This window comes from Urtica dioica, chromosome 9 (genome assembly GCF_054948205.1).
Source record: "Urtica dioica subsp. dioica isolate 48M chromosome 9, U.dioica_male_clone48M_v1_H2, whole genome shotgun sequence".
NCBI lineage: Eukaryota > Viridiplantae > Streptophyta > Magnoliopsida > Rosales > Urticaceae > Urtica > Urtica dioica.
In genome coordinates, this window is record NC_142764.1 from 16,183,481 (window position 1) to 16,255,569 (window position 72,089).

General features: G+C 36.6%; 3 protein-coding genes across 3 annotated transcripts; 1 reads left to right on the forward strand and 2 right to left on the reverse strand.

Moving 5' to 3' along the window:
* Window positions 1-19,568: 19,568 nt before the first annotated feature.
* On the reverse strand, window positions 19,569-22,231 carry LOC149385317 (plant UBX domain-containing protein 3-like). Its single transcript, XM_089624885.1, has 4 exons — window positions 21,924-22,231; window positions 20,744-21,029; window positions 20,390-20,485; window positions 19,569-20,090 (listed from the first exon to the last, which is right to left on the reverse strand). The coding sequence occupies exons 1-4, from the start codon at window positions 22,067-22,069 to the stop codon at window positions 19,731-19,733; spliced, it is 888 nt and encodes a 295-aa protein (XP_089481011.1). The 5' UTR covers window positions 22,070-22,231; the 3' UTR covers window positions 19,569-19,730.
* A 7,714-nt stretch (window positions 22,232-29,945) lies between these two features.
* LOC149385318 (uncharacterized protein At4g22160) lies at window positions 29,946-30,764 on the forward strand. The gene is made up of 2 exons (XM_089624886.1): window positions 29,946-30,470; window positions 30,556-30,764. The coding sequence occupies exons 1-2, from the start codon at window positions 30,103-30,105 to the stop codon at window positions 30,602-30,604; spliced, it is 417 nt and encodes a 138-aa protein (XP_089481012.1). The 5' UTR covers window positions 29,946-30,102; the 3' UTR covers window positions 30,605-30,764.
* LOC149385319 (P-loop containing nucleoside triphosphate hydrolases superfamily protein) lies at window positions 30,666-35,740 on the reverse strand. The gene is made up of 14 exons (XM_089624884.1): window positions 35,501-35,740; window positions 35,011-35,171; window positions 34,734-34,892; window positions 34,407-34,540; window positions 34,147-34,264; window positions 33,676-33,926; window positions 33,010-33,134; window positions 32,859-32,902; window positions 32,354-32,485; window positions 32,156-32,233; window positions 31,532-31,614; window positions 31,326-31,448; window positions 31,118-31,178; window positions 30,666-31,039 (listed from the first exon to the last, which is right to left on the reverse strand). Exons 1-14 carry the CDS (start codon window positions 35,613-35,615, stop codon window positions 30,869-30,871), a joined length of 1,755 nt encoding a protein of 584 aa, XP_089481010.1. The 5' UTR covers window positions 35,616-35,740; the 3' UTR covers window positions 30,666-30,868.
* Between the last annotated feature and the right edge of the window lie 36,349 nt (window positions 35,741-72,089).

Here is a 72,089-nt window from a genome sequence, read left to right on the forward strand (position 1 = left end):
TTTGATTTTTTTAATAAAATAATAAATAAATATTTAATTCATTAAAAGTATTTTGGGGAGTTCAATTTTTTTAAAAAAATAAATAAAATAGTGGTATTTACGATATAACATATTTTATGGGAGGTATGTGTCATTTATATTACGGAAATGAGATGTCTGATATTTTTGAGAATTGATGAGATAAATCACGCATTTCGATTAAAAATAATGGATAATGTTTTATATTTTCTCAAAACTAATTCATGATTTTTTTAGCACAATAATTTTTTATCCTTGTTCAATATATATATATATATATATATATATATATATATATATATATATATATATATTCATGTTCTTAACATGCGGTTGTGACATGTGTTGTTTGACAAAGATCGCGTCAGATACGATCATGTGTATATATTGCGTAAGCCTTTTTAATTGTTTGATTCGCTTCCGATTTTCTCTCCACCGAATCAGAACAAGACGATCATATTGGAAAACTTCAGCGAGATGTCAATTGTTAGATTTTGACTCCTATAAAAGAGAAAGTCTGCCTTTAAGAGTCTAGTTACACACTTTGAGTTTTTATGAGAGTCTTTGAGTGTAAAAACGGTTGTTCATTGTGTGGTTTAATTCCTTCTTTTTCCTTATTGCCGATGTTGGTGCAATTGACATAATTGAGTTTGTATTTGTGGTACTGTAGATTACATACAATTATAAGCGTTGATCAACTACTTGGTGAGTGAGTTGAGTGGAAGTGAGGGGAATCTGATCCAGGAGAAGCTTGAGTTCGAATTCACTAGGGTAGTTTTGAAGTAAATTAAAATTTATCATTGTGATGATTGGGTTGTACTTATTCTAAAGTAAAGTTCATTTTCATCGGGAGTATCATCCCTTCAGATGTAGGCACGATTTTCCGATTTGGGTTACCAATCTACTTTCTCTTTATTTACAATTTTAATTATTGCATTAATTTGGTAAATTAAACACATCTAGTCTCAAAGACCTCAACTAACAAGATCATCCCAAGCAATTCAAACACCAATATCACCTAACAAAAACACACAAAATAGCTAATCAACTACAACTTAACAAAAATATCTACAAAATCAATCACAATCAAATAAACTAAACTCCCCTCATACTTAAAATAAACATTGTCCTCAATGTTTAAAAATGAAGAACACAAAGGGGGAAACACTTACTTGTTTGGGCGCCTCTATGCGCATATGGGTCGATGTGGACTCCGTGGTTGTGATGTGATTGACTCGTCCATTTTTATGTTTTTGTTTTTTTTTTTTGCTTGTCTGGCCTCCCAAGAAGCGCTAAGTCTAGAGCTCGACGGGGTACCAATTTGTAATACCAAAAGGACCCGATGGAAAGAGTGACGACCCATCCACTCTTGAATGCTCCCTTATGTTGTATGCTCTCTTCTTTTCTTTCTCCTTTTTCCTCATTCTCCACTCTCAATCTGGTGACCACGTCCGTCGATTCACCCATGGAAGAATCGAAAATTTAGCAACTCAACCATCGGAGTTCGATGAACCCGGTGATCGTGACGGTGATGAAACTCGCCGTTGCCGTCGCCATGGAGGCGGGTATGGGTGCCTCTCTATCTTCCATGGAGATGGAGAGGGTCGTTGCTTCCTCTTTCGTAGAGGTGGTGGTGGCAGTCGAATCAGATCAACCACGATCGATACAGAGTGGTTCTCGTTCGGTGGGACGAAGCCCGTGAGTTGGACCCTGTCCATATTCGATGAACCATCTTTTCTTGCCGCCGACATCATCATGCTCTCGAGATATTGCATATCACGCGGAAGAGTTTCGAGGAGAAGTCTGAAGCTCACGGTGGTAAGGGTGATGAGACCATGCTTCGGGCGTCAATGTTGCACTAACAACATCAGGGAGACGTTGTGGGCATGTCTATATTGGTAGGGAAAGGAGTGCTGGTGGATGCGTGGGCAGAGGATTTATCGGTGAAGGATCCGACTCACTCTCCTTGTATTCGTTTTGCATGATCCACTTTTCCTTTTCCTCGTCAATGAGGGTGTCAAGATGGTATTGCTTCGTCACAGTGCTTGGAAGGGTTTCTTCACACAAAGCTTTAAACGAGGCCAACGCTTACCTAACTTGGAGCTCGAGCTCTCTCATTCGAGCCTCTCGGCCTTTAAGAAGGGTGGATAGGTTTTCGTCCATGGCTTGAGAGAATCTCACGGAATCATTAGTTTGTGCCTCTATTTTTTCCATCATCACTTCCCGCTCGGAGTAATTTTTTTGAGGATGTGGGTTGTGGCGGTAGTTCCACGAGCGGTTTAAGTGATCCTTATACTCTTCTGTGTAGTCGTACTACGAGGCTTGGTACGTTGGCCAATTGTACTTCATGGCGAATCTTTGAATGTGCCATTGAAATAAGAGAATGAAAACACATTAAGCATAAAAGAAATTAAATAACTCAAAAAGATAAACTATTTAATCTAAACTAAAATAGACGAAGTTCTTCAGAAACGGCGTAAAAAATTTGATGTGGAGAATTTTTTAACTAGGGACATCCTCACACGACGCAAGAGTACGTATTGTCAAGTAGTATCGTGCAAGAGCAAGGATTATCGATCGCACGATGAACTTGTTTATTATCGATTTTAATTAATTAAGAGCTATTTATGAGTTATGAAAATGAAAATGGTGGGGGTTTATGAATGGTGTTGAAGTGAATGAAAATAAAATGCAAAATTAAACTAAAGCAATGAAAATAAGATCTGCCTAATGCTATAGAGAGTGAAAGGGGTGTGACTTCGTTGGCTTATTCGATTCGGTCGGTTATAGGATTCTAGCAGTGGTTAGTTTTTGGATAAACCTAGTCTAATTCCCTCTTATAATACCCACTAATCTATTTCGAGTAGAAACAGACCTAATTGGTTAACGAACTTACACCTCTCGACTTGGGTCCTATTAAAACAAACAATTGCAGTTGCTACGGGAATTCAAACAACTGCATAACTCCCCAGTCTTTATATAGATCTAGGTAGCCGGATGAGAGAACGAGTTAAGCACACTCGATCACCACCTCTCGGCATCTAAACGGGTCTAGAGATTCACTACCTAGTTTGACAAGCCAGGCAATGATATAAACCACTCCAAATTCTCTTGATCGCCTCAAGCAAACCACATTCAAGTACTAATCTAGAAAAATCTACTAACCAATCAATTCACCCAACTACATCACACTCACTAACGAAGCTACAGCCACTCTAGAGTTGGCTTTAGCCGTCCCTAATTTTTTTTTTCATTGTTTGCCAATTTTTCAAGAATATTTACATTTTGTTACCTTAAAAATTTATAAATTAGCCCCCTCTGAACTTTTTTTTTTTTTTTTTTTTTTTTTTGTGCATATTAGCCTCCCTAATCTAAAATCTTGGCTTCGTCTCTGATCACACCCCTCCTTTATGTTTAGCTACTCATGATTAGGATTAAGCAAAGCAAGATTGAAATGAGACACAAGCATATACATAAAAAGAGGCATACCCACATCCAATAACAATCAAATCCAAAATAAACAAGAGATCCAAGGTCTAAGTCAAGATCAACAAAAGTTATCTCAAATCAACCACACAAAATTCAAGGCAAAATGGAAAAGATAAACAAATGGGGGTTCAAGCAAAGTATGATATAGAGGAAGGGATATGAGGATAAAACTATGGATTGAGATTGATGAGGAATTGGTTGGAGAGAGTATCACAAGCTCCTCTCAAGTTCTCTCTTATTCTTCTCTCCAAAAGCTTCAATGGCATCTTCTCCCAAATCCTCCTCTTTGCTCTCTCTCCCTCTCCAAAACTAATATAAAATCCAACCTCTTCCCAAAATGAACATAAAACTCAAGCATAAGGTCTTTTTTTTGGGATCATTCTAGGCTCTTGGATTGAATCCTAAAAAGCGGAGAAAACGAGACTGGAGCAGTTCTCGCGCGCATCACACAGAACCTAGCGCGACGCGCCTACTACATATTTTTGGGGCGGCACGTTGCGCCAGTGTTAATTTTGGCTAGCGCGCGACGCGCTAACACTGGCGCAACGCATCCGTAGTTGCGCGTCCAAAGTGTGAGGCTCAGTAACTTCTTGATCCCAGGGCGTGACGCGCCTAGCTCTAAAGTTACTTTTTCGGCTTTTCTTGAAGTACAAAACGTTCTCGTTTAGCTTTCGAATGTCCCCTTTTGTTCCATGAAGCTTCAAATGCTCTCCTTGACCCAAAACCTTGTAATTTCACTAAAAACTACCAACATAACATCAAAAGCTTCAAGAACAAGTCTTGATTCACTTTTGAAAGGCATAAATAAGTGTGAATGAATCACACTTATCAAGAAGATGTCACAAATTTATGGCACAGAAGACTGGGGCACTTAATCCTAAGAAGCTCGTCTAAAATCCAGTCCAATGTAGCTGTTTGTGGTCATACTAAAATAAAGATCACAAAAGGGAAGATATGTGGTGCTTGTCAACTTGAAACGCAATCCAAGGTTCCTCGACATCTCAAATTTCACTACCAGAATGATCATGTCGACATTGTCCGGCCTACCTGTATCCAGATTCCCAAGAGCTTCACATTTCCCTCCATGACTTAAGATGCTCTTGATGCTCCCCTCCCCCATGTACTTTGAATTGCGTGCTCGCATTGCCACGACCTTGCTTTGTGAGATCAAGTATCTTGAGGAAGTGATAAAAAATGCCAACAACCAGAAGAATGATATTGAAAAAGTCTTGAAGCTCGTGTGCATCACGGACAAAGCCTCTACCTCCTCTACTGCCACTGCCCCAATGTTGAAGATCAGGTTAATTGATGCGTGTCGTTTCGCGATAAAAAATAAATTCCTTAAATGAATACCAAAGTATAGTAGGCAAATAAGAGTCGAACCCATAAAGATCTAGATTAATTAAATGACTAATTAATATCAGGAAAAATAATATAAATAAAAAGATTTAGGTTTTAAGAAATCTAAAATTAACTAAGAACATCAAATGAGAAAAAGACACAGTTGAGGAACATTCGCACCATGTGACAATTATTTGAAATCTCGGCTTCGACAAAGGTTTTGAATATAAATATGCAATCAACATCCACTATAAAATCGACACACGCAGTCAATAATATCCGCAATCTTTTAATAATAGCTAATCATGACGTTGCGCCGATAAAAAAGCGATAATAGTTAAACAACCTAGCAAACACAAGCCCTATATTTAATCTAGCAACAATAGGATTAGAAAACGAGATGAACGAAGCATCAATGGAACCTAGTGATCCTATCAATTATGGTTTCTATTCCTTAATAGAATGACCTAAACCCTCACAAGAATCGTAAACTTAGATGTGCTCAATTTACTAAAATTCATAACAATGATGAAGAATTTCAATAAAGCAGCGAATACAAATATTTTTACCTAAATGATTACGCCAAATAGAAGCATAAATATTCATGAACGGTGATCAAATAGAAGAATAAAAATAATCACAAACAATAAAGAATTTAAACAACGTCTAAGCCAATTTCATTATTTCATGTCACGGATTTAAAATAAAATCATCCTCAACCATTTAAAATCTACATAGATATTAAATAAAAACAGTAAAAAGATAGAAAGAAAGAAAATAAAAGACGGTCGTTGATTTGCCAAACAGCCATCCAAATGGCCTTTCTTTCAAAACTAGAGCCAAAGCAAGTAATGCCGATTTACTGATGGATGTGTACGTGGGTTTGATGTCTCAAGATGATATTCATGCTTGATGTTGTAACATTGAGCTCTAATTGAGGTTAATGGGCCCAAGTTGGACTAAGCCCAAATGGCTATTCTCTTTGTGGCTCTCTGGGCTCAATGGGTCTGGGAACCTTCTCTTCATTTCCAAAGCCACAATTCCTCGTTTCAGGTCCCGATTATTCAATAATCACTATAAGCTGAGTGAAACAAATAAATTATGAAAAATATTATCACAGACGCACGTGATTCGAACGCTAAAAAAATGATAAAGAAATAATAGACAATGCATGATGTGTTGAAGATATTTGCGTGTTTCATTACTCTTTTGTCTATAGAACCTCTCTTTTGCTTATGGTCTGTAATATATTTAGCCTATTTTGACACTTGTTATTATATTAAGGCTGCTTAAGAAATATTTTTGCAATTTTTTTCCATATTGCTAAAAAGAAACTTTGATTTTTTTAATAAAGTTAAAAAGAACCTATTATTAGTTTTTTTTTTAATTATTTGCATTTTTAATATAAAAATTTAATATAAAAAAATATATTCCATTTACACTAATATATAATAGGGCAATTGGCGGCATAAATACCTTAACTTTACGAGTTGATACACTTTAATACCACATCTTTTTTTTTCGCGGCTAAAATACCAGACGTTGGTTATTAGCACCATCGTTAAGCTGAAAACGTTAACTGCCGACGTGGACTCTGAAAAATGAATTTAAAGTTGAAAATGATGTAAACTCCTTGAAGGCATCGAGCAGAGCCGTCTCGAAGAACTCGTGGCCCTCGAAGCGTTTCTCAACGTACACCTTGTACCGCTTCTGAATCTCGATCAGCCTCGCGATCGTCGCCGTCGACGAATCTCCCCGGACAGCCTCCGCGCCTTCCTCCTCCACGAGCCGCCGGAAAAGCTCCGCCAACCGCCGGAGCTCCTCCGGAATCTCCACGTAAAGGCCGTACACAGTCCGTAAGGCGTCGATGAATCTCCCCGGACGGCCTCCGCGCCTTCCTCCTCCACGAGCCGCCGGAAAAGCTCCTCCAACCGCCGGAGCTCCTCCGGAATCTCCACGTAAAGGCCGTACACAGCCCGTAAGGCGTCGACGAATCTCCCCGGACGGCCTCCGCGCCTTCCTCCTCCACGAGCTGCCGGAAAAGCTCCGCCAACCGCCGGACTCCTCCGGAATCTCCACGTAAAGGCCGTACACAGCCCGTAAGGCATCCACGTCATCGGCGCGGACGAGAGCCGAGAACCCGAACCGCTCGTCGTGGAATATCCTCTCGGCCGGAGCTACCAGGAGCTCTCGGCGGACGACCTCGACGATCTTGGGCCGGGTGGCCGGGTGAAGATACCTCGCCACCCTGGCGGCCTCCGCCTCGAGAGCCTGGGCGGCCATGGCCAGGTAGGCGGGAACGGGAATCTCGGCCTTGTCGGAGGTCCAGCTGGCGCCCACGCGGGAGTAGAAGACGGCGGCGGAGTCGAGGAGAGGGGCCTCGAGGTTGGACTCGTAGACGGAGAAGAAACAATTTGGGTTTTTATTTTATGGGTTTTATTTTATTTTGATTTATTTTACATCATTTTCAACTTCAAATTCATTTTTCAGAGTCCACGTCGGCAGTTAACGTTTTCAGCTTAACGATGGTGCTAATAACCAACGTCTGGTATTTTAGCCGCGAAAAAAAAGATGTGGTATTAAAGTGTATCAACTCGTAAAGTTAAGGTATTTATGCCGTCAATTGCCCAATAAAATATCAGGAGGATCCCACGTGTTTAATCGAAATGCGAGATTTATCCCCTATAGACATATCAGACATAACCCTTCACTTTAATATAAATGACATATACCTCCCCTAAAAAATGTTATATTACAAATATCCCTCTTTTCGTTTATTTTATACAAAAAATAATTTGAACTCCCCAAAATACCCTTAATAGAATAAATATTTATTTACTATTTTATTAAAAAAAATCAAAATCTCTCTTTATATGAAAACATCCTTAACTTTTTATAAAGAAATTTTTTAATTTAATTTTTTTGTATATAAAATAGAAAATAAAAAATTATTTCATTAATGGTATTTTGGGGAGTTCAAATTATTTTTTTTGTAAAAAATAAACGAAAAATGGTGATATTTGTAATATAACATTTTTTTAAGGGATGTATATGTCATTTATATTAAACTGAAGGGATATGTCTGATATTTCTAGAAATAGAGGGGATAAATCTCGCATTTCGATTAAACATAAGGGATACTCATGATATTTTTCCTATATTATATATAGTGGTTATTAGTTTACTGCCACAGGCCGATTTTTTTCTGCGAAATACTACACCCGTGCGGCGCCAAGACTTTCACAGTAGAGGCCAACCTACCATTCCTCGATCTTCTTTATGAAAACCCTCACGCACTTTGTGCTCACGGACATGGATATCCTGACGGGAACTACGTCTGAAGAGTCTTGCTCATAGCGACTAGAACTGCATCCCAGTGCCGAGGCTTGCTCGGGCAATGCCTCGCTAACACTCGCCTTGTTACTAGGTTCCCTCGCGTCACCTCGGCCAATTCCGCATCAGCGCTCTCCCCCGTGACTCTCCACTGGGTTACGTGCGCGATGCCTTAGCCAAGATCAAGTCATCATCTGTTTCCTTCCCGATGGGCTATCATATGCCTCTCCCGGGTAGGCGTACATGGGACTTAGGGCGGCACCCGCACCCAAAGTCCTTTACTCCGACTTCCCGTCTCACAACTCATGCGAGTGGATGTCCGAAGGAGCAACTTGACTCACAATCTAGCCCTTATCATTTTGATATCCGCACGTCTCGCTCACGTCATGCGTTTTTGGATGCAAGTCCCGCGAATATAGTCGGACCTCGGACTCCTCGCATTAGGGACATTTCTACCGTCTGTGGCACGGGAATGTCCATTTGATGATCAATCTTATTCTCTTGGGATCGACACTGAGAACCTGAGAACTCTATGGAATAACTACCGTGTAGGATAGAGGGCGCGCCGTGCTGCCCCCATGGCAATACTGGTCCGAGCCTATCCCAACTCGAACGACATACTAGTCCTCTTCGACTATGTATGCTTGCCCCGCGTGCCTGCCTCTTCGGCACACGGGAAGCTCACTTCAGTCACTGAGACTGTCGGGTAGTGGAGAGCTTTACACCAAGGTACCCCGAATATAGACCGTCAAAATCTTGCTGTCTAACTTGCCATGACTCCCGTGAGTGACCGAGTCTTTTTCCTTCGACTCCCGTCCAAAATCCCCTTAGACTTCCTAAGGAGATTTCCATCCATGCGGGACGTTTTCCCATGCTTGGCACACGTTTCCCGCCCGTCTCGGGCCCCCAGCAGCCTCCTGACCGGTCGACTCCCGGACGACCATAACATTCTCCCGCACTCACTAAGTCGATGCCCTCATCGATGGGTTGGATTTTGGCATCTGGATACTATCATCCTCTATCTTCACCTTGGCTCATCTTCTGACTTCTAACTCGTAGACATCCTCCAGCTTCTGCAAGAATCAGGCTTCGTGATGACCTTTTCGCGCCTACTCTCGGACTTCGGTCTGATGTTCACTTTGTCTTCAGTCTTCTAACTTACTTCTGTGGTTTTTGCGCCTTTGCGCCCGCACTCCTTTCGCGCGGTCTCAACCTGGTGTCGAGAAACTGCCCTTGTGGCACTCTTTTTAGCGTTGAGCCAAGCTTGAAATCTTTACGGTGGGTAACTCATCAGTTCCTTTGACTCTGTAACACTTCCATCACTTTGATGTTGTTCCATCATCAACTTTGCTGATTACGTGAGTGACCGAACCGTTCTAACATTAGCTTTGACGCTCAATCGCTTCTTTGCTTGCTCCTGTCGAGTGACTTCTCTTCTTGGGGACATGGTCAAGGCACGGCCATTCCCAAGTCTACCCTCGACTCTTTTCTTGTTGCCGATCTCAGACGCTTAGGTGACTGCTTTTGCACCCAGACTATGGCCTCTTCCAAACATATTCGACTTCTGGCTTTGCCCCTCTTGACTGCCTCGCCACACTCTGACTCGGCTTGATATACGCTCAGGATGATCCCCATTCTTGATGGCCTACTTGCGCCCACTTTTGGACTTGACCGAATGTCTTCACTTCCAAATGCATGCTTTCTCCTTTTTTAAGGACCCTAGACTCTCGATGCTTCAATCTTTCGCTGGCTTTTCTTATAGCATGATAATTGGAGTGCACGTACCCTAGGCAAACTCGACTTTTGAGTCTCCAATAGTTCGTCTGCCGTTCCAAAACACACGATCTCTTCTGCTTGCGCTAGCTGTTGCTTTGCCACCTCTCGGCTTTAGAAACTTGTGGCCCATGGTCTTTCTCTATCCATGGCCTTCTTTTGGGGTTTTAGACTCGAACTATCTTTCGCTAACTTGGCATCGGGTAGTTACGTTCTTCTTCTCTTGGTCATCCTACTTGGTTGTCTCACTTGTGATTACTTCTTCTTCGGGTCCTTTCCCAACACCTAGCTTTCGATCCTGGTTGGACAACTCTCTTGAAACATCTCTCATGTAGGGTCTCTCCCCCACTCAAGCTTCAACACAACGCTGCGTGCTCCAAACAAACTCTCGTGCAAGGTCTCTCCCCCACTCGAGTTCTGGCACACTCCTGACGACCCTTGGATACACACTACCTTGCTATGTCCTTTTTCCACTAAATCGCCTACTTGACTTTGGCTTCGACTGAGTGCTTCGCTTAAGTTCGAGGTCTTTGTCAACTTGTCTCAATCTCTGTTCAACTAGGCGCGAGAGTCTTTGCTCCCATAAGTCTCGACTCCGCCCACTAGCTTCATAAGTCATGAGCATCATACAACCGGTGCACGGTCTTCGTTCCCATAGACCTACCAACATGGCACTGGCTAGTTGCACGAGTTTTACATTTGACTCGGACTTCGTCCAACTTGTATGCAGGGTCTTCGTTTCCATAATCCCAAACACCACACACTCGTTGTCCGAATCTTGCGCACGATGCGATGAAGGGAGCCCATCACTTCATACTGTCGACGTCCTTGACGACTTGACTATCGACTCACTTTAGTAGCTCCCATCTGCGGAGTCCTACTCACTTGCCCATCGCACGCCTTTCTCTTTGCTTCAGGAAAATGACTTGATGCTGTCTTCACCACTTCGGTGAGCCTGGCGCGCATATTCTCTTAGCAATTCCTTCCTTCATTCCATCCCACTTGGTAAGATTCTCTTGGTCTCCCAACTTGATCAAGGTCCCTTCGAAGATCATCCACTCTTGGACTTTTGTCTCAACTCTATCCTCCACAAGGCCGCGCTCTCGCGACATGGTTAAGCTTCAAACCATCTAGACTTCCTAGCTTGTATGCGGTCTTTCTACACGAAGGTTGTTGAGAACTCTTCTGTGACTGATCTTGGTACTCCTAAGCACATGGTCGGTCCACACACCAACCCTCTTTACCAATACGCCTTTGCGTAAGGACTTTGCTGCATTCCAGTATCCTGATCTATCTTTGAGTGATGCTTGCTTTTGGTAGACCTACATGCTGGCCTTTATTGTCGAGAACAAGGTTACCTCGACCTTCTTTGCAACCAATGGCATCGGTCTTTCTACCAATGATAACGAGGTTACGCGGACTTATTGATGCATACTCTCTGCTCGATCAATTCCGCCTTCGCCTTGAACTCTCTCTTGACGATGTTCAAGCTCTGATACCAAGACTCTCACAGTCGAGGCCAGCCTACCTTTCCTCGGTCTTGTTCATGAAAATCCTCGGGCATTTTGTGCTCACGGACACGGATATCCTGACGGAAACTACGTCCGAAGAGTCTCGCTCGTAGCGACTAGAACTGCATCCCAGTGCCGAGACTTGCCCGAGCAATGCCTCGCTAACACTCGCCTTGTTACTAGGTTCCCTCGCGTCACCTCGGCCGATCCCGCATCAGCGCTCTCCCGCGTGACTCTCCATTCGGTTGCGTGCGCGATGCCTTAGCCAAGATCAAGTCATCATCCGTTCCCTTTCCAATAGGCTATCGTATGCCTCTCCCGAGTAGGCGTACATGAGACTTAGAGCGGCACCTGCACCCAAAGTCCTTTACTCCGACTTCCCGTCTCGCAACTCATGCGAGTGGATGTCCGAAGGGCAACTTGACTCACAACCTAGTCCTTATCCTTTTGATATCCGCACGTCTCATTCACGCCATGCGTTTCAGGTTGCAAGTCCCGCGAATAGAGTCGGACCTCAGACTCCTCGAATTACGGACATTCCTACCATCTATGGCACATGAATGTCCATTCGATGATCAATCCGATTCCCCTGGGGTCGACACTGAGAACGTGGGAATCTCTATGGAATAACCACCATGTGGGATAGAGGACGCGCAATACTGCCCCCATGGAAATACTGGTCCGAGCCTATCCCAACTCGAACGATATATTAGTCATCTTTGACTCGTATGCCCGCCCCACGTGCCTGCCTCTTTGGCACACGGGAAGCTCACTTCAGTCACTGAGACTGTCGGGTGGTGGAGAGCTTTACACCGAATAGAGACCGGCAACATCCTGCCGTCTAACTTGCCATGACTCCCATGAGTGACTGAGTCTTTTACCTTCAACTCTCGTCCGAGATCCCCTTAGACTTCCTTAGGAGATTTCCATCCGTGCGGGACATTTTCCCATGCTTGGCACACGTTTCCCGCCTATCTCGGGCCCCCAACGGCCTCCCGACCGGTCGCCTCCCGGACGATCGTAACACAATGCATGATGTGTTGAAGATATTTGTGTGTTTCATTACTCTTTTGTCTACAAGAACCTCTCTTTTTCTTATGGTCTGTAATATATTTAGCCTATTTCGACACTTGTTATTATATTAAGGCTGCTTACGTTCATGTTTTTGTACTCGTATTCGTGTGTTAGTCATTGTAATTTATTTTTGCACTTTGACTCTCCTTAAATGTGTTATTTTGCATTTTGGCTTTATTGAGACAAAGAAGGGAAGACACAATAACCTTGTCATTTATTTTGACATGTTTACTTTGACTTGATTCATGATTGCCAAACACGTATTACTGTTAGAACTTAGATTTGTAACTATTTCACATTGTGGCTATGAGCATATGACTATGAGTACTTGGACAACTACTGAGTTACTGATGACGTTGACGTCATGTGTTGTTTATAGAAAAAGTCAAAGGGGGTTTGGTTACAAGGCGTCGATTGCTAGATTTCGATTCCTATATAAGAGAAAGTCTGCCCTTAGGAGTTTGGTTACACACTTTGAGTTTTTGTGAGAGTCTTTGAGCGTAAACACTGTTGTTCATTGTATGATTTAATTCTGTCTTGTTCCTTATTAATGTCCGTGCAATTGGCAGAACTGGGTTTGTATCTATGGTACTGTACATCACGTAAAATTATAAGCGTTGATCAATCACTTGATGAATGAGTTGAGTGAAAGTGAAGAGACTTGGATTCAGGGTGAGCCTGAGTTGGAATTCACTAGGGTAGTTTTGAAGTGAATGTATCCGAAAGGTAATCATTCAGATTGACCGGGTTGATACTCTTTAAAAATCACATAAATCAAGCATGACTATAATTTTATGATAGGAGAAAAAAGTTTGATTCATAAATAAATTATACATTAAAGTACAACAAGTGGAACCATAATCAATTAGATAAACTTACACAATCGAGAACACCCTTAGCCTTGCAAAAAACTTAACCAAGAACACAACTCATTCTTACAAAATTCTAGATAAAATATGAGAGAATAAATTGATATTATACAACTAATTTTCGGAATAAAATATATGGTTTCCAAAAACTAAGCTAAAACCTTATATTTATCGTGTTTTAGAGGTGGTAAGTCTGCCACGTGTCAGAAATTAATTGGCTGTATGTGTAATGCTTTACACTTGGCGGTGAGAGAATGGAGAGATGTTGCTTGCATGAGTCATCACGTCAATGTGATTTGAATTTATTGACTTTTAATTTGCATTTGCTTTTGCACACAAATTTTCTGAATCTCCATCGTTTTGATATGAGAGATGCTATTTGGCACAACTCACGAGTGGGAACAATCCACTCATGAGTTGACACGTGGCAGTTGGTTGCCACGTGTCAACTCATGAGTGGATCGTTCCCACTCGTGAGTTGTGCCAAAAATCATTTCCGTTTTGATATTGATTTGTAAGCTACAGTGGAACATGAAATAGAAAAATGGGTGTGTGCTACAAACGCTTGATTGGAGAATAGAGAATCCCTTGTTGGCTTTCATCATAAATTAGTCCTACAAAATAAAATGTATAAGAAGATTAAATACTTACAGAACCAATAAGACACAATAGTTAAATATTTTCCAATGAAAATTATCATCAATGAGAATCAAAGAAATTATTTAAACTAATGTAAAATAATATATATAAATATTAACAATTAAACACATAATTAATATACTTTGGTGTATGAATCATTCACACCCTCGCCTTTTACTGGAGCTTAGAGTTTCTGAAAGATGATTTATTTTACAGCTGATATAATTTATTTTTATTTTTATATATATATATATATATATATATATATTTTAAAGTTCGGATTCATAAAAATAAAATTAAAAATATCCGTACGACAAGAATCACCTTCTTATGTTACTGGTTTAATATACAAAGACTCACCAGATCTTAATTCCCTCCCGTCTATTCTATCTATTCAACTGCTTAGTTTTGGAACAATATAGATTATATGATTTGTTTGTAAGAAGTAATTTTTTAATTGTGGTCAATATATTAGAAGAATGTGTAGGAAATTATACGATTTTTTCAATAATTTTTTAGCAAAATCCAATAAGTCTATTTAAGAATTCGTACGAAGATTCTGGGTCTGTTGAATATTTATTAACATTCAGAAAATTTATTGACAAAAATATCAATAAATCTTTAATTTTTTTAGAATCTTTAAAGATTTATTGACATGTCAATAAGTTGACAAAATATCAACAAATCTTCAAACGAATTTTTAGATTTTTCAAATGAAAAATAAAATCTTCAAACGGTTCTATGAGAACGAAAGTGAACGCCATGAGAATTCCGCAACAAAAAAATAAAAAAAGTCAGCCACCCACGAGAGAGAGAGAGGGGTTAAAAAGGTAAATAAAAAAAATCATATTTGTGGTATAATCCCGTATGAAACAAAATAAAAATATCTGAAGTTAAAGGTGACTAGTAGGTATTATGCTTAGACTGGCTCGCATATGTAAAATATTTTTGGGCATAATTTTTCTTTGCTATAACTTATACGTTTAAACTTGATTCCCACATTTATTTACATTCTAGATTTGTAATATAGACTAATATTACTTCAAAATTAGAAGCGGCCCCAAGAGGAAGTCATGTTCTGTATACTATTGACCATCTTTACCACTTAAAAGAGAGGAAATGGCGGCATAAATCACCAAACTCTTACAGTAGTTGCAGTTCAGTCCTCAATATATTTTTTTACGAGATAAATCACCAAACTATGGATATTGTTGCACTGTTACTCTATTTGACAGTAGATTTTGATGGAACTCCACGCGTCAAAATCGTGATAATGTCGTTCAACCACCAGTACATTGAATCATTTAGTGTATTTATTATCGATTTAATTCACCACCAAACAACAAATCATTTATTATTTTGAATCAATTTATCGAAATATTGGTTTTGCTCTAAATCTTGCTTCTTCTTTCCTCTGAAAATCGCGATCTCGAATTATTGGTTTTCTTCAGCCATGGAAGAGACATGCGATTGCGGTGATCTGGTGGGTGCTAGGGCATCGTGGACCAGCTTGAATCCTGGAAGGAGGTTTTATGCTTGCTGGAAGGAAAAGGTAAGCTTTTTTTCTTTGAAGTTTGTAATCTTGTGTTTGTAACTATTATGAACGTTCTCAGGAAGAAGGTGGGTGCTCGTTTTTCCAATGGAAAGACCCAGAAATGTGTGCCCGGTCCAAACAAATTATTCCTGGTTTGATCAGGAACAAGAATTCGTTAGAAGTCGAGATTGCAGCACTTCGAAGTCGGATTTTCAAGCTTCAAGTTGCTCTGGTTGTAATTGTACTTGGTGTAGGAGTGATTTACTTGCTTTGATGTGTTTTAGGTTTTAGTTGTGTTTGTCAAAGGGTTTTGTTTTGATGTGTTCTCAGTGTAATGTCTTGATGTGTTCTGATGTGTAATGTTTTGAGGATATGGCTTGTGTTTAATAAAGCAATGAAAACATACCGATTATGTAATGTTTTGAGGCTATGCCTTATGTTTGTAATTCCAGTCTTGCCTGCAATGAAAACTTCTTGTGTTCCAAAATATTGAATCTTTGATTAAAAAAAGGTTGAATCTTCATTCTGATTATGTGATGCAAAACAAGTTGAAAACAGGTTACGAAAATGTTCCAAAACAGGTTGAATCTTCATTCAGTCTTTGATTCAAACAGGGTCAACACAAGTTATAAAACAGGTTACAAAATATGTTGAAATCAGACTGATTATGTGATTCAAATTACAGGTTGAATCTTCATTCATTCTTTGATTCAAGCAGGGTCAAATTACACCAAAAAAAAAAACCTGTCAAATAACCGGTCTAAACAGGGTCAAATTACACAAAAAATCTTGTCAAACTACACAGCCTAAACAAACAAGTTCTAAACACACAAAACGCTAAGGCCTAAACAACACCGAATCCGAGTTAATTTGAGATGAAGAAGCAACTGTGTCCTTTGATTTTTGAAGCTATTTATTACGCCTATCTCTTCTTTTAAGTGTCTCTGGGGTTGGGTTAGACTTGGCACGTCTGCCTCTTTTTTTTCCTTGATGCTTGCATTTGTCAACAACCATAACTAAATCTGGTTAGAACATAGAATTGCAACTAGAAACATTAAATTAGAAAGATTAACACCTCTTCAGAAGCTGGGTTAGAGCATTTGTTTCGATGATGTCCTTCTTGGCCCCATCTGCTGCAGTGATTACGTTAGCCCTTCCTTGACAGTTTTGTGCCATGATCTGGATAAGGAAAGCCAGGAGCTAGTTCATCATAGCTTTTAGTCCGCTTTTTCTTAGGTCGTCCAGATAGAGTAATGTCAAGTGGTGGCAAAACCGGGTTCAATCCAGGTTCAGGCCATTTATCTGGACTTGTCATCGGTTCAATGACACCATTGTATGTAGCAACATAAGCCTCATGTTTATTCCAGTCATCAAAAAAATCAATGACGTCTAATCCAGACTTCCAAATACACGCTAAGGCATGTCCACATGGGAGGCCTGTTAAGTTAAAACTCCTACAAGTGCACGATTTTGCTCTAAAATCTACCACAAATGTTTCAGAACTAAGAAACATTACCTGGTACCTTGCATTCCCAGAAAAAGTTGCTTGACAGTACCTTGCCACATTCTTGCTACTCTCAAGGACTTTAATGATTCGGAAGCCAACTGGATGAATCCACCTCTGAGCCGCGGTCTTCTTTTTATCAAATCTGGTCATGAGCCAGAATCTAATTTCTCCAACAACGTGATAACTGGCTTGTCTCTTGCTGGTAGTATAGAGGAGTTAAAAATTTCACATAGAGGTTCTGAAATATGATCTACTCCACTGTCTCGGATCCTTCTGCAAAAGCCACTCATATGCCTTCACGTCCACATCTTTAAGCTCACTCATCCTCTGTTTGAACGAGGCCCCTGTAGTTGCTTTAGCACATGCCCATAACATTTCTTCAACTCTAATCCGCTATGCTCCTTCTTGAAGTTATCGTGCAAATGTCTAACACATAATCCGAGTTCAGCACCAAGGAATACAACTGACACAGCTCACTCTAAGCCTTTCTGTCTATCACCTATCACAGTGAAACCAGTAGAGTTCTGTATGCCCAAATCTTCAGTCAGAAGTTTCATGAACCAAGTCCAAGTCTCAGTGTTCTCCTTCTCAACTACTGTATACGCTACCGGGTACAGAGAATTGTTAGGATCTATACCCACAACAGCCAATAACATCCCCTTACAATAGCCTTTTAGAAAACAGCCATCAAATCCAAGTAAAGGTCTACAAACTTTGATGAATCCTTCTTTGCAAGCAGCCAAACAAATGTAGACCCGTTCAAACACTCTTTTGCCATTCACAAAACTTGTTTTCAGTAGAGCTATTGACCCGGGATTTGTTGCCATCACCTGTTTGCAATAGTCTTCAAGTATTGCATATTGGTCTTTCATAGATCCTTCTAAGGCTAGTCTTGCCTTTTTCTTGGCTCGGTAGAACTTGTCTTTGCCCACGTTGTTGAACTTTGCTGCACATGTTAGTTCTTTGAAGGTTTGATAGTCAAGGTTTGGGTTCATCCTAAACTGATCAAAGAAGTGACGGGCTAGCCAAGAACTTGTAACGAGTTTATTATCGAAGACGATGCCACAGTCGTGCTCATCAATCAGTGTGTTAATTCGAACAGACTTGTTATCAGATTTCTGGACCCTAGCATACAATAACCATTTGCACCCTCTCCCTTTACATACGGCTCAAACCCTAGTTTGATCATTGCTTAAATACTTGAATTCCCTATCGACCTTCATGAACTCCTCTCGTAAAACACATCTCAGACGGCTAATCAAGGGGAAATACATACCTAACTTGAACTTGAAATTGGTTAGGTTCGATTGCGGGTTATACTCCCTCTTCCTTGGCTGGTTGTCCTCGTCGCTGTGGATGCTTTCAAGGTCGCTCTCAGACCGAAACCCATCAGACTCTTCATTTTCACCGTCGACGTCGTTACACACTTCATTCACAGCCGACCACCATTGCTGAGGGTGATTCGCGTTCTGTGTATGTAACTCCTTTGCTTCCTCTTCGTCGTCACCGATCCCGTCACCGTACTCCTCCTCTTCGAATTCAAAATCTTCATCCATCTTTGGTTCGCGTTCTTGATTCTTGGAGCTCGGTCTGTTTGGTTTTAGGGATTTTGATTTGATTTTAGGCGGGATTTCATTTAGGGATTTATTTGTTTTATTTGTTTTGTTTCGTTGTTTATTTTGTTCTTTTAACTTATATATATAGTACCTCAGTTTAACATTCACATTAGGGCTACGTTTAATCTGAGCCGTTGATTATTTTTACGGAGTAACGGTGCAACCATATCCATAGTTTGATGATTTATGCCGTAAAAAAAAGATTGAGGACTGAACTGCCTACTATAAGAGTTTGGTGATTTATGCTGCCATTTTCCCATTTAAAAGATAACAAATTTGACATAATGAAAAGTCTCCGAAGAGTTAAAACCTTAAAAACTAGTAGAAGTTTGACGAGGAAAACGTTGCTTATATTTTCAAGCAAAACCATGAAAACATAAAAGATTAGTGTGGAACTGTGTTTGTATGAATCAACAGATAAACCTCAAAGCTGTCACAACACAAGTAAATCTTTCAATTAGTTTTTAAGGCAACTAATGTGAAATGATGATCAATATCAAAGCTGATGGCTATAAACCTTGAAGCATAAACCTTAACACGCAAGGTAAAGATTTGATGGCGGAAAATGAAATTCTTACGGCTCAGTCTGTAAATGTTTGGTTGCTGCAAATTGGATAAAACTGAATTTCTACTGATGGAATCATCATTCCATCTTTGTAGCCGACGGTACAGAATTTCTACCGATGGAATCATCATTCCATCTTTGTAGCCGACGGTACACACACTAAAACGGCTGGCTTGTGCTTCCCAGAAAAATCCAAATGAAAATTTAAATGTCAAAATTTGATTAAAAAGTTGAAAGAAATAAGCTTTCATCGTAAAGTACTCAAGGATAATAACCAAGGAAATAAAAAGAAGCAAGTGAAGCAACAACACTCTCACACACTATACAGTAAAATTTGGTCTTTGATTCGCAGCAAGTACAGTATTTTTAAGGCTTTTGAGTGTTTTTGTCTGTTTATATAGTTGATGAGAAGAGAGAGGAGAGTAAAAGGGGCAATAAATAGCAAGGTATTGCAAAGCTAGCTAAAATTTCTGGATTACTACCGAGTTGGCAAGACCAGCCTGCTCTATCGTCTGAGAAGGGTCCCCGAGAACCTTGGGAGGGAATCCCATGATTTGCAAAACATAATTTGAAGGGCAATCGGGCCTGGAAACATTGATGAAGCTGCGAATATTGCCGATTGTGTGGTGGTGATTGAACCGTCCGATCAAGCGCGTTCCATCGCCCAACCTAAACTGAATCGAGGTCGTTGGAGCTGATTCATCGATGACCACACTTTCTGAGGGCGAGCCTGATGCTGCCACCTGGCCAGTTGGAGCAGCAGAGCTACTTCCTAGAGTTCTTCCCTGCCCTTGAAACAACACTTGCCGCTTCTCTGGCTCCTAAAAGCAGCGGAAAAGAAGAGTTTGAAATCAAATTACAGGCATCTACTAAAGATGTGATGTCTTGATAGATGTTTATGACCATGGGGATTCTGGATATAATCGTACAATACAAATCTTTGTAGCTATATTGAAAGTTTTGCACATTTTATCACTTTCGTCATGTTTGATTTTTTTTTTTTTTTTTAATATTTTTATTATAAAGAAACTTCCAAGCAAATCAAACCCATCTCCTTGTTTTGGGGGTAGATACTCTCTTTATCATGTTATAAACGAATCAGAATATATATAGTACTCACAGGGCAATTCTCGTTCCTCTTTGTCAGATTAACATAAACCTGAGTTTTTCTCTCTGCAGGTTCTAGCTCTTTTGGACGCTCAGACTTCTTGATACTCTGCATCAAGATATGAAAGACTCGTCTAGATGTCAATATATGAGAGGGTCCACACAACAAATATTTACGCACCCCATGTACAATAAAAAAACAAATAAATAAATTGTCGCGAACTGAGTATTCATGTCCTGCTGATTGTATGGCAATGAAGATGAAGCAAAATGGCTCTTTTTAGTTTGAACTCAAAACATCGATTTTCAGAGATCATTGCCAAATTGAAATAGAAATACGATATCCTAGTTGGGGGTGTTGTAGTACCTCTAAGAAAGATGCATTTTCAGGATCATCCAATCTTCTCAAAGGGCCATCGTTGACCGTGAATCCGTTGGCCCAGAAAACAATGTTATGCACAATAGCCTCGGGCTGCTGAGGAGCAGAGTGTGTGGTCTCACCGGAGAGTAACCTGCCAGTTCCAGTAAAGCTTCTAGAGCCTCCCGAGGGAGGAACAACGGGTCCTTCCACAGCTCCTTGTTGCCTAAGCTGATCCAGGTAAGCGTCCACATCGTTACTTTTGTCCTTGGAAGGATCTTGAACAAGCATTCCACTGCAAACAAGAACAAAACACATTATGAGGCTTGTTTAAACCAGAATCACAGACCCTCATCGGTAAGTGGACAGTGACTTGTTTTAACTGTAGAGATTGTGATCACTCGGTTCAGACTTCTATTTATACATGCAAGTGTCTTCTACACAAATGCAAAAAACCATTCAAGCACATCCATTAGATGAATACCCGACAATCCTCTTGATAATGAGCTTTGCTCAATCAGAAGACCAGCCATTATGGACCTCGGAGCTTCCATCTAAATAACAACAAAATTACTGTGGCAGTGTTCATTGTTTTATGAAAAGACTTGATGTAAAAAAAAAAAAAAAATCAACTTCCATCCACAAAACCACAACTGTACCGCATGAAGAACTCAAATACCATGTCCAGAAGATAAGAACCGCATAGTCCTAACCATGGACTTCATATAACAACTTACAGCTGTCCCAGATGATTATGCTTCCAAAGATAACTAAGCTTTAAACTTAATCCAAAAAGGAACTAATGCTCTCGCACCACCATCCCCATTTCATGTCCAAGTTCATAGATTGACTGTTCAAGAATCATCCAATACCTCAACCACTTAACATCATGAAAACAGAAGGGAAATTAATAAGTAAAGGCAGCATCATAAGATTCGCCATCTAATCTTTATCTATTTAATTTCTAATTATATATATCTTTCGCTTTCTAAAAGACATTTATTCGTCAATCGAATTTCCGCAATATACCAAACACGGGAAACGTAAATAGATGCCAAAATACAAACTTTTATCCCATAGAAAGTTACGAACCCCAGCGAAGTTTACGGACTTTGCAACAGGGCAAGTAGACACAGAATCACGAGATTGCGAAACAAGAAATGCTAGGGTTCGTGGAAAGAAGTCAAACCTTTTTTCACCGCCAGTGTAGTACTCCGGAGGGCTTTCGGAATCGTCGTCGGAATCGGCGGAGTGACGATTGAGATCTGCGAGTGTACGGATTCCGCCGGCTCGGCTGCTCGATCCCTTCGAAGCCTTTTTGTCTTTCGACGCCATTGATTTCTCTTCACTGCTCTGCGAGTGAATGAAAGGACAATCTTTTTTTCTTTCTTTAATGTCTCTGATGCGCTTTGATTTCTTTGCTTTGGAGGTCTGATAATAGACTTATCTCTGTAATTCAATAAAGCTCCAGCAACAGCGCGTGAGTTTTTGTATTGCCACGTCACAATTCTTAATGCGCCAACTCTACATACACAAATTAATTTTTTTTTTTTTTTTTTTTTTTTTTAAGTGGTCACAGATCTTGGAATATAGAAGGCATATCAGCCAACAACCAAGTTTAAAATCTCGGGAGAACCGTCCGTTTTCCGTCCGAAAACCGGGAAATAGAAGGGTCCCGATAAGTTCGTACCAAAACCAGAGTTTTTTTTTTCTTCTAGAAATCGTGGTAAATCGGACGGTAAATGAACTCTCCCAATTATACTTAAAATTGTTTATTCCAAAAAATCACGAGATCTGGACGAGTTTTTCTTCAAAATTTCTAAATCAGACGGGAAGTCTCCCAAAATTTTCCGGCTCTCGTCTGACCAATCTTCATTGCAAATCACTTCCTCCCATTGGTTTACGTAATCTTCCGACGTCGTGAAGCTCTAATCTCATTGCTTGCCGTCGGGAATAAGACTTTTAACGGGGTTACTGGTTTTAATTAAGGTTTAAGATCTCGGGGGAACCGGCCGATTCCCGTATGAGAATTGAAAAAATGGACATGTCCCAGTACGGTTCCTTACAAAATCGTCAAATTCCCTGGGAACCTGGATAAACCGGATGGGAAACGGTCCGGTTCACGTTTTCACGGTTCACTGCTTTGAAAAAAAAATCCCAAAAATTAGGGTTTTGAACGAATCTCGGCCTCAATTTTAAAGCTTAGATAAAAAAAAAATTTCATCATTTTCCGTCGATTTTTTGGACGTTTTTGGCAGTAAAGAGCTAAATCTTCACGTCTTTCCGGCGAGACGCACGCATAAGGATGGATAAGATTCCAGATTCCAATTGTATTAAGATTTTGATGAATTTTGGTATTTTGAACTTTGATGAATGTGCAAACTATCAATGACGGTGATAGAGAGATGGAGAGAAAGAAGAAGAGCATGACCCCATTTCACATGTTACTCGATGAATTAATATTTATATATATATATATATATATATATATATATATATATATATATATGAAAAAGAATTGATATGAGAGAGAGAGAGAGAATGAGTAAATGGTATTTATTATTTCAAATGGCCCCACTAGATAAGTGATGCACTATAACCACCGTTAAACTTCAACATAGTATATATCATTTACATATAATGAAAATTACATGGAATTTTTGAAAGAATGAGTACATGGATTTCTTATAAAAAAAAATGGCATTGACCTTCTAATTTTAATTTTTCAACTAATGTATGAGACAATTATACAAACAATAAACCAAGGATTGAAATGCCGACGGCCGATTTCGTGCCGATGGTCTAAAAAAACGGAAATTATGGTGGCCGATGGGAATTGCGACGGAAAAAATGTGGAAATTTGAAAAAATTGTGCCGACGGAAATTGCGATGCCGACGAAAATTTCGATAAAACACGAAAATACCGACGGAAATAATGTTGCGAAATTTAATTTAAAAAATATATTTTGGTATATATGTATATACATTTAATATTTTCAATTTATTTCTATTATTTCAAGTGGTTTATCACTTTATTATTTGTATCTAACCGTTGGCATTATTAAACAAATTGAAAACTAATGGCCCAAAACCATGTCAGTATCCATATCATGTAAAAACAAGTTTTTATTTTTTATTTTTTATATATTGTAGGCACGGTAAAATATTTAATACATTATATATTTGTATTGCTTTTTTACTAAAACATCACATCATATTAATACCTCTTTTACTCTCTTTCCTCTCTCTCTCTCTCTCTCTCTCTCTCTCTCTCTCTCTCTCTCTCTCTCTCTCTCTCTCTCTCTCTTCTGCTCACGACCTCCATTGTTGTCTTCTCCAGTTCTTTTCATTTCACTGATTTTTTTCTCCACCACCTTCGAACTCCTTTTTCTATATTTTTCCTTCACTTGTTTCACGATTTCATTTGAAAATAATAAAAAACAATTCACAGACACACGAAAATGTTTATTTCTTCTCAGACCGAAACAAATTCCCGGACAACTGGCCGAAATCACGTCACCTTGTCGACGACATGACCAAAAAAACGCTGATTTTGTTCATGAGCAGTCGAAATTAACTGGGCACGAAGGGAATCGCGTCGTTTTGTCGGTGATCTTCGTCGACTTAGAGCAGAGGATTTTTAGGGTTTCTTTCTGGTGTGAGTCGACGATTTTTCCCCGAAAATGATGGTTTTATACGAGCCCCCAAACGACACAGCTTCGGCAACACGACGACGAAGCGAAAACGACATTCCCTGGAAATGTCGACGACAAATTAACACGAAACGAAAAATGGGCAAATTTTTGCCGGCCACCTCTGATCACCGCGATTTCGCTGCCCTTTCCACGAAGCATGAACGACTCTATTGAAATCTCTATTAGTCCAAACTAAATTAACACTATCAAAATTTGAGTCCCGATACGACACCGGTAATGGTATTCGAATCCTTGCCAAATCACCCTTGTAAACCAGGGGATATAGGAAAAGTATCAGGTTACATCAAAATTCTCTAAGAGAGCTTTCCGAGCAAGTAGGTGAACCGTTCTATTATAATCTCTAGGCATAAAAAGAAAATCACACCAACGAAAATGAGAGCAAATACGAATAATGTCCGCAATGATGAGACCCACATCGGAAGTAGGAATCTCTTTCCTCTTGGCAAGATTAACCACCATTTCGCAATCCGATTACACCATCACATTTGTGAAACCATCGGCAAAAGGCTTCTCGAGACCATGTAGCCCCATCATCGCTTCCGCCATCAATGTACTAAGGGGCTGGGCATGAGGAACACTATAGGCCAAGAGAATCCTACCTATATAGTTGTGAAAAATACCTCTGACGCCACACCTCGTTTCATCCCAAACAAGAGCCGCATCGACACTCACCGCTGTCACCTTCGGGTCGGGAGGGGACCACCGAGACCAAGGAGATGGGTGGTTGACCCGAGGAGGTCTTGGGGCGGTCTTCGAGCTCCAAAATTTGTTGAGGGGATCAATAGAACCGTTGATGAGGTCCTCTGTAGAGCCCACTAGATAGTTGTGGATCATATTGTTACACTGGTTCCAAGTGCTACACATCACCACCACAAAGAGCTCAAAATCCTAAGAAGATAAAATGGATTTCACATAAATAAGAAGGTCAAGAGTCTCTCCATTATATCATCCCTTGATCATTTTCCACTACCTAAACAATTTTCACAATTGGACACTTTACCAGCGCTCCAAAAAGGCAAGAAAGGTGGACTCCTTCCCCTTGGGGTAGCGGGAAGAAAGGATTGATGCTCATACTGCGACGAGAGAGGTTTTCGGAAGTGGGAATCCAAACAAAAGACCGGATCCAAAGGCTTTCCCACCATAATTTCATGTTTCTAGGAGAAGAATTACCGGCCATCGGATGGCTTTCGCTAGCCACTCGATACCCACTTCGAACCGAGTAGTCACAACCCTTGCTAAAGTGCCAAATGATCTTATTAAACGTCGTAGAACGTGACTCTGGAATTTTCAGGACCCCCACCACATCATCTTCACAAAGCACACTCCGAAGTAGAGAAAAGTTTCACTCCCCTTTGTCGATTTTAAGATCGGCCACACGCATCCCTTCAGGCATCCGAGTGCTCTCACGAACACCGAACCCATTAGCCCTTGGGATCCACCTATCCCTTAGGACATCCACACTCGCCCCCGATCCTATGCGCTACCGAGAACCCGTAACAATCACCTTCCTCCCCCAAAGGATATCGTTCCAAATACCAGAGGCCTTATAAGACCCATTAGAAGTAAGGATGCAATAATCGAAAAAATAGCTCTCTTTTAGAACCTTAGACGCAAGGTAATTAGAAAAACGGAGGACCATCCACATGATCTTGGCTAGGAGAGATTTGTTGAACCTTTCCAAATTCTGAAAACCCAAACCATCCACGGCCTTACGTGCACAAAGTTTCTCCCAAGTCCCCCAATGGGTCTTCCGTTTCTCTTTGGTACTCCCCCAGCAAAAGTTGGCCTTCAACTGGTGTAACTCGTTAACAAGATACTTTGGAATCTTGAAACAACTTATGGCGTAGCTAGGAATGGCTTGGATAACGACTTTAATGATGACTTCATTTCCTGCCGCGGAGAAGCAGGTTTCTTTCCAACTTCGTATCTTTGTCCACACCCGGTCCCCAATGTACTGGAACACCTATTTTTTGCTACGTCCCACGACCATAGGGAGACTAATGTAGCGAGTATGCCCTTCGGTGAAATTCACCCCTAGGGATAGTGCTAGCTGTTCACCTTTCTCCTTAGGGATACTCTTGCCAAAGAACCTTGGATTTGTCAAAGTTGATGACTTGTCCGAAAGCCCTCGCATATACCTCGAGGCTCAATCTAACATGAAGACATTCCTCCTTGATGGCCTTGAAAAAGACCAATCTACCATCTGCACAGAACATGTGCGAGACATAGATCCCCAGGTTCCCGAACCGTTGCCCTTGTATGAGGCCGATTGTTTCCGCCTTCGAAAGATGGCTGAAAGTCCTTCCGAGCAGAGGAAAATGAATGGCGAAAGTGGGTCACCTTCGTGTAGCCCTCTTTGAGGGGTGACTCAACGGGTAATTGTTTCGTTGATGTTGAAGGAGAAACTCACGGAGCGAACACACTTCATAACTAAAGACACCCAACTTCTAGCATACCCGAGCCGTAGCATCACCGCCTCGAGGTAGTCCCACTTCACTCGATCATACGCCTTGGACATATCAATCTTTAGGGCCCCACTTCCCCTATTTCTTAATCTAACACGTCTCATAGTGTGTACCCTCTCATAGCCAATAATCACATTATCAAAGATTTGCCGACCTCCCACAAAAGCACTTTAGGTCTCCGAAATGGACGTGGCCACCGTCTTCCACAACCGATTTGTGAGGCACGTCGAGATAATCTTGTAGATCATATAGCATAAACTAATCGGTCACGGGTCCTTCACCCTCTTGGGGTCCTTGATATTAGGAATCAAGGTGATGACGGTCTCATTGTGTTTGCCAAGATCATGACCATTGTTGAGAAAGCCTAAACATTCCTTGGTAACCACCTCCCCCACTGCATGCCGATATTTTTGGGAAAAAGCCCCGGAAGGCCATCTTTCCCTAGAGCTTTAAGCGAGCCAATCTCAAAAACCGCCTTTTGGACCTCCTCTTTAATAAACTTTTTGGTCAAGTCTTCATTCATTTCCACCGTAACCGAAGGGCTCAAGCAACTTGTAAACACGTAGATATCACTCGAAGAGAGGTGATACGATGAGAAAATATAAAAAAACGTAGTTAGAGATTGTACCTTCAATACTTGTTAGGTCCTTGGTCCAAACACCATTAGTGTCGAAGAGCCCGATGATTTGATTCTTCTTTCTTCTTTGGGAAGCCTTCTAATGGAATAACTTTGTGTTTCGGTCACCACTTCGGAGCCGTGCCACCCAGCTTCGTTGGCGTCAATACTTGTCATCTTTTTCAAGAGCACATTAAAGGTCCTCTCCTCCCTTTGTATCCCCACGAGTCGAAGGTCGAGGTCGATGAGTCAAGGATACCCAACGTTCTTTTGTGCTTCTCAATTTCGGCTTTCATCGCATGGAAATTGCTTTGCCCCCAAGAAGAGTCCGGCCCTCAACATCTAGTCATGAAGGCTAGAAGGTTTTCTGTGAGCAAACAAATTAATTATTCCCCTCTTATCTTGAATAAAAATGAATATAATATCAAATTATATACAAATTCTAGAATGTTTCCGAAATATATATACAAGCAGTATGTCCCGCGCATTGATGCGGAATAATTAATATATTTTAGTCCGGAGGAAGAAATATATAGAGACGTGTAGAAATGTTTAGGTTTGAAAAAAGAAATATTTAAAGTTCTTTGGAGACATTTTTATCTTTTTTATAACAAAAAATTGGTACGAATGAACACTACTTGTGTTTAAGGTCTAATATCTTATTTCTTTAAAAAAAATCATTGTGTCATTGAACAACAGTGTATTTTCTACTCGAGTAGAAGATGTTCTTCTCCTTTATATATTTATATACATATATAATATAATATGTGTATAATATATATATATATATATATATATATATATATATATATATATATATATATATATCTACAAAAATTCACGACAGGGAATTGTCAAAATCAAATCAAGCTTAATGTTTATTTTACTAGATTAGATAGGGTTTAAATATAGTTTTTCTCTTTTTTCTAAGAGGAATGCTATTCAGACGGAGTAATTTTGGTAAGTTTAAACTAAGGATCCATTTATAATACGACACCTGTTATATCATAATAATTATTTATTTTTCAAAATAAATTTTCTATGTCTCTTCATTAATTATCCCCATCTTTTTGTACTGCTTAGCTTCCTAATTCACCATTTTTGGAAGAAAAAAAAATCAATATAAAAAAAAAATAAAAAACATAAAACCTCTAGACTAAATAAGTCTAGCACAAATCATTCAAACCAAAATCTATAACTAACCAGAGTAACAAGTTATTCATTTCAAAAAGTTTGGTTGGTTGTTTAAACTTTAAATATGAAAATAGGAGTATTTTTTTTGGGAAGTGTTAATCGCGTTTTTGGATTAGCACTAAGAACCGTCCGTAGTTCGATCTATGGCCAGACCCTATGACCGTACGTAGGTTGGGTTTGGTGAAGTTCTTCTCTTCTCGTCGTGTTCATGTCATTAGGATCTTCGGGTCTCCGGATCCTTGAGTTTTTGGATCTTGGGATCTTTCACGTTCATCGTGTTCTTCGCGTTCTTTATTGAGTTTTTGAGTCTTTATTTATTTGAGTCTTCAACCCTTTGAATCTTCCACGTTCTCCGTGTTTTTCACGTGTTTGTGTTCTTCGTGTTCATCGTGTTCTTCGGATCTTCAAGTGTCCGGGTCTTCGGATCTTCGAGTCCCGGGTCTTTGGATCTTCCACGTTCTTCGTGTTCTTCGCCGGGTCTTCAAATCATTGCACCTTCACCTAACCATAAGAAAATGTGAATCTAGAGGGACGCGGAGGGTTTTCCCTCGGCGCGTGCTCCGACGCTCAACATTAGTCGTGTTGTATTGTGTTTTTGGTAAACAATTTATACTTGTCTCTATGTTTTCTAGAGAGAGAAAGTGGTGGTGAGATTTTTGTAGAGTTTTGACAAGTTGAGAGAAACTTACTTTGTGTTGTGAATGAGTGAGGTATTTATAGGGACCAAGGAGTTTGGTGAAAAGTACTTGATTAGGTGGTGGAGATGGCCGGGTGGTCTTGGCCGAGTGAAGACGGCCGGGTGGTCTTGGCCGAGTGAAGACGGCCGGGTGATTTTGGCCGAGTGAAGATGGTCGGGCGGTCTTGGCCGGGTGAAGACAACCGGGTGGTCTTGGCCGGGTGAAGACAACCGGGTGGTCTTGGCCGGGTGAAGACAACCGGGTGGTCTTGGCGGGTGAAGATGACCGGGTGGTCTTGGCTGGGTGAAGATGACCGGGTGATTTTGGCCGAGTGAAGATGACCGGGTGAACATCCCAATTTACGTTTATTGTCTTTAAATATTTTATTAATAAACAAAAAATTTAAATAATAATCAATGCTACGTCAGTATGTACATGTCAAGTCGTACTATTAACCCGATTAAAAACTAGGATAAAAACTCGGGAAGGTTAGCATTTTGTTTTTATAATGTATATTTTTTTTATATACCTACCTAACTCGCCTTTGATGAGTAAGCATGCATTAAAACAGTGTTTATACTTTTTTTTTTCCCCCTAAAAAATAAAGGTATATTACTTTTTCAGCATGAAAACACAGAAGATATTGGACTCCACACTCTGATAAGAAATAATACTAAATTACCAAAAAAGAGCTCAGGCTATGGAAGAAGAGCTTGTGGACGGTGGAACCAGAAGGAATCGTCTAAAGCACGGCTACAACGCCGGCGAATCAGACGACCCGGCGAGTGACGGCGATGGAGAGTCAACGGGTTTGACCGGGCTGGCGGCGAGCCTGCGCGTTCTGTCGGAGTCGCTGCTTCGGGCGGAGCGAGCGGAAGCGGAGGCGGCGAAAGCGAGGGAGGCGCTGCGTCTCCGGTCGGAGAATCGGCGGCTCGAGTCGGAGGCCGAGTTGACTCGGCTTATGCTCGCCACCGAGTTGCAGATCGCGTCACTCGTCTCGTGCCGGAAGAGGAAGCGGCTTGGAGAGGACGACGCTGTGACGAAGACGACACAGCAGGTCTCTCAGAGGTAATTACAGGCTAAGCTAACTCTGGTTCTTTCACTTTGAACGATTGACTCACTGAGTTGGCTCGTTCTTGTCTTTTTTTTGCAGCGAAGGAACGTTGCTTTTGGGTCTTCTTCAATGCAATTTACTGCTATGAAGTTTGATCGGTGTCACACTCACATTTCAAGCTTTTTATGCGTGTTGAGAACATGAAAAACGGCGTAAATTCCGTGTATATATCAATATATAAATCATGGTCTCTTATATTTGTCTCGTTCTAGTAATATAAAGAAAACAGCCTACAAATTACGAAGAAATGGTATGTAACGCTCTTATTAAACTAACTGTAAAAGTCGGTAGTGGCTCATATTTACTAACATCGAATACCAAGATTTTATTTTATTTTATAATAAACTGTTGTTTAATCAAGAACAAGCCGAGATTTCTTATTGGCGGCCCCGTCGACGCCTGGGATTCTAGTGACCGAGATAGTTGACATTCCTTTTCTCCGATTCAATGCGCTTTCGATGTATTCTTTTATAGGCGGAAGGAGAATTTGTTCCCCATCTACGCACGCTTGTCCGCGGATTATCTGCAACATCGAATCAATCAATGATTTAAAGATAGATAACTAGTGATTAAAGAGAGGGTGGTGTACAATTTAACTTGCCTTTGATGCCCAAGATCTCTCAGCTTGCTGACACGCGTCTCTGATATCCCGTCCCGACATTCTGAAAACAGTACAGTTGGTTTCAATTTTCTGGCTAACGATAATACTACACTTCGGATTCTAAAACCACAATAACTATGTTTGATAGATGTTCGCGAAATATGGAATTTTTTTTCTTCGAGAATTGAAGAAATTGAACCAAACTTACTCTTCTGTGACTGCAGCGAGTTCGTCTAACTCTGAATTCGTCAGATGCTTTGCATACTGAGCGGAGATTTCCTGGCGAGTTTGCCGATCTGGTAAATCAAACATGATTACGGAGTCGAACCGACTGGACAGAGAGAAATCATGTGTCAGAATAGCACTGAACCATCACTTGACTTCAAACTGAAGAAATCTACAGAAATCACAAACCTAATCAGCGCAGGATCAAGATCTTGTTTTCTATTTGTTGCAGCTATCACCACTACTTTTTTGTCCTGTTCAAATCCGTCAATCTGCAAAGAAAACGATCAGACTCATTAGAAGAATTTCTTAAACACTGTTAAACAAATATACTTGAACCTTGCTGTGTATTAAAATATAATAGAATGTAATACAAAATATATTTCGCATGGCTTAGCCGGAATCTCTTCACACACACACACACACACACACACACACACACACACATATATATATATATACATATATTATTTTTCATATTACTATCATTAGCGTACCCCTTAACTATTATTTATTACTTGCCCTTTCTTGAAGGGAATGTGAGCTTGTTCTAAATATTAAAGAACAGAAAGGTTTTGATATTGTCTCGAATAGATCAACAAGATAACTCAAGATCCGAATTCTTGTCATGTATAATACTAAAAAATTCAAGCTTTTGTTCATACAGCTGTATGTTAATATGCAAAAAATGCACATATAAGAAGACATGTGAGCGTTGAGATACTTCTCGATATGAGAGTCTACAACTAGTGGCGATCGTGAAAGGAATTATAGTACATGTGTCGTAAAACAAATAGAAATCTCTAGCTTTACCTGTCTCAACAACACTGATAAGACTCTTCGTGTAGCTTCGTGCATTTCACCATCTCGAGCAACAGCGAAAGAATCCACCTACGAACGTAGATGAAAATAACAGGAAACTGCACATTTGAGAACTCGTATAGGCTATATCACGATTGAATCATGAATATAATAGTGCTGTAAAAATTATCTTGCATTCCTGAAATTTACCTCATCCAGAAATATAATAGCACCATCAGGAAGCTCGTTGGCAAGTGAAAACACTTTAGCCAGCAAGCGCTCGCTCTCTCCATAGTACTTTGACATTACAACTTCGAGAGGCACGTAAAGCAATGGGACACCCTGGGAAGGAACTCTTCTTTTTCATTTTCTAATCTGTTACGGGTTTCCAAATAATAATTCATAGAAGCGACAGCTCAAGTAACTCTGTTCCTAATGCTTCTAATGATTTCTCGAGAATAAATTTCTATCACAACACAGTTTAGGAAAAATATTTTTTTATGAGCCAGAACAATATGTAATTGGTCCCAGCCTAAACTTTGATTAGGAAAATGTCGACCGTAACTTTAACAGGACAAGCACGACACCTCACACAAGTAAAAAGTCAAGCCGCAATTTTGTAAGAAATAGGAACCAAATAAAAACTAATGAATAACTTGTATTGAGGAAAACCAAAAAAGAAAGCAACAGAGGAATGAAAATTCTGGGAACTCACCGCTTGATTAGCAATAACCCGAGCAGAAGATGTCTTTCCTGTACCTGAGACAAACGCATAAGAATCGAAGGTGTATTACTACACACTGAAGCATGAGTTGCTAAGCCATAGAAAATGATTAGTAGACTGCCTCAAATAACTTTGCAAATACCTGGTGGACCTTCAAAGAGTACAGCTCGAGGTCTGTTGGACTCGAACTTCTGGCGGGTTCCTCGAGCAATGTTATCATATACTTCAGGGCTTTGCAGAGCCAGCAATATGGTATCTTCAATCTCTCTTCAAATAAGCACCGCAAAAGTATTTTAGGGGCACTTCAACAGCTGTATATAGATGCGAAACATACACAACTAGAGTGCTCGCCCGTCATTATTTTATATATGAAGATCACGTCAAGACAGAGTTGTAATTGAGTATACGCCTTATGCAAAGTTGGCTTTGTAAAGAATACCTAAAAACTTCAATTCATCTAAGGGTCCACTATAACTGATGAATCAAGGTCTATAATTTATGTGGCTTGCATTCAGTCCAAAGTTATTTATACATGATGGGTATATCCCGGATAAAATTGAATTAAAAAAGAAGATATATTAAAAAATAAAAAAACTGTTGTTGATTTATGTTCCGCGATCAAAGTTCAGAACAAGCTTAACAAGAACCTAAGATTAATGGGTCTCTAATGAACTCCCAATTTTTATATAATTTCTGAAAGTAATAACAAAGATAGTGAGCATAACATGAAACAAGTCCAGACGACAAAAGAAGACTGATGTAGGAACTAGTGCTTAAAAGACTCAAAGACCAGAAGAGCTATGCATACCGTTTTTGTTGATGATAACCGGCAATATTTTCCCATGACATTCCACTATTTGAGGAGTATACACTGGGTTCATCAAGGCCATATACTCGCACTCCCATGGACTCGAGGCTGGAAACTGATTTATCTGTGGAAGCCTCTTTTCTTTCCGAGACATTATACCGTTTTAATGATCCAGCAGCTAATTCCAGAACAGACACAAATGCATCACGTTCTTCTTCGCTCAAGCTTCCCTGCTTGATGAATTCAAGTTCCTGCAAAAGTTTCTTCCGAATGACGAGAATCCCTATATTCTCCAACTAATATTATTTTTCGTTTATCATAAATTGAACAGTTTTGTCCTTAAAATAAAATGTGAACAATCAAATGTCAAAAGTCCATTATAGTTGAGATATGAAGAAGGATGGACCAGACGTTAAGATGAATATAAGTTTCTAACACCATAAACTACAAGGACTGAGATTGGAGACTAACAGCTCTATCGGTAGTAACTAGTGATCCGAATAGTACGATGCATAAATCTTCGTCCTCCTCATTCCAAGTTTCCTTTTGTTTGTCTGGCCGAGTAAGTGTTAGTTGCCACGACACTGCACTGGAATTGTTTTTTTTTTCTTTTAAACGTAGGACTTTCGAGCAATAGAAGTTACTGAGATATTACAAGGAGCGGTAAAAAAAGAAAAAAACAACTTGAGATTCAGATAAGAATAAAAAAAATGTGCCATGTAAGGTATAACCTGTCCCAAGCACGCAAGAACATGCCTGACCCCCCATTGTTGCGCTGTTCGACCTTCAAACCGAGATGCGAAACAAGGCTTGCAATCACCCTCGGAACTTCGCAGCCGGGAGGAATGCGGAACTTGAGAGTAACCTATAAATTTGCATCATAATAAGCTTGTTCAAGTGAGACTAAAGAGAACTTCCACAGAAAGTAAACATACAGAACAAACACTCGCTCGACCTTCATCAAAGAAATACAATCAAACGATTGTCTATTAGTACCCAAAACTCAGATAATGGAAGTGGTAAACAACAGATAATCAATAATACGTGGATCGTACAACCTTTTCTCCCTTAATACCAATCATAAATCGGGGATATGAACCGGCACGTAATCCCTTACTTTTCAGGGACTCTTCGATTTGCAGCCGTTCCTTCTTCGCTATCTCCTCCAATTCTACATAACTCGTGCGAGGTTCCGATGGCAAAGGCCAGCCAGTAGACTGCATTTAAAGAAAAAAAAATATCACACCATCTTCGAGATAAAAATGCCATCTTTTATGTAAAACAGCTTTAGGCTCAAACATTTCATCGTTCATAAAGGAATAGCTATTTGAGCACCTGATCAGCATCGGCATTTGCTGTTTGGAGTTCATTAACTCCTAATAAAGTAGCGAGCAAAGCCGGAAGAACAAAGGAGCTTCCCGTGTGCCGAGCTATAGACTTCGACCACTGGATTTCAGATGCATTGGCATTATTCTGGAGATCAAAACACCCTGACCCTGTATTTGTTGGCAATTGGAGTAAAATTTGAGAGCTTCACAATGATTCAGTAATCGCAATAAACCTCCACTCACTTTACGATTCATATACCTTGGGCTTTATGGTTATTTATAACGTTGAGAATATGATTTCAACTTTATAACGAGAAATATTAGATTCTCGAGACGTTATATTGAAAATAATCAATCAGCAATATCTAATGCAGGACGGAGAAAACGAATCGCCCGGAAAGGAAAGAAAAATACATAATCTATGTTAAATCATCGTAACTGCGTTGATCATATAAATAAATAATCCAGAGACGACGGGATTCACATGAGAGACTTACGGTGACAAAGAAGGCGTGGGTCTGAAATGTTGCGTTGATGAGGGTTTAGGGTTTTAGAGGAAGCGATTGTTCGAAATGGCTTTGAAATTCTCAGAATCCTCCCAAGAACCGTCATGGAGTCTCTCTCTCTCTCTCCTCTCTCTCTCTCTCTGTTTGATTGTGATATCTGTGATCGTCTCTAGAAGAAAGGCGAGCGATACACCCACCCCACCACCGCCCAAAGCCAGTCCAGCGTAACCTTGATAATTGGTTCTGGTACCGTAGTTTTTACTTAATCCCAAAAATAGCGCGTTTAAAGTTTTTCTTTCAAGCATAGCGTTTTTTAAGCTTTTAACAGTCTTTTTATTTATTTATTTTTTTGATGGTTACAATTTTTCTATTAATTACTGTGTACAATTTATTTATAAAGAAAATAAATGTTTACTGTTTATAAATCGCTTTAAAAAAATTTAAAGTAACCACTATTTTAAAATGTTACACCGTAAAAATACTATTTTAAGGGTCAAACGGTTATATAGTCAAATAAAACTTAAGTTTTTACAAAATAGCCATAGTTTGCCAATTATAAGCAAACTAGCCTAAGTAAAATTAATCTAGGTTGGATTAAATTTAATCCCTACGAACTATAAAGACAGAATGTAAGCTTTACGAAGGTTGGATTAAAATTAATCGAGGCAGGATTAAAAGTCGTAGTACTCTCAATTGGCTATTTTGCTATACCTAATGAAACTATGACTATTTTGCAAAAGTCATAGTTTGAATTGGCTACTTCATACCATTTTTCCCTATTTTAATAATTTTCCCGAGATTCGATTAATGAAAAATCTTAAATTACTGTTTTAGGAAGTTTTATCGATTTAGATTGATGGATTGCTTGTTTTTTTTCACTATTTTTAATTCTTACATATCATATACTTGATTATAGGGAACATTTAAACTTAGATTACAAAGAAATACTGTAAAAATTAAATAATGAAGACGAATCGTTGTCTCGGAGGGATTAAACTCGTGTTCTCGCGTAGGAGGAGACCTTACAGATAGGAGGTAGTGCCACCAAGCTAGATGTTTGAGGGTGCTTGTTTATTTAAAGCGATTAAATTTTGGTTGAAATAATCTAGTTATTTGTTTAAATTAAACCATCTAATAATAATCGTATTAAATGGTTTATTCAATCGTGTTTTAATCATTTAAACTCAATTAATTGTAATCATGTGATCATAGGAAAAATAAGATAGTAGTCTTAGGATGATAGAAATAGCAGAAATATAGTCATAGGAAGTAAAAATCCAAAATACAATCATCTATCATAAAAAAAAAAAAAAAACATGGTTAGTACATGAACACTTCATCATCAATCGATATATCAACACGTTGTTCCACTTATTCGGAATTAAATTCTATCTAAAATTTGTCAGATTATATTGCAATAAATACTTGAGCAGAAGTTTGAAAGAGAGTAAAGAGAAACATAATACACACTTGAGCGCTGCGGAATGGCATTAAAGCATAATTTATACAATTTTTTTCAACACAATGCATTTCAAAACAGTGCATTCAATGTCATTCTTGAATAAATCTAAAATCACCGTCAAGCAATATTAAAGAAATTTCAATCACATGAAGAAAAATCAAAATTTCTATAACCGAATAAACATTTGCTCCTAAAAGAATCTGCGCGCTCATATTCCAATCAACATGTAAAAGTAATTAAAATTTCAGTCAACATGAAATTGACCACATCCCAAAAATAGACAACGAGAGCGAGAAGTGATGGAGAGTGAGAAGTGATGGCGAGTCGGAAGCGACAACGAGAACAGCTTGCTGAGGCGACGTCGAGCCTAAAGTAACAGTGAGAATGGCGGTGGTCGAAAGCGCGGATGAGATCGGAGCTCGGCGTTCTTACGGCCTTGAAGAATCTGCGACGGTCGATTGGTACGTCCTCGTTCTTGCGGCGTTCTCCGCCAAGTGGCCGTTCTGGAAACTTAGGGAATAGCTTAGTTGAGGCGGAGTTCTTAACGACGATTTGATCCATTATTTAATCGTGTTACAATAATCGTGTCGTTTTGACTTATTATTTAATTGTGTTAACATGTTCGATCCCATTAAGAATCGACTTATTTATTGAAATCCTAATCATCTGTTAACAGTGTCGTAACCATTTTACGGGCAGAACAAATTCTCAAATCTATTTCAAAGTGATAACCATTTGTTTATTTGTAATCAGAATTTTTGAAAAATATGACATATGAAATTTAGTTTATATTTTAGTATGTAGAAGATTAGAGAATTTATGATTAGTTGGAATACAATATTATTTAAGACTAAATTAATTAAGAAAAATTATTATAGTGTCCATTGCCACATAAAGTCGCAACTTGGTGCAAAATTAAACAAAGCCCATTGGTATTTTTCGATTTAAGAAGAAAAATAGTAAAAAGAAGAAAATGCGAAACCATAAAAGGATATTTGTTTACCGTATAAATTTTGAAGCTTCTTCGAATGACAATTCTCATTGTTCATTTCCATGGAAACTTTGTGAACAAACACCCCAAAAAGAGAGATGTAATTACTAAATGTAGCACAGAAGTAGAAGAACGATGAAGAAGAAGGTCATGTGGCTTAATGGATACAACCATGGATTTAAATGTCGCCGAAATTCCCCGATTTTCGCCGGACAAACGGCCGATGAACTCTTTAAAATCGTTTTTCTGTCGTTCGATTTTCGCCGAAAACGACACACCGGTTGTCCATATTATGTCGTTTTTGGATTGAAGCTATAAACTCAAATTTTGTAAAAAAAAAAATGGTTTATTATATTCTTTTTTTATGTTTAAAACTCATAACTAAATAATATAATAAAGTCAATGGATAAATATTCACATCTATATTTGAGCCTTTCAAGATATCTCTTTCGGCAAAACACATCTCCTTCCTTTGGATATATAGAATAAATTAACCAATATGTTTAAAAAGAGTACATGTTTTTTAATTTATTTTTGTATGAATATTAGGGTAACCTTGGAAATTGGTACCATGACATTGAAAATTGTCATGACTCATATCAATTGAAGATTATATATATATATTTTTTAATAAAATTGAAGATTATATAAATACACATATACATCAATACATATTATATAAAAATAATTTAAATGGAAATTTCAATATGAAAGTGTATATATACTAGAAAAAGAAACATAAATACTATTACATATAAGTCTATATATTAGATATTATTATAGCTTATAATTTAAATATCATGTAAATTACAAAGTTAAAAATTAAAAGATGTATATATGTATGTATTTATATATTTTATTATATTGTGTAACATTATTTCCGTTCGGTTTTCCATCGGCGTGTCGATTTTCCATGGAAAACGGTATTTAAAAACGGCATATCAATTGCTCTTTTCCATTTTTTTCCGTTCGGTTTTCCGTCGGCATGACGATTTTCTATAAATCAAGAGGCTCGAAACGGCGTCGAAAACGGCATTTCAAACCTTGGATACAACTAAGTAAAAATGTTGTTGTGATAGAGCTAGGAACTGAATTTAGCGGGAAAACAAAAAAAAAATTGAACAAAAGTTACAAAATATATAATTAAATCATCAAACTAAGTAAAAATACTACGATTCCACGACGAGTTCTCAAATTATGAACATGTTGCATAATAAATTCGTTATCAATGCAATAATTAGAGGCATAATTTATTAGTTTTAAAACATAATTTGTAAAAAAAAAAAAAGCAATTTTTTTACTTTCATCAAACAAATACTATGCAGTGATGAATTAAAATTAAAACTCAAACAAATACTATGCAATTTTTTTACTTTCATCAAACAAATACTATGCAGTGATGAATTAAAATTAAAACTCAAACAATGTAAATGATAATGAACAATCCATATTCAAATATGAAAGACTCACTTTGTTAATGATAAACTAGCAAGTGAAAATAGTGGGGCTGATAAAAATTAGAAAAATAATAAAATTATAGGTATTTAGGAGTTTTGTATAAACAATGAATATAGTGGAGTTATGAATGCTAACTCTTTTGTTGTGCTAACAATTTATAAATATCAAAGATTTAATTTTCTTTCGGATAAATTCACATTTGAGAGTGATTAAAACTGGGAAAAAAAATAATTAATTGTAGGTATTTAGAGGGTTTGTATAGAATAAAATTTCCAGTATTTAGGAGTATGTGTAAATAATGAAGATAAAGAAGTCATAAATGCTAATAGAGATTTATAAAGAGAAATTTCATTAAGTGGGCTTAATAAGCCATTAAATATCTAATTTAGACCCTAATATTGAAAAATATCCCAAAATGGACTTTTGTACAATAATCGGACAAAAATACCCTTATAATCTATTTGAACTCATTCCCCCCGATCTCAATCTCTCTCTCACTCGCTCACTTCAAAAAAAAAAAAAAAAACTCTACGATCGTGTACGAGGGCATACGACGGCATACGATCTTGTACGAGACGGTACGATAGAGGACGATGGCGTACGATGGAAATGCTTCGAGATCCGGCGGCGGTGATGGACAGAAATCCCGAGCTTCAAAACCAAGTAAAAAGGTAAGTTTTCATGAAATTTCTTGTTAAACTTCGTTGAAAATAATTAGAATAGGGTTTACGACTTAGTTATTACCTGATTTGAGTTGATTTGAGGTGATTTGGGTCGGATTTAGAATGTTAGGGTTTGAAATTAGGGCCCCTGTACGATAAGGTTGATGCATCGTACGATGTCGTACGATGCTGTACGATGTCGTACGATGAAATTCATAGAGCTGTACGATGCGATACGATGGTGTACGATGGGTTTATGTTTTTTTTTTAAAAATGTCGTACGATGCTGTACGATGCTATACGATGCTATACGATGGTTTTTTTAAAAAAAATTAATTTTTTGTTTTACGATGCTGTACGATAGTTTTTAAAAAAATTGAATTTATTGTTTTACGATGCTATACGAGTCTGTACGATGCCATACGATGAATTGTGATTCTGACCTAATTTTGTTGTTTTTTTAGGACAATTTGAACTACATATACAACGTCTCATTCTCGGGGCGTATCACCTACGGTGGGACGGGGATCTTGAAGCTGGTACGGAGGAGATTCGATGAGCTCGGGATAAAAGAACGAATCCTCGGGACTCCGTTCGAGCAATTTTTTACGGAGAGCGAGCTTGGTTTCTCACCGGTGCTCGTACATACTCTCCTTCAGAAGAAGATCGAGGCGACGGTACGGGGGGAGATACATTTTGGTATCGGATGCAAACGAGTACGATTTGGACGCCTCGAGTACGCACTCGTCTCGGGGATGAGCTATGAAGACGGTCCGACCAAAGCCGAACAAGACGAGCGAAACAACGATCGATTGATCACGGACCACTTGAACAGCGTTGTCGGAAGCAAGTTGAGCACGTTGATCAACGCGTTCACCATATGTCAAAGCCATGACGATGCGTTCAAGCTCGGGCTGCTCGTATTCGTCTATGGGTATCTTCTGGGGCAGCCGGCCAACAAAGTCATCGAAGAAAGGTGGCAGAAATTTCTATACATCGTTCAAGACCTCCCCTTCTTCTTCAAGATGCCTTGGGGAAATTTGAGTTGGGCGGAGACGTATTCCAGCCTCTCGGTGAACCTAAGGCGTTATCACGAGACGCTGCAAAAGAAGTTGAAGGACAAGCCGGACGTGGCACAGAAAGAGGCCAAGTACACATTGACGGGTAACCTCCATACCCTTCATTACTGGGCGTACGAGGCTATCCCAGAGATCGGGATGAGGTTCGGGTCGAACCAGGGGATTCGTGTGCCCCGGATGCACTCGTGGTCTAGTAATGTGGTCATAATGGGCAAAGACATCGAGGCCGTCCTGAATAAAAAAACGGTAACTTTTTATTATTTAACGTTTATTAATGTATTTTACATTATTTTGGAATATTGGTAACATTTATTAATGTATTGTAGGAGGGTGTTCTTCAAATGCTGAGACCAAGGGCACCAGAGAAATAATTTTTCACTCTCCTCGAGACACAGACGAGCAAATGTCTGTATCCCATAGACGTCGAGGGAGAAGATGCGACAGAGCCGCGAGATATCGAAGAAGAAATAGATCGAGTCGCGACTGTTGCAGAAGATGCCATCGTCGGAGACTCCGACGACGAACACGTGTCAGACACTCCCGGTGTTGGACTTGGTAGTCCGACCACTCCCGCAATGGGATCGAGGCCCACACCGACCACTCCCCCAATGGGATCGAGGCCCACACCGACCTCTCGCGCCGACATTCCCGAGCCCTTTGTCATAACACGGGAAATGTGGGAAGAAATGCGAGCTTCCCAAGAACAACTGCGAGCATCCCAAGAACAAATGCTGCAGTCACAAGGGATAGTCTTACGTGCTCTTAGCACGACCGGCCGTAGAGTTGAGCGCATCAGGGATAACCAGGTTAGATTTAAATCAAGTTATATTTAAATCAATTTAACGTTTTAGAGTTGAGTTTAAATTTAATTTAACGTTTTATAGTTAAGTTTAAATATAATTTAACGTTTTAAAGTTGAGTTTAAATTTAATTTAACGTTTTAGAGTTAAGTTTAAATATAATTTAACGCTTTAAAGTTGAGTTTAAATTTAATTTAACGTTTTAGAGTTAAGTTTAAATATAATTTAACGTTTTAAAGTTGAGTTTAAATTTTATTTTAACGTTTTAGAGTTATGTTTAAATATAATTTAACGTTTTAAAGTTGAGTTTAAATTTTATTTTAACGTTTTAGAGTTGAGTTTAAATTTAATTTAACGTTTTAGAGTTAATTTTAAATTTAATTTGACGTTTTAAAGTTAAGTTGAAATTTCATTTTACTTTACTTTAATTTAACGTTGTAAAGTTAAGCTTAAATTTAATTTAACGTTTTAGAGTTAAGTTTAAATTTTTGTGACAAGTTTAAATTTCGTGACATATTTTATTACTTTGACTTTCAGCTTGATATGTGGAAGAGGCTGAACATTTTGTTCGAGGAAGCAACGGACTTGCCTGGGGGTGATATTCCCACGACCCAAGCTGATGGTCGTCGTAAACGCCGGACCCCTCCTCCTCCTCCTCCTCCGGCGGCTGGTCAAAAGTCAGCGTCTTCATCGCACAAGCCAGAGCCGTCTTCTACGCATCGCGAGTCATCGAAGAAGTCGAAGAAGCCGTCTTCTACGCATCGCGAGTCGTTGAAGCGATCGGAGATCAGGCCGGTGACTTCGCCCAGGTTATCGACGTCTTCGTCGAGTCCTCGTAGATAAGACATTCCGGAGAAGCAACGCCCGCTCACAACTCCGCTTAAAAGGAAAACCCACAAGGCACAGCTTACTCCGCCACGTCCAGATCGGCAAGTGCGACAGCAGTCGTCGCATTGGGCCGATTTCACTGATCCGACGAGGCCCAAGTATTCAGAAAAGCCGATCCCCAAGTTCAAGCCGTTGAAGGACGCGAAGCTAAAAGAGTTTGATAATTTCGTTAAGTGGGTGCGGACAAAAAAGTGGGGCGGCAAGTTCATGGAGTCTGCTCGCCTGAAGACGTGCGACGGAGACACGAATTTCTTCGACACAATATTGACAGAAACCAGATGGCTACATGATTCGGTACGTTATTAATTATATAATTTAACTTTCCCTATCAATTTAAAATAACGCTATATGTTTGTTATGTCTCAGCATATTGATGCTATAATTCTCATGATTCGGGCTCGCCAACGAGCTCTCGACGGATATCGGCAAGACGTCCGAATCATGGATTGTCGGTGGGTCCAGCACATGTACGGCCGATTCACAAAGGAAGAAGCGAACATCAAGAAGGCCATCGAGCTGGGGACAGAGCCCGAACCCGTGGACTGGGACATGAGGGCAACTATTACCCCGATGACTGGGTATAGGGACACCGATATTTTGCCTTGGGATGGTGCTCGCGAGATCCTGTTCGTCGTGAACTTCAAGAACATTCATTGGTTCACATTTCGGATCGACATCGAGGCTTGGACCATTACCGTCCTCGACTGCCAAAAGGATCTCATGCAGTCGTCGAATAATCAAAAGGACTTCACGGAGATGATGGAGGTACGTAAAATGTTATGTTATTCACAATTATTACCTTTATTTGTGGTTAATTAAATTATAAGGGTTACTTAACATTGTTAAATGTTTATTATTCAGACTTGGAGTCGAGCATTTGCTAGGGTTGTGGCCATAGGTGGTTTCTTCAAGAACCATCCTAGCTCTTACCGGGAGAGTGAGCAGAGTGAAATTAAGTTCACTTACCCGACGTGGCTCGTCGATGAAAATGTCCCACAATGTGCATATAGGTAAACATGTTGACATTTTTTGTTACAAGTTTTTTGACAAGTTTATTGAACTTTTTTTGACAAGTTTTAAATTTGTTTTTTTTTTACAAGTTATGGGATTCAATTTTTTTTTTTTAAAGTTATTTTAGAAGTTTGTTTTTTTTTTTTACAAGTTATGATATTCAACTTTTTTTGAAAAGTTATTTTACAAGTTTGTTTTTTTTTTGACAAGTTCTTTTAAAAAAGTTTTTTTGACTAGTTAATTGAACTTTTTTTTGACAAGTTTTAAACAATTATGTTTTCATTGACAAGTTATTTTAGAAGTTTGTTTTTTTTTTTTACAAGTTATGATATTCAATTTTTTTTGAAAAGTTATTTTACAAACTTTTACAAGTTTGTTTATTTTTTGACAAGATTTTTTACAAGTTCTTTTAAAAATGTTTTTTTGACTAGTTAATTGAACTTTTTTTTGACAAGTTTTAAAGAATTATGTTTTTATTGACAAGTTATTTTCGAAGTTTGTTTTTTTTTTTTTTACAAGTTATGATATTCAACTTTTTTTGAAAAGTTATTTTACAAGTTTGTTTATTTTTTGACAAGATTTTTTACAAGTTCTTTTAAAAAAGTTTTTTTGACTAGTTAATTGAACTTTTTTTTGACAAGTTTTAAACAATTATGTTTTTATTGACAAGTTATTTTAGAAGTTTTTTTTTTTTTTTTACAAGTTATGATATTCAACTTTTTTTGAAAAGTTATTTTACAAGTTTGTTTATTTTTTGACAAGATTTTTTACAAGTTCTTTTAAAAAACTTTTTTTGACTAGTTAATTGAACTTTTTTTTGACAAGTTTTAAACAATTATGTTTTTATTGACAAGTTATTTTAGAAGTTTGACAAATTCTTTTACTTATTTTTGTGTTGTAGCGGTGATTGCGGGATGTTCGCAGTGAAGTATGTCGAGCACATAGTACTGAACGAATCATTTGACACTCTTCAAAGTGTCAATATGAGAACGTTCAGGAAGAAATGGTGTGTGGACTTATTCTACAACCACCTTATCCCGTGATTTTGTATTTTCGGATGTTTTTTTTTAATCTTTTTGGTTTTGTATGTAATAGTACCTTATAAACATATTATCGAGATGGTTTGTTGACTATTGATTGAATATGTTTTTTATAATCTACATAAAGACTATATCAGTAAATTTGAGAATCAATGTTTTCTATGATTTAAAAAGATATGCATGTGTTCTCTGAGACTATAAATCAGGAACTTCACTCATCTTTGATCCCCCAAAGCAAAGACTGGAGAGCCTCCTTTGTTATGGACTCAGAATCATAGTCGGACTCGGAGATATATGATAACATGACTTTGCTTGTCCACTTTGCCCGAGGAACACAGACTGTAGATATATGATGATATGACTCTATGACCAAGTTATTATCATATATCTATATTTAATTACTTTGCTTTTCCACTTTGCCCGAGGAACACATACATCATAACATATAGACTATAGACTGTAGAGTAGAGTTATATACGACTCTTGATATTACTTTTATATTGAGAAACCGTATCGAGCATTCTTTTTTGTCTAGTTATAATTTAATTACTAGGCAATATTTTTCGTAATAAATTAACGAAAAAATATCACTCATCTTGTGGATTTTAGTCTAATATCGCTTATATATTACGCATTTATAAATTTACCTTATAAACATATTATCGAGATGGTTTGTTGACTATTGATTGAATATATTTTTTATTGTACCCTATAAACATGTAATTTTATAATCTATATAAAGACTATATCAGTATTCAATGAAAGAGATTCACACACAAAAAAAACATCACAAATTCACACATTCACAAAGGGTTTAGTTTTCGAGACATTTGTGGACGAAAACGAGTCTTGGGACAAAAGCGAGTTGAGATCTTCGTCGTTGTCACAGAGTTGAATCGAAAAAAAGTCCATGAGATGGATGTTAACGAAAATAAACAGGTAACTCAAATAAACGTTAAAGTTTTAAACTTAAAAATAAAAATAACACAAAATCTAAAGTTTTAATCCCTCCAAGTGCATGTTTTTCTGTTATGTTCCCTACCACCACATTTCCCGCATTTTCGCTGGACAACAATCTTTTCGCCTTGAGATGGGTATCGATTAATTCTTCTTCTTCCTTGTTTACTTTTCTTCGGTCGACCGGCTTGCTTCTTTTCAACGGGTTCCGAAACTTTCAAGTTTTTTATCTCATCCGGGACATCCCATTGATCTTCATTGCCAACCGGATATATGGCTTCCTTGTACATATCAATCCACGTCTCCTTCAAATAAAAGTCACTACATAACGAGTACACATCCACGCTTCGATGTTGGGCTGCTGCGATAGAATGCTCGCACGGGATATTCAATTGTTGTGGTAGTCCGCAAGTGCATGTCTTCGCCATAAGGTCTACATCGAAATCACCTCATGCGTCTTTGACATGACATTCATATAGACCAAGCCCGTACGCATTGACGAACTGTGCCTTATTATTTAGCTGTGCGAGATCATTTTGCCACGTTGGTGTCAATTTTGTGTTCAACTTGTTCGCTATCTCTTCTCGTTCAAAAAACCAAGTTTGGAGTGTGAATCGAATAAACTCGAGCAACGTCGTAATGGGAAACGTCCTAGCATTCCTTATTTTGTTGTTGAAGCTTTCTGCGTTGTTGCTCGTCATTAGGTCGTACCCATATAAAGCATACTTGATTTTATATAATCAACGACATAAAAAATTCAGTACAAAAGAAGTTCTAGACTCTTACCGTTTTCCAGGAAAGAAAGCTCTGGCCCACCGATCGACACCAACTTCTTCGAGATACTTTGCCATCTCGACACCAACTTCTTCGAGACACTTTGCCATCTCGACATCATTACGTCTCAACTGTCTAAAATTAGCTTCGAATGCTGTTTTACTGAAGGCGTAAACCGCATCGTAAAGTTCAAAGCGACAATGGTCTGTCTTGAACTTGTGTTGGACATTCAGTTGTAAATGATGGTAACATGCTCCGTGAGGGATACCAGGAAACACAATCTCGACACCATGTATGATGCTAACGTGGCGATCGGATATGAACGCCAAATTAGGTACGTCTTCACCGATAGCTTCTCGCAATCTTCTCAAAAACCAAATCCAAGAAGCATGACACTCACTATCTACAACTCCAAATGCAAGTGGATATAATTGTGAATTCGCATCCATTGCAATTGCGCAAAGCAACTGTCCCCCGTATTTTGTCTTCAGAAATGCACCGTCCAATACTATGACCGGCCGACATGCTTTGAAGCCTCTACGACACGCCCCAATGGAAAAGAAAGCATACTTGAATTTGTCACTATCTTGCACAAAGTTTGTTAACGTCCCAGGATTCTTTTGCTTCAACATGTACAGCCAAGACAGTAACTTCTGGTACGATTGTTCCGGCGTACCCCGCACGTACCCAATAGCTTTCTCCCTGGATCTCCAAGCTTTCAAATACGATATGTTCACACCCCATCTTGTCTTCACTTCTTCCCTGACGTTATGCGCCGAATACTCCGCCATAGAGTTAATTGAGTACTTGTCTTTAAATACGTGACCAATGACCCATGGTGCCGCTCCTCGATGGCCCTCTGTTCGAACAACACGCCCACATGAGTGTTTACCCTCGTACGACGTAATCTCCCACATCTCAGACCACTGCACGACACCCCCCAACCTCCATGTGCATCTCTCGTCTTTGCATAGAACATACCATCTCTTTTTCGAAGAAGATTTCACTCTAAATTCGAAATTATGTTTCAACGCGTACAAGTGGATATGTTTCTTCAGTTCATGCTTGTTTTCAAATTGCTGCCCAATATATATTTCTTCTGAGCTACCTGTTAGTTTCAAAGGTTAGTTAATCAATAGGTGGTTTCATATTATACTTGAATCTCATTTGAATCCACTTAAATTACCTGTAGAAGAATGACTTGGATAATGACTCGGGTTTTCCTTCACAACATCATCGGCGCTGAACTCGGGTGCTTTCCATGAATAAGGAACGATAGGTGATCCGATCATCGGAGGCTCACGCTGACATTGACCCGATGGTTCACAATGACCCGTTGGTACCGTAAACGTTTCCACAAATTCTTCATATTCTTCGGGATTGGCGAATTCTTCAAATTCTTCACCTCTACCATTGTTATCTCCGTCATATCCGTCACTATTCTCTTCATCACCATCGCTACCTTCGTTTTCATCACCTTCGCCACCTTCGTTTTCATCACCTTCGCCATCTTCGTATTCATCACCATTGTGTCCATCATATTTGTCACTGTTGTGATTACAATCTCTATCACGCATGTATACTTCGTCACCGTTTTCGGCACCCTTGTACTCGTTAAACAAGTCATCGTCATAGCCACCGTCTTTGTTTTCAATTATAGGTTCATTTTGTCGATCCTCGATAACAAGAGTATTCCGTCTCTTCTTCGGTTCCTTGCGAGACACCATTCCAACTTCCACATCTTTCCCTTTACATACTCCTTGATACGCAATAGGTGCAATGATCTGTTTCGGTACCAAACTTACACAAAGTGGAAATCTATTACGATATTTGTGCTCCATAAAATGCGAAATATCACCATTGTCCTTCAATACGGCAGGACCCAGCGGAATTGTACCGACTGTGTATGGGACTTCGAGTTTTAAGTCGAACGCGAATCTGTCTAACTCGAACTTCTCTTATAACAAATCTACTAACTCCGTGTACGTTACCTCTTTCGGAACTACGAATGCACGAAATTCTGCATTGGTGAAAACCCATTGGTGTCCTTCCTTCTCCCAAGTGCCGTTAATCATGACAAAAACTGCAAAAAACAGTCAAACTATTAGCTTCTATATCGTACAGCATCGTACATAGATGCATCGTACATCATCGTACAACATCGTACAGAATCGTACAACATCGTACATAACGTAATTTTTTTCTAAATTTCATCGTACAAAAAGTTAAATCTCATCCTACCACATCGTATACCATCGTACAAACAAGTTAAACCCAGATTTTGGACTTTGTTTTCAGATCTGATCGATTTTTTTTGCTACATTCTATCATAGACAATCATAAACTTTGTAAAAATGATTAAGTTAGTAATCTTACCCATGATTCTTTTGAAACCCGCTTAAGTAGAGATGATTTGAGTGGATTTGAGTGTGATTGAAATGATAAAAATGAAGTGTGAGAGATGTATAGTGTTCAGAGAGGTATTTTTGTCCGATTTTGGGTCAAAAGTCCATATTTAGATATTTTTAAACATTCTGGTCTAATCTTGATATTTAATGGCTTATTAAGCCCAATTAATGAAATTTCTCTTTATAAATACCAAAGAAAAAATTGGAATAAACTCGTTGAAAATGAGATTCGAACCTCTGCCCTTGGTTTTAATAGGCAACATAATCAACTAGCTAAACTACAGCAACATCATGTAAATTTAAATTAACTTATTTTATTATTAATGTGTAATCATTTTTATTTATAATAAATATAAATTATTTATATATTTTTTTTCATCCCAAGGTAGTGGAGGCCCGTGTACCCAGTAGTCCTTATAATAAATATTGGGTGCGACAATGTCGCACCTAATGTCGCACCGACTATGAAATTACAAAACCAAAAATATTCGAGGAGAATTTTCTGACCGTTTTAAATTTTAAACCCATTAGGTGCGACACATGTCGCACCGAAACGTATTAGGTGCGACATTTGTCGCACCCAATACTATCAGGTGCGACATATTTATATCATGTGCGACTTTGTCGCACCAAATACCACTAAATATCAGCGAAATTTTTAGTCACTTGGAGGACTATTTGGTGCGACATGTCGCACCTAATACCTATCCGCACAAGAAATGTGAATTTGTAGTAGTGTATGCGGCTTCGCCCCTGGTGATAATGATACTAGGTTAGAGAAGTGTTAAAGCATGCCTCCACGTTGCCTCCTCCTACTTCGCAACCATCCAAGCGCGCCGGAGTCAGAGCCGATAGTGTTCCGCATGTTACTGGACTCGAACCTTAAGGCCAAATCGCGGCTGTACCCGGACGCCAATCTGGAGGCAAAAATGCAACCATCACGGAGCTCAGCCGCCACGTGGAGTTGTTACGATATTTTTGAATGCAAGTGCACATAATCACTCAAGTAGTGTAATCCCACAAGGATTAATTTAACCGAATAAATAAACAGCTAGCAAAAAATTGAACTCAAGATTACAAAGGAGATTGTAAACTCAAATTACAAATTTAAAATTAAACTCGAAAATAAATGTGGATGAACAATATGTAGAAGGCAAGGGTAACAGTTTTGCAAAATTCTCATATGGTCAGGATTCCTATAACTATGTATAATATCTCAATTCACTCTCTTCACTAAAACACTCGCGTAATATTATCGCTAAATCTCTCTCGAGCATCTAACAACCTATCTCAGCACCGGATTTTTATCTCTCAATCTCAAGCACTAAAAATACGACAAACATTACAATCGGAGTGTGTACTGCGCTGTAACCTAGCTATCTCTAGTCTTAGGAATTTACTACGGTTTGTAATTCTTATGCATGATTATTTAATCTTTCTCAAGCATCAAATAAATCCAAGAATTCATTAACGTGGTCGCGAATCTTGCATTAAGCACAAAATTAAATTAAGTGATAGAGAGGATGAACATGAAAAATATCATGATCCATAAATAAATCCACAACCATGTTAAAGACGTTAAGCCATCACTCTCTCGGGGATTAGTTCATGGCGACGAGAGTAGCATAAACACAAAATAAATACAACCAAACCATAAAAACCAAATTAAAATAAATAAACATAAACGGGAGTTTTAGAGATAAAGATAATAAGATGAAACACTGAATTGTGGTGGTGGTGACGGCGATGAATGGTAGTAGAAAGAGTCTTCTTCTTTGTTTCTCTTTCTCTCCCAACGAGTCAAACAGAAGAACAAAGACTAAAATAATATCTAACTTCTCGTTTTTTAGAGTCTAATATAGATGTAGTGTTTTAGATTATTTTCGTAGCTATTAGAGAACTTAGACTTGCATGTCTACAGTCTAATAATATCTAACTTCTCGTTTTTTAGTCTAATATATGTCTACAATTACAAAAAATTATAGACATGCATGTCTACAGTTACAAAAACCGTAGACATACAAGTCTACCATTACATAAATTTGTATAGTTAAGCGAGAGTGTTTATTTTAGAAAAATTATATAGACTAAGCCACTTGAAACGTGGAAATTGCAATCTAGCCAACATTTCAGCTAAGTTTCAAACATGGCCACTGTTAGGAATATTATTGTCAATGGTGCCCACAAGAAGAGTAGTAGTCTTTACTTATGTACATTTGATGTAATAAATTCTCACGAAGACTCTTGCTTGTAACTACTGAATTATTAATAAAAGTTGAAACGTTCATTCATTCTTCCTTGCCTGCTTGAAGCTTTATGATAAACTATAGTTTTTAGTCCTTCAACAAACCTAACAAGATATGAAGAGACAAATGTAGATTTGCATGAACAAACTCTTCATGGTTTGCTTAAAACAATATATTCGGAATCTAAGGATCAAGGACTATTGATCTCAGTAGGATTGTTAGGAGAATCTATGATGTCTAGTTATGGGGCATAGAGAGTAAGAGACTCTATAGTTCTTCTAGGTATCTTCTGAAGGTACTGAATTGACCAGTGCACTTCTAGAGACCGAATAAGAACAAACCATTTAACCTCTTATGTCTCGAAGAGACCTATTGGTGAAGTACTAAGTTATGAAGATGTCACGAGTAACTTTGTGAAGATCTCATAGATATGGAATTCATGTACAAGATTGCTGAAATGCAATGTATATCACCTCATGCTTTGTTCCTTGGAATGTGAATAAATGAACTGGCCAGTGTCCAAATTGAGTCATGACTCTTTTGGATGAATCAATGTGACTTGTTAGCTCCTCTTCAATACATTGTTTCTAACTTATTCACAAGCGACAAATGAGTTGAGGAAATAACAGCTAGAAGGGTAAAATGGTAATTTTGTAAATCCCGACTAGCTGATGATATTCGTGAATGGTAAACATAGATAATATTCAGTGGATCCACTCATCACAATTAAGTTGAATTCTTGAGTAGAAAATAAATTCATTTGAACCGAGAGATTCTCAGTGTCAACTCTTTACTGGAGTCAGTTGACATTAAGCTAAACTTGGAAATGGTTTGTGAACTTTTGAGTCCAAGTATGTTAGCTCAAGCTTTGTTCATTTGGATCCATGAGGTCACTGTCACAAGTCATTTCGAGTAGGATTAGTTAAACTAGAAGATAAGTCAAAACAAGAACTAGACAAGTTTTACGAAAATTGTCTAAAGGGTATTTTTATCTTTTTGGACATGTGATGAAATGAATGTCAATAAATAAGTTTTTTGACATTGTCATATGATGACAATTGATTTAGTTCACTTGGCCATGATGTATAATTGGGCCTTGAGGATTGATTTCATTGCATGAAATTTTACTTGAAAATTTTTAATGTGCTTTTCTTATGTTGTCATGGAAAAATGAAGAAACATCTAGAAGGTCCTTCTAGTTGCCTTGCTCGTCCAACCCAAGGAAAGAGAGATTAATTTTGTGCATTGATGTATGAAGATACTTGCCAAAAGAAAAAGATGAAACAAATTTCATCAACATGGAAAGAGGGATTTCGGCCAAGGCTAAGGGAGAAGCAAAAGAGGAAATAAATCCAAGTCCTTCTAGAAGGAGTTGGACGTGTGAAATGAGAGGAAGGAAGAGCAAATATTTGCTCATGAATATGCGATATTCTATAGAAAAGAGGAAACTACATTTTGAAGGTAATCCTCCTCCTATAAATACCCCACCTCATTCTCATTGTTTCTCATCCCAAAACTTTAGAGATTGAGAGCTTCTTCTCTCTAGAATTGGCCGCCCCTATCTCTCTAACCCCTTTCGTTTTTTTTTTGGCACCTAGATCCACATTTGACCTAGCGTTTTATTTTAGCTCTTCGACTCTAAGACTTGTTCTTGAGTCGTCATGTTTAAAAGTGCCCACACACTAAATCCTTCTTACCTCGAGTGATTCATGTGATAGAAACTTTCGTGGTTACTCAAATTCCCGAAGAACGAAGAAAGGCGAGCTGCGTGGGGAGACGAGAGATTCAACCTCCACAAGCTTCTCAACGATCAAGCTACGTAAATGTTAGTAGACGAGTAAATGCTCTTAGATAGTTTTAATTTTAAAATAACATGTGCTTGCTCTTTGTCTAGGTCAGTAAAAATCGTTTTTACTTGTTTTAAAGAAATTTTTAAATTCTGCCGCTTGAAGAAGCGTTAAAATTTTCTTAATCTTAGATCTATTTCAACAAATGGTATCAGAGCTATGGTTAAAGATAAGCATGTACATTTGATTAAAACGATGAGCTTGAAAATCGTTTTCGAAAGATTACTCGTTTTTGACAAGTTAGAATTGTTTTCTTAGATTTTTTTTTTAATTTATCACTCATATCTTTAAAATAAAAATCATGTTGATTTCTATGACCTTGGGATGTTATTAAAACACATTAGAATCAGTTCTAAAAGTTTTTAATTTTTTCATAATGAAAAACGTGTTTTATTAAGTTTGAGAAATTTCGGGTAATTTCATAATGAAAAACGTGTTTTATTGACTTGTTTCGTTTAATGTTTTGTTGTTATTTACTTTTAATCTATGTTATTACCATATTAATAAAACACATATAAAAGCTTTAACAACTCTCTAAAATGCTCATATACACTCGATTCTTTTGCACTCAAGTCCGGACTTTAATTATTTCCAGTTTTCTTCAAGCTCGAGAAAAAGCTACCGTAAAAGTGGCATATCTCTCTGCTCAAAGTTTGAAATTTAATGATTCTTGAAATAAATTAAAGGTCTGTTTGTCCTCTTTTCAATGCCGTTGCTTTTAGGTCAAAAGGAAGTCAAAGCCGCCTGTTATGACGATTTTACTCCGAGGTGCGCGGTTGCTCGAAAGTTCAGTTTTCTAGAATTTTTGAATTCCGGATTTCAGACCCCACTCCATGAGTTATAGAACTCTAATTAGAAAATTTCCTTGAGTAAAATTGTTTTTCATAAGATAATAAACATGATGTGAAGATTAAAATGTTTTGATTTTTGAAAAATTTACTTGAATTGAATTTCTTTAAAAACTAGTTTGATTGTTGAAAATCGTTTTGACTTTCAAACTTGAAAATATTTTATCATCCAAATCATATATGTGTGAAACCCCAGAATTTTTTTATAAATATTGTTGAAATCTTCTTTTAAGTATTTTAGTAGATTTAATATATATACATATGTATTATATATATATATATATATATATATATATATATATATATAAGGATAGTGTGCTTGTGATAAATATATATACATATATATAATATGTGCTTGTGATATGTATATATGATATATTGTGTAATTATATTATATATTGTTATATATGAGGTTATTTCCTTATATATAAATTTTAAATGTGTACACATGACATGTATTGATGCACACACACATTATATATATATATATATATATATATATATATATATATGTATAGATATATATACATTACTGTAGTTTTTTTTTTTTTTTTTCATATATCGAGTACATATGTATATATAATTGTTACATAGTTACATATGAATATATAATTAGTGAAGAGTTGATATATTGTGAATATGCATATAATATAGGTTATTTATGTATAAATTATATAAAAGTTATAGATTATATATTATATATGGTTTTTACATGTGTATGTGTTTATATATATAAAAAAGTAATAATTAATATATTAAGAGTAGGAGTAGGATTAAGTTTGGGCTTTTAGGGTTTAATCAAATCTTATATATATACACTTTTTTTCTCTTCACGCTTTCTCTCTGCTCTCTCTCCCCTAATCTTCTTATTTTTTGAAAATTGGTAGCTCTATTTAGGCAACTCAATCTTTGAAAAAAAAGGTATGTATTTCTTCTTTTTGGTTCGGATTCCATAAAAAAATGTTTCTTAAAACGCTTACTGTGGTTTTAAAAATCGTTATTTTGAATCGATTCTTTTTGGAAAAGTTAGGTTTAGATGTCTTCTATCTAAATCCTTAATCGAAAAATATTTTTCTGAAAAACATAATATTTTGTAATTATTTTCAAATCAATGCGCAGACCTGATTCGCTGGTCTGGTCTATTTCTGATTTTCAGAGTTTAAAACGTTGTGTGTATTCAAAAATTATTATTTCGCGTTGATTCTTTTGGAAACACTAGTTTTACATGTCTTCTTTTTAAAAAAGTAATTGAAAAATATTTTCATGCTATACGTAATATTTTATGATTATTTTGCGATCGGTACGCAGATCAGTTTTCACAAGTTTTTAAAGTAAGATGTTATACTTGTTTTATTATTAATAAATAGGTCCGATTTTCTTTTGGCCGTGGTGCCTTCATAAAAAGTTATCAAAATCACGTTTTATAGTTACTGGAATTTTTACAAAAGTTTTACCAGAGTTTTAGTTTCTCCCCGAAACCCTAATAGCCAAAGGGTATTTTCGTAATTTCACGTTGAATGTCGTTTCTGAAAATTTCCAGAACCTATAGTATGTCTTGAATCCTCTCCTTAGCTGAACTCCGGTAGCATTTTTATCCTAATTAGGTTCCGAGTCATTTTGAGCGTCTTCTTCCTTCGACGATCTACGATCGTAACCTTCGATATCCAGGTAAGAATAATCTCACTACAACACAGATTAGTTAAAAATTAAATATGATGATTTGTATTCATGTTATAATTTGTTTAAATTTTTATATGTTGGAGTAGGTTTTTCTTTATTTGATCGTGTGATTGATTGTAGTAGTTAGATTTATGTTTGGTCAACTATGCAGTGTTAAGTTAAAGTAGATTTGAGAATGTACATGTTTTATATTTTTTAGTCTTGTATTGTATGAGCATATGTTTGAAAGTTTTTATGTACATGCCATATTAGTATGTAATGTTATTTTAAAAGTGAAAAGATAAAGATAAGTAAGGGAGTCGTATCGCCTCGAGAGGTATTAAAGAGAAGTTTCCCGGGCCGAGGCTCTAATGGGGAAATTTCTTGGGCTGAGGGCCTAATAAATTTAAAAGATAGAGCGAAGTATGGGATTTTATAACCCCCACGTCTTCGTATCTAAAGTGTACACTGAAATTGGTACGACTACCCTAGAGGCATCCCGAACTAAAAGTTGATAGAATCAAGAAAATAAAGATCAAGTCATCAACTAATTTTAAATTACTAATAACCGGATCATGCATTACATTACTCTTTTTATTTTGTGAGCTTTATATTATTCTCGCTGAGCGTAAACTCATCTCTTAAAAAAAATATACGTCTGTGTTGTAGGTAAACATCTTACAAGGAACTGAGCAGGGCAGACTAGCAGCGTCGATAGCGAGAGGGTTGAGTTATGATTTTCATTTACAGAATAAGTCTTTCGCTACAAATCTTTAAGAAATAAATTTTAAAGTTTTTATTTTCAATTATTTCAAGTTATTAAGTTTCAAAGAGTTTTCTATTTTAGTTAAGACTTAGAATATGGATTATGTTTTAGTATTTTTGCCGTTATGTTTAGTTTTAAATTCGTATTTTCAATTTTGGTTAAGTACTTCTCATGAAGTGTTCAATATGCAATCTTCATATTTTTCTTAAATGCTTTTGTTTCTTTTTAAGATCTTTAAAATTTTAGTTCGCCTTGATTCGATGTGTTTTCTAAAGAATTTTCTAAAGTTTAAAAAGTAAGATAAGTAAAACGGTCCGAAAAGTCGGGTCGTCACAATATGTTTTTCAAAATTTTTCCAAAACTATATCTATATTATATATGTTCAAAATCTATATGCTCTTGAAAATTTTGAGTGAGAGGTCTCCTCGAAGACGAGCCGAAAAATACAGATGTGTAAAACTCAAACTTTCAAGTGTTCAAGTTAGTTGAAGTCGCATAAAATCGGGTGATATAATTTCGTCTTCATCAGACCTATCGACACGGTGATTTATACAGAAAGAGTAAACATAATTTAATAACTGGACGTCTTATTGCAACAAAGATACAAATATCCCACACACATATTATCATCAGTTAGTCTGATGCTCTGATTAAGTACTATGTACCCATAAACAAACATAAAAAGAGTAAACAAAAAAAAAAAAGAATCTCCGAGACAAAGCGCTCTATAGATTGTAATCGTTTTACTTTTATGAAACTAAAGATAGTGAATATTGTGAAATCATTTCATTTTATGTGGACCATTCTATGCCGTTGAAATGAAACTAGCTGGCATATAACGATTTATACACTAGCTAAATACATGCATCCATACATGTGAAATCCCGAAACTTAGCATTATGTATGTTAGAATATGTGGTGTGAAACTATGGGTTGAATTTTTTTTTTTTGGGTGTGTCGCTATATTTCCATTGTGCTTGTTTTTATATGTTTTGAGTACTTCGAATTTCAAGTTTAGATATGAGTTTGTTTGTTTGTTTTTTTTATTATCTTTTTATTTTTATTTTTAGACTTGTTTTGGAACTTTTTGTATATATAAATATATATAAGCATTCATGTGACGATTAATTTAAATGTTGTTTTTGTAAATATCTAAAGCATTTATATCTGTAATAATTTTGATATCTTAGCATGTCACATCTATATATATATATATATATATATAATATTAGTTATGTATTTAGGATACGAATAAGCATGTACCGACAGACTTTAACATATATGGACATATATATATGTGTATATATATACTATACTGATATATATATATATATACATGCTTTAACTTTATATATATATATATATATATATATATATATATATATTTATATATATGAATATATTTATATATGGATATACACGTTCAGTGAGTTAATAACAATATATATGAGAAGATTGAAAAGCAATCGTTAGCTTTTTGGCCACATTATTTTGTGAAAGTATTAAAGTTGTGTTTTAATCACATTAATATGAGACGTTATTATTTCCTTAGTGGTCAATTTTGAATTTTCTCTTGATTTTCTCTGAAGCTTTTGGTCAAATCCTCACGTAACCTTTTTGCTTCTCTCTTCCTCCAGACACAATTGCTTCTCTCTTCCTCCAGACACAATCCAATTTTCTCTCTTCCTTTTCATTCTCTAAAAAAAAAAAATACAAATTACCTAGTAGTATTTTTTTTCTTTCCTCGAGTTTTGGTGTTCATATAAAGATTACGGAGCATCCTTTACGGCTATTTTTGAGAGGTATTTTTCCCTATGTAGCATATCTTTACATGATAACTTTGCTTGTTACAATTATTTTCTTATGAACAGTATCATTACAAAATTTCTTTGTTTTGCAAAGGTTTTTGAGAAGTAACGTGAATGGTTATCTATTTTAAAAGTCACGGTTATAATTTTAATCTGAGTATTTTTATACATGAATATGTCCGAGGTGCTTAATGCATGTTTTTAATTTCATGATTTTTGAATAAACCGTTTTTATTCTAAAAATCTTTTACCATCGGTACGTAGAATTGGTTTTCCTCATAATCCAAACAGCGTGTTTGATTTTTTTAAAAAAGCTACAAAACGAATTTGTGACGACCCGACTTTTCGGACCGTCTTACTTATCTTACTTTTTAAAACTTTTGAAAATTCTTTAGAAAACTAGGAGGAATTTTTTTTTTTTAAAACACATCATACAAAGGTGAACCAAATTTTAAAGATTTTAAAAAGAATCAAAAGCATTAAAGAAACATATAGATTGCATTACAAACACTTCATAAGAAATACTTAAGCAAAATTGAAAATACGAATTTAAAACAAAACATAAAAGCAAACATACTAAAACATAATCCTTAATCTAAATCTCAACCAAAACATAAAACTTTTTGAAACTTCGAAGTAAATGAAAATAAAAACCTTAAAAAAATATTTCTTAAAAACTCGTAGCGGAAGACTTAATTCGTGAATGGAATCCATGACCCAACCCTCTCGCTATCGACGCCGCTAGTCCGCCCTGCTCAGTTCCTTGTAAGATATTTACCTACAACACAGACGTATATTTTTTTTTTCGAAGAGATGAGCTTACGCTCAGCGAGAATAATATAAAGCTCACAAAATAAAAAGAGTAATGCAATGCATGAACCGGTTATTAGTATTTTAAAACTAAACGGTGACTTGATCTTTCTTTTCTTGATTCTATCAACTTTTAATTCGGGGTGCCCCTAGGGTAGTCATACCTATTTCAGTGATCACTTTAGAGACGAAGATATGGGGTTGCAAGGCCCACACTTCGCTCAATCTAGCTAATAAACTTATTAGGGCCTCGGCCCGAGAAATTTCCCCATTTGAGCCTCGGCCCGAGAAATTCTCCATAATACCTCCGTAGCTCGAGGCGGTATGACTCCCTTGCTTAACTTTATCTTTTCACTTTGAATCTTACGTTACATACTGATATGACATGAGCATAAATTTTTTTTTATATATATCCTCATACAAAAACGTGACTAGAATAAAATATGTATCTCAAATCTACTTTAACATAACACCACATGGCATACAACACATAAATCACATACTACTTCAACTAGTCACGCAATCAAATAACAAATCGCATACTCAAACATATAAATATATAAACAATTTATATCATGAATAAACACATCAAATTTATTTTGAACTAATCTGTGTTGTAGTGAGATTATTCTCACCTGTAAATCGGAAGTTACGATCGTAGATCTTTGACGGAAACAGACGCTTTAGATAACTCAGAACCTAATCGAAGGAATCGATAGTTAATTTTATGCTAATTATAACATTTAATAAACTACTAAGATTCTGGAAATTTTCTTGATTGCGGCTGAAAGAAAAAAATTACTTAAATACCCTTGGGCTCGGGAAAAAATAAAACTTTGAAAACAAATCTGGAAAAATTACTATAAGAGGTCAAAAATATTTTGAACATTTTCTCCTGAAGTGACGTGGTCGAAATTGGTTTGGAACATTAAATAAAATATTAGAGGCTTAAACCACAAAAGAGTCGCTCTTTTTTTTTTAGAGGACTGATTTAAAACGAGTCTGCGCACTGCTCGAAAATAAATCCGAAAATATTCTTTGTGCATCCAAAAAAATTCTAAAACTTAGATCACAAAATGATATCATATAAATGAATCTCGTATTAAAGTTTTAGATTAAAAATGAAATTTAGAGATATTTAAACCAAGAACGTTTTTGTTTTCAAAATTTGGCGGACTGGAAAAAATCAGTCTACGCACTGTTTGGATAACACTCATAAAATAATATTCATAGCTTTAAAAATTTTCTTAATCTAACCCACGACTGAAAAACATATGGAAGTAGACGCTGTAAAAATATTAGCTTAAAAAAAACATTCATAGCTATTTTAACAAAAAAAGACTCTGTCACTGCTCAAAACTTATTTCATAACAGGAAACCTTCGGCCTATTCTTTTCTTCTCCATAAACAGTATTAAATCATAAGAACAGAGAAGAGTATGAAAGCACCAAGACCACGAAATTACCTCTCTGATTGAAGAAAAGTTCATTCCTAATACTCCTAAATAGGAGAGGTTTTGAAATCGGGTGGTTATAGTTTTGAGGGAAAGACAAAGTGGGATAGAGATGAATAGAGACATAGATCGTGAGAGAGGCTGGAAGAAAAGAGATAGGGTGCGTTATAGGAAAAAAAACAAACAAACCCTAATGTAACGTGGTTAAAGGCTTAAAGCTTCTTATTACTTCTTGTTTTTATTTAAAGAATTTTAAAATATATAATATTTATTTAGGAAACAAGATTGATACACGTACTCCTGATGATACTCTTTAATATATAAGTAAATAACAAATCACTTTTAATTTATTATTATTTCTTTCGCTCTAGGTGTCACACAGTTTTCAACTTGTTGCTATATATATGCAACAGTTGATCGTAAACCAAATATATGATTTACTATATATATATATATATATATATATATATAATATTACATTCTTCCGCATACCTATTATATATAAATATATAATATATATCTTTAACATCTGCTTGTATTACCATATCAAAAAGAAAATACCTATTATATTTCATTTTTATTTTATTATTTTATATATATGGGTGTGGTATAAAAATTCCACACATATAATTATACATATATATACATATATATATATATATATATTCTTCACTCACATACATATATGTGACATAAAAAAAAACATCAATATAAAAAAAAAAGACTTAAATCTTAATCTATAAAATTCATAACGTTCTCTACAATGTTGAATTTCGGGGTTTCACAATCTCCCGTACTTATAAGAATTTTCGTCCCGAAAATTAACTAGAAAGTCGACAAGAAACGTAAAAACTCTTACTTGGACATAGTAAAACTCTCTAAAAAGATCGGGATATTGCGATCTCATGTCGTCTTCCCGTTCTCAAGATGGTATATATTAAAAAAAAATCATCTCCAAGATGATGAAATCTATCCTTAGCTCTGACCATAATTATTATCGGTACTTTTTTTTAAGTAGTACTATGATAATAATAAAGCATTACCGGACGGTAAAGCCGTGCATAAAATTTTTTCTAGTTTTCTCTAGACTATCGCCTAATTCCTTAGCCAACTAAAAAGAACGGAGTGTGTAGCACCAAATTCAAACAATAGAAAAGTGCCATAACGGACTCAAGTAAGCTGACCTGCTACCACATTCGAAGTGCTGGCTAGGGCATCAGTATTGGTGTATGCGGAGATGCAACCTTGAGGTGACGGTGGTGTCTGTGTTGCTGGTGGTGCTTCTAGTCGGCCCTGGAAAATCTGTGGCCCTTCAATTTCAGATTGAATGAAGTTAAGTCGCCCATTCTGATTGTAATGCTCAAAATTCTGCTTTGGACAATCTTTAAGAAAGTGTCCTGACTGACCACACTTGTAACACGGTATTCTGCCCATCTTACCTTCTCCTGGGTGCATTCTCTGACATATGTTGCACTTCGGAAATAAACCATTTTTTTGTCTTGACTTTGTAATTGGCATTACCACTATTTTCAGGATGGCTTCTCTTCTTCCTATTTTCATTCTTGAGATATTGCGTCTTGCCGACTTGGTTGTTGAAGGGAGGCTGGTCGGACTTGTTATTGTTGCATATTCCTCTATTTTGAGTCTTCTTTTCCTTCTGTGCCTTGATGTACCGGTCTCGCTCCTCCTTTACTTGAACCAAATGGTATTCAGCACGCATTGCACGTTCGAGACAGTCTGCAATAGTGGATGGTGGATGACTTCCACTATCAATGGCTAAAGCCAGTTCCGGTCGGAACATTCCCATCATTCTTCGAACTCTTTCTGACTCGGTTGGAACCAGATGAAGGCATAATCTTGCCAGCTGGTTGAACTTCCTCACAACATCAGTCACAGTCATCGTGCCTTGCTTTAACTCTGTAAACTCCTTTTGTTGAGTGTTCATCGCGCGCATGTTGAAATACTTACTGTTGAACTCCTCGATGAAGTCATCCCAAGACATAGCGCGTGTGTCTCTTCTAACTGTTATTGTCTCCCACCAGTATCGTGCATCTTTCTTCAGAACAAAAGACGCACATATGACCTTCTCAATTTCTGAGATATTCATGAAGTTGAAGATCTTCTTCATCTCTGACATCTATTCATCAGCCACTAAAGGATCAGTCGAACCTTCAAAATCTGGAGCTCTCATCCTCCTGAACATTTCGAAAAGATCTTCAGCCACAACAACTTGGCCCATCTGAGGTACGCCCTGAGGAGGTGCTAGTGGTGCTTATTGAGCCTCTTCCATATTTCCATTTACTTGGGGGAGGTGGTTCCTCAACTCTTGTATCTCCGCTTCTTGAGCTTCGATACGTTGAAGCAATGTAGTAACGAGCACCGCAAGATCTGGTTGGGCCGCTGGCTAAGGGCTGGCAGCTGGACCGTTGGGATTCTCTGCTACTCCTTGTTGTGCGGGAAACAGAGCAACATGATGAGCATCTTGCACTAGGACATCAGCGGCAACTCTGCCTCTTCCTCTATCTCGACCTTGTGGCCTACCTCTACATTGTCCACGAGCAGCTTGAACGTTTTCTATCTATTTTAAAAAAACGACTAAGATATAAACAAAAAAAGTACTAACTTACTTGAGTAGGGGGAAGCCGTACGATCGATAGCGAAGGGGGTCGTAGGTTCGTTGCTCTGATACCAATTGTGACGACCCGACTTTTCGGACCGTCTTACTTATCTTACTTTTTAAAACTTTTGAAAATTCTTTAGAAAACTAGGAGGAATTTTTTTTTTAAAACACATCATACAAAGGTGAACCAAATTTTAAAGATTTTAAAAAGAATCAAAAGCATTAAAGAAACACATAGATTGCATTACAAACACTTCATAAGAAATACTTAAGCAAAATTGAAAATACGAATTTAAAACAAAACATAAAAGCAAACATACTAAAACATAATCCTTAATCTAAATCTCAACCAAAACATAAAACTTTTTGAAACTTCGAAGTAAATGAAAATAAAAACCTTAAAAAAATATTTCTTAAAAACTCGTAGCGGAAGACTTAATTCGTGAATGGAATCCATGACCCAACCCTCTCGCTATCGACGCCGCTAGTCCGCCCTGCTCAGTTCCTTGTAAGATGTTTACCTACAACACAGACGTATATTTTTTTTTCGAAGAGATGAGCTTACGCTCAGCGAGAATAATATAAAGCTCACAAAATAAAAAGAGTAATGCAATGCATGAACCGGTTATTAGTATTTTAAAACTAAACGGTGACTTGATCTTTCTTTTCTTGATTCTATCAACTTTTAATTCGGGGTGCCCCTAGGGTAGTCATACCTATTTCAGTGATCACTTTAGAGACGAAGATATGGGGTTGCAAGGCCCACACTTCGCTCAATCTAGCTAATAAACTTATTAGGGCCTCGGCCCGAGAAATTTCCCCATTTGAGCCTCGGCCCGAGAAATTCTCCATAATACCTCCGTAGCTCGAGGCGGTATGACTCCCTTGCTTAACTTTATCTTTTCACTTTGAATCTTACGTTACATACTGATATGACATGAGCATAATTTTTTTTTTATATATATCCTCATACAAAAACGTGACTAGAATAAAACATGTATCTCAAATCTACTTTAACATAACACCACATGGCATACAACACATAAATCACATACTACTTCAACTAGTCACGCAATCAAATAACAAATCGCATACTCAAACATATAAATATATAAACAATTTATATCATGAATAAACACATCAAATTTATTTTGAACTAATCTGTGTTGTAGTGAGATTATTCTCACCTGTAAATCGGAAGTTACGATCGTAGATCTTTGACGGAAACAGACGCTTTAGATAACTCAGAACCTAATCGAAGGAATCGATAGTTAATTTTATGCTAATTATAACATTTAATAAACTACTAAGATTCTGGAAATTTTCTTGATTGCGGCTGAAAGAAAAAAATTACTTAAATACCCTTGGGCTCGGGAAAAAATAAAACTTTGAAAACAAATCTGGAAAAATTACTATAAGAGGTCAAAAATATTTTGAACATTTTCTCCTGAAGTGACGTGGTCGAAATTGGTTTGGAACATTAAATAAAATATTAGAGGCTTAAACCACAAAAGAGTCGCTCTTTTTTTTTAGAGGACTGATTTAAAACGAGTCTGCGCACTGCTCGAAAATAAATCCGAAAATATTCTTTGTGCATCCAAAAAAATTCTAAAACTTAGATCACAAAATGATATCATATAAATGAATCTCGTATTAAAGTTTTAGATTAAAAATGAAATTTAGAGATATTTAAACCAAGAACGTTTTTGTTTTCAAAATTTGGCGGACTGGAAAAAATCAGTCTACGCACTGTTTGGATAACACTCATAAAATAATATTCATAGCTTTAAAAATTATAAAATTTAACCCACGACTGAAAAACATATGGAAGTAGACGCTGTAAAAATATTAGCTTAAAAAAAACATTCATAGCTATTTTAACAAAAAAAGACTCTGTCACTGCTCAAAACTTATTTCATAACAGGAAACCTTCGGCCTATTCTTTTCTTCTCCATAAACAGTATTAAATCATAAGAACAGAGAAGAGTATGAAAGCACCAAGACCACGAAATTACCTCTCTGATTGAAGAAAAGTTAATTCCTAATACTCCTAAATAGGAGAGGTTTTGAAATCGGGTGGTTATAGTTTTGAGGGAAAGACAAAGTGGGATAGAGATGAATAGAGACATAGATCGTGAGAGAGGCTGGAAGAAAAGAGATAGGGTGCGTTATAGGAAAAAAAACAAACAAACCCTAATGTAACGTGGTTAAAGGCTTAAAGCTTCTTATTACTTCTTGTTTTTATTTAAAGAATTTTAAAATATATAATATTTATTTAGGAAACAAGATTGATACACGTACTCCTGATGATACTCTTTAATATATAAGTAAATAACAAATCACTTTTAATTTATTATTATTTCTTTCGCTCTAGGTGTCACACAGTTTTCAACTTGTTGCTATATATATGCAACAGTTGATCGTAAACCAAATATATGATTTACTATATATATATATATATATATAATATTACATTCTTCCGCATACCTATTATATATAAATATATAATATGTATCTTTAACATCTGCTTGTATTACCATATCAAAAAGAAAATACCTATTATATTTCATTTTTATTTTATTATTTTATATATATGGGTGTGGTATAAAAATTCCACACATATAATTATACATATATATACATATATATATATATATATATATTCTTCACTCACATACATATATGTGACATAAAAAAAACATCAATATAAAAAAAAAGACTTAAATCTTAATCTATAAAATTCATAACGTTCTCTACCATGTTGAATTTCGGGGTTTCACAGAATTTTTATTTGATATTTTTATGCCTGAATAGTATAGATGTCTTCGGTATGTGTTTAAAAGTTTATGATTTTTAGTTGAATGGTTTATTTTATAAAAAACATTTACCATCGGTGCGCATATAGTTTTACATGGATTCAATCAGCAAGGTCTTGTTTTTTTTTTTTAAAAAATACCTAGAAGATGTATTTTGGAATGAAATTTTTACTTTTATATGTTTATATTATATGATAAAATTTTGATGAGTTTTTAATTAGCAGAACTATTTCTAAACTGAAATTTTGTACCAGTGCGCAGATAGGTTCCAGAAATTTTTTTAAAGCGTCTTATACTTTTAATTCGGTTCTGTTATTTGGGATCCGATTTTGGTAACACCACTGAAGATGAAAACGTTCAGTTTTTTTATTCTCTAGCTTCTGTAATTTTTTCAGAATTTTTCCAGAAAACGTTTTTTCCCCGATACTTTAGGATTAAGGGTATTTTGGTATTTTCATGTCCAATTTTCAGTTCTGGAATTCTTTTTTCCCGCAGCCTTGTATGTTTTTTTAAGAGTACCAGAGATAGTTAGTGATAAGCTTTATTCATTTTTTTTCTTCGTTTAGGTCCCGAGCCAAATACGTTTCCGATCGTTCGATAGTTTAAAGTCGCACGTTCCCGAAACAAGGTGAGAATAATGTCACTACAATACGGATTAGTTTAAAATTAAATTACGATGAGTGTGTGATCTGAATTGGTTTATATGTGTTATATGATTGATTGTGTGATATCTCTTATGTGCATGTATATGTTATTGAGTGAATTGTGATTATTATGTTATGACTCGTTATGATGAGTTTATGTATGAGTTTAGTACAATTTTGGCATAACATGTTCTATTTATTAGCATGTTTCATTTATGTTTATGTCATATGTCATCTTTGTATGTAACGCAAATAACCAAGTGATAAGATAAGTAAGAGAGTCGTACCGCCTCGAGCTACGGAGGTATTAAGAGAATTCTCTCGAGCCGACCTATGGGCTCATAAAGGGAGTTTTCTCATATGATATGTTATTAGATGGTGCGAACTATATGAGGTCGCAGCCCCGTAGTTCGTTTCCAAAGTGTACACTGAAATTGGTACGACTACTCTAGGGGCACCCCGAATAAAATATGATAAGACTTATGATACGAAAGACCATGACACTATTAGAATTTAAAACACTAATAACCGGATCATGCATCGCATTACTCATCTTTTTGTGAGTTATTGTTATTCTCGCTGAGCGTTAGCTCATATTATGTGTATTCGTCCGTATTGTAGGTAAGCAACAAATAAATAAGTGAGGAGGGTGAATCAGCGGCGTTCGATGGCTAAGGGGTTGGGTTGTGGTTCCGCTCACTTAATTAAAAGACTTCCGCTACGAAATTTCCTAAACACTCGGTTTGAAATTTTATGCTTAAGATACTTTCCAAGTTTAATTAGTTTTGCAAAACTGAAGTTGAATTTTTATGGTTTTATTGCCGTTGAATATTCCAACCATCTACTTTAGTTTGGAATTCCGAATTAAGCATTCTCTCTTATATTCATCAAATATTTTTGTAAGATTTCAAATGTTGGTTATTGTCAAAGATTGTTTTATTTTAAAGTCCAAACTTTATAAATATATGAAACGATGTTTAAAAAAAAAATTCCACTATTTTTTTTTTCTAAGTAAAAGAATTAAGCTTAGTATGACGGTCCGAAAAATCGGGTCGTCACAATACATATATATTTATATATATTATTTTGATTATTTAACATTACAGTTGGAAAGTGATCTGTAAACGCTTAAATGACTGTTCTACATATATACATATTTTATGTATATATATATATACACACACACACACACACACACACACACACACACATATATATATATATATATATATATATATATAGGGTAATCTACCAATGTATCCAATTTCAAACGTAACCTATTTCAAACACGGTATTAAGGATGCAACCAATGTTTGATAAATTTTGTATTCTAGCCATTAACAAAAATAAACTGTTAGAAAATATCGAAAATACTCTTATATAGCATAAATCATAGAAATCAAATAAACGGAAATCAACTGAAATTAATCCAAAAAACTTGATATCGCAATTAACTGGACTACAAAAAAGGAAAGAAAATATTATGGAATAAATCATATTTCCGTGTATTAAAGCTGCATTATTTGGTTGCGATCAAAACGTTGGCTACACGTTTATGTTTAGCCGATTTTAATAAAGGTTAATATAGTAATTTGTTAAATGATTAATAAAGTCAAGTCATCATTTGTGGTTACATTTGAAACTTAAATGAAGCGTTGACTAGAATGCTATATCTACGTTTAAAGTGGCTTAATCCGTATAATTTTTCATATATATACTAAACGAAGAATCTAGACTAAGGCGGGGCTAGTCTGCAAAAAAAAAGTTTAGGGAAATTGATTTGTAAATTTATAAGGTAAAAAAATGTAAAAATTAAAAAATAAATAATAAGAAAAATGGGTAAAAGGTGCAAAATGAAATAAAATTTATGGGGTTGGGTAAGGACTTCCAGTCTTGTTCACCATGCTGTTGAACATAGGAGAGAAGTTTATTGTCTTCATCTTTAGTCCAAATCTCTTTCCTCAATCCATTACTAGAAGTATACGATGTCTTTCCCATAGCTTTGTATGGAAAGATCATATATTGAGAAACAGATCTTAAATAGAAACTCCCCAACTATGGTATGTAAGCTGGTATAGGATACATAAATGTGTGCGCAAGGGGAAACACTGGACCACTAAACTAACCTGTTACGATTATTAGTGACAAAATTTCGCTTTACTACTTATTGGTTCCTATTATTTATCTCTTCCTTAATTTGCTTACCTTCAAAATAATTATTTTTCATTTTTCTTCATAAAAATTTACTTTTTATTCAAATAACCCCTCATAGTTCAAATATTGGAGATTACATGTAATGTGTCCAGTGGAGGATCTATAGACAGAGAGATTAGAGGGGGTACACTAAACTAGTTTCATAGCTAATAATTTTATAAGTAATATAAAATAATGATAAAACATTAATATATGCAGTTTTAAAATGAATAATTCGTAATATAGTAAAGCGAATTTGATACAAAAATAAGTAAATAAAATCTAAATTTCAATATATGAAAACATCACGAACTGACTAAACACTGTGATCTATTTATATTTATTAGTTACATGAAAATAAAAACAAAAAAAAAATAAAGCTGGGAAACGTAGCATCATTTTTATTATAAATGTTCAAACACAAACTAATTGTTTTATTCAAGTACATAAAATTATAATATAAAAATTTGAGAAAATAAATATATTGATTTAAATCATAGTTTCATAAGATTTATTTCACATTCAAATTTATTTTTTAAAATTTAAAATATGAACTAATTCTTCTATTCAAATGAATATATAAGATAAGAATATTAAAAGACATAATGTAAATATAAAGATTTAAATCTTAGTTTCATGGAGTTTAAGGGCATTATATATCTATATATATATTTGTCATGTAATATTAAATTCATATATATGTATATATACATATATCTGTCATGTGTTATTAAATTCAATTAAAAAAATAAGCTTTATAATTTTAAATTGAGTATAAAAAGAGTTAGGGATTTTGGAGCTCAAACTATTATTTAACATAGCATTAGTGCTATGTTTTATAAATTATGTTATAAATATATTAGTAAAAAATAAATTAGGATTTATAATTTAAAATTGGGTTATAAATAAACAATGACAATTAAAAAAAGAATTTAGACTATAAAAATCAAGCACCCGTATTTTTTACTAAGTTAAGAATAGGGGATTTTTGTAGAAACAGTAATAAGCAATAAGAAAACGGTATTTTTGAGGAGAAACTTGATAAAGCTTACATCATACATATTTTAATCAAAAAACACCACACCACGTGAAGGAGGTCATAGGTTCGTTGCTCTGATACCAACTGTGACGATCCGAATTTTTGGACCGTCTTACTTATCTTGCTATAAAAAATTTGAGGTAATTTTTTTTATAAACATAACTTCAAATATAAAGTTTGGAAACTCACAGCCCAAAAATAATTTTCATTTAAAAACATGATGAACGAAAACAACCAAAAATCAAGTTGCATAATCAAAATTTAAAACAAAAAATACCACTGTAGATAATACCATAAATAAAATTGTAACATATTTCGAAATTGAAAGGATCTTAAAATACGCAACTTAAAACCATATAGATAAAACCTTGGGTTTGATTATTTAAAACTGAAAGCTCAGCGGAAATCTTTTATTTTCGTGAATGGCAATCATAACCCAATGCTCTTGCTATCATCGCTGTTGATCCACACTTCTCATTTGTTCAAAAATTGTTTACCTACAACACGCACTAGTACAAAAAATAGCAACAGGTGCGACTTTTTTCGCACCTGAAAGTCAATTTTCGCACCCAATGTTACCTTTGGGTGCGACTTTAGGTGCGACTTTGTCGCACCCGTAAGTTCGCACCTAAAGGTCTTGGGTGCGAAAAGTCGCACCCAAAAGTCGTGACTTTCGGGTGCGACATTTAGGTGCGACTTTTCGCACCCAAAATCGCACCCAACTTTACACAAAACATAGTTGAAAAGGTGGGGGAAAAACATCGGGTGCGAAAAATCGCACCCAAAAATTTGGCGGTAGAGCTTTGGGTGCGAAAAGTCGCACCCAATAGTTTGAAGGGTAGAGCTTTGGGTGCGAAAAGTCGCACCCAAAAGTCATCCGCGCCATAAATTGGTGATAGTTAATTTACTGTAATTTTAGACGTCGCTCTTTTAAAAAGCGACGTCAAATCTATGAAAAACATAATAAATATCGTTATTTTTTATGTCAGTTTATTTAAAAGTGACTTGAATTCCTATTTCGGGTTTGAAAAAAAATAAGCCTTTATATCAATTAAAAATATAATTTCTCAATATAAAAATATAAAAACAATAAGGCAAAGCATCAATTAAAAATATAAGTTCTCAATATAAAAAAAATACTTAATTCATAATGCTTTAATTAACATGAAATAAATATCTCTTACTCTTATATAGACGAAATAAAGAAATAAATCCCTGAATATATACTGTATTCATTTGCAATAACATCACGCCGGCGCTCAGAGGGATCGGCTTGGAAGATCGGCCGCGAGATACTGACGACGGAGTCCAGGCTTCCCGGCGGGCGGCTGGTGAGTGCGACGGCGGGCCGACGGTACTGGATAGAAGCAGAACAAGAAAATGATTTGTTTTTGTAAAATATCCAATCACTGATCAAAAGAACTATTCTAAGTACACACTCTTGGACAAAAATCGTAGCATTAATCAACACAACATATTGGTGCCTTTAAAGTAGCATATACTATCAACATATATTCATAGCACTTCTAGAGATAATACTAACTAGTAATGCACAAAAGTGATATAGACCTTTAGATACAAGAAAATAGTCAAACTATTAAATAAAAAGAGCGCAGCAAATATGGAAATGTTCAATAACCCATTGAACTGAAAAAATTATTGAAGAAAAAAAGTAGGGAAAACTCCATTTAATTTCCCTAAATTTTTTTTAACCAAAAGCAAGTTAAAGAGTTACATAACTCTCATGCACACACATATTACAATACATTAAATTCAATAACTTTCATGCACATATATATCATATTGATGGATGTGATGCAATCAATGAATTCCAAGATATTAAACAAAACGAGAATTCTCTATTCCTCCATTTTTCATTCCAAGATATATCATATTGATGGTAGATGATCTTAAACCCAGACTCTGAGAGTACATTACCTTCGTCTATGTGTTTGTCAAATTCAGAAGAAAAGCCAATGAACTCTGTACCCTGCAAAGTTATATAAGGTGTTAGCAAAACATATAGGTAAATTGAACCTTCGAAAATACTTGCAAATTTATGCCAGACATAAAAAATAAAAAATAAAAATCGAGCCTCACTCGACATCACACTCGCAAAAAAACCAAACCAAACCATTACTTTTAACGACACACCACACGGATTTCAGTCAAAGCCAAACAATTCACACAGCCAACAATTCACACGGCCGACTCGAACTCAAATAACCAGTGAACAAAAATCACGTCACAAAAACCAAGCTCAAATCCATATCAACTCAAACACTCGGCCAGCTTTAAACC

What these genes read in the sequence shown, in the direction of transcription:
- LOC149385317 (XM_089624885.1), bottom strand. Translation starts at nt 22,069, where the DNA reads ATGGCGTCGAAAGACAAAAAGGCTTCGAAGGGATCGAGCAGCCGAGCC. An exon ending in TACACTGGCGGTGAAAAAAG is followed by an intron (nt 21,030 to 21,923) that starts GTTTGACTTCTT and finishes TCTTGTTTGCAG; the next exon opens with TGGAATGCTTGTTCAAGATC. An exon ending in AGAGGAACGAGAATTGCCCT is followed by an intron (nt 20,091 to 20,389) that starts GTGAGTACTATA and finishes CGCTGCTTTTAG; the next exon opens with GAGCCAGAGAAGCGGCAAGT.
- LOC149385318 (XM_089624886.1), top strand. Translation starts at nt 30,103, where the DNA reads ATGGAAGAAGAGCTTGTGGACGGTGGAACCAGAAGGAATCGTCTAAAG. An exon ending in ACACAGCAGGTCTCTCAGAG is followed by an intron (nt 30,471 to 30,555) that starts GTAATTACAGGC and finishes TTTTTTTTGCAG; the next exon opens with CGAAGGAACGTTGCTTTTGG.
- LOC149385319 (XM_089624884.1), bottom strand. Translation starts at nt 35,615, where the DNA reads ATGACGGTTCTTGGGAGGATTCTGAGAATTTCAAAGCCATTTCGAACA. An exon ending in CAAATGCCGATGCTGATCAG is followed by an intron (nt 34,893 to 35,010) that starts GTGCTCAAATAG and finishes CTTTAAATGCAG; the next exon opens with TCTACTGGCTGGCCTTTGCC. An exon ending in GGTTATCATCAACAAAAACG is followed by an intron (nt 33,135 to 33,675) that starts GTATGCATAGCT and finishes GCTTATTTGAAG; the next exon opens with AGAGATTGAAGATACCATAT.